General features: G+C 41.1%; 1 pseudogene; it reads left to right on the forward strand.

The window, feature by feature from the left end:
- The first annotated feature begins 37,283 nt into the window (after positions 1 to 37,283).
- On the forward strand, positions 37,284 to 46,114 carry LOC121139793 (annotated as a pseudogene).
- The last annotated feature ends 23,542 nt before the right edge of the window (positions 46,115 to 69,656 follow it).

A 69,656-nucleotide genomic window follows, 5' to 3' on the forward strand; every position in this document is an offset into this window, starting at 1 on the left:
ACCCAGCGAGCCCAGCTTCAGGTGAGATTGGGTCTCCGGCTGGGACCGCCCGCCCATCACCCATCCCCCTCCATCTTCGGGGCCTCCCCCGGCTGCCAGAAGAGCCGCCCACACAGGAAAGAGATCAGCCCCTCCAAGACCCCAACCCCAGGGAGCCCAGCTTCAGCCCGCAGTAAGGAAGGAGACCAGTGGAGACTGAAAGACCCCACCAGCACCCACTGGAAGAAGAGATGGGAAGAAGACAGAATAAGAGATCACTCAGCAATAGAAACACCAACATGACCCCACCAGAATCCAGGGATCCAACACCAGCAAGTCCCGAAAAGCACTACATAGATGAAGAAGAGGAGACAGACCTTAAAAATTATCTCATGAAGATGATGGAGAGCCTCAAAGAAGAAACGAGGAAATCCCTTAAAGAAATAGAAGAAAAAACAAACAAAAAAATCCATGAAATGGGGGAAAAATTCAAGAAATAAACAAATCTCTCAAAGAATCTAAAGAGCACCAAGAAAAAACAACCAAGAAAATTAAGGAAACAGCTCAAACAGTTGAAGGATTGAAAGCTGAAATAGAAACGATAAAGAAAACACAGAATGAAGGGATGCTGGAAATAGAAAAGCTCGGTAAACGGTCTGGAACTACAGATGCAAGTATCACCAATAGAATACAAGAGATAGAAGAGAGAATCTCAGGTGTTGAAGACTCATTAGAGGATATAGAGTCGTCAACCAAAGAAAATCTCAAAACCAACAAATCCTTAACACAAAATATCCAGGAAATATGGGACACCATGAAGAAGCCAAACCTGAGAATAATAGGTATAGAAGAAGGTGAAGAACTTCAACTTAAAGGTACAGAAAACATATTCAACAAAATCATAGAAGAAAACTTCCCTAACCTAAAGAAAGATATGCCTATGAAAGTACAAGAATCTTACAGAACACCAAATAGGCTTGACCAGAAAAAGAAGTCACCTCGCCATATAATAATCAAAACATCAAACCTACAGAGCAAAGAGAAAATATTAAGAGCAGCTAAAGAAAAAGGCCAAGTAACATACAAAGGCAGACCTATCCGAATTACACCAGACTTCTCAATGGAAACGATGAAAGCCAGAAGATCCTGGTCAGATGTCCTACAAACGCTAAGGGAACAAGGATGCCAGCCCAGACTACTATATCCAGCAAAGCTCTCAATTACCATAGATGGAGAAAACAAAATATTCCATGACAAAGCCAGATTTAAACAATACGTATCCATGAATCCAGCTCTACAGAAAATGCTAGAAGGAAAACCTAGAGCCAAGGAAGATAACTACATTCACAAAGACACAGGCAATATATAATCATACTTTACAAAACACTAAAAGAAAAAGGGAGGAGAAACAACACAAAATAACTTCACTAACAATAAATCAAGCGCAAACAAGGATCACCAATCAATGGTCATTAATATCCCTCAATGTCAACGGCCTCAACTTGCCTATAAAAAGACACAGACTAGCAGAATGGATACGAAGACAGAACCCTTCCTTCTGCTGCATACAAGAAACACATCTCAACAACAAAGACAGACGTTATCTCAGAGTAAAGGGCTGGGAAAAGATCTTCCAATCAAACGGCCCCAAGAAACAAGCGGGCGTAGCAATCCTAATATCTAACAAATTAGACTTCAAATTAAAATCAATCAAAAGAGATGAAGAAGGGCACTTCATATTCATCAAAGGAAAAATACATCAAGACGAAGTCTCGATTTTAAACATCTACGCCCCAAATACAAAGGCACCTACATTCGTGAAAGAAACATTACTAAAGCTCAAAATGCACATAAAATCTCACACACTAATAGTAGGAGACTTCAACACTCTGCTCTCACCGCTAGACAGGACCTCCAGACAGAAACTTAACAAAGAAACAAAAGAATTAATAGAAGTTATGACCCAACTGGGTTTAACAGACATCTATAGAACATTCCATCCAAATACAAAGGGATATACCTTCTTCTCGGCACCACATGGAACCTTCTCTAAAATTGACCACATAATAGGAAACATAGCAAATCTCCACAGATACAAAAAAATTGGAATAACTCCCTGCATCTTATCAGACCACCATGCATTAACATTAGAATTCAACAATAACACAAATCGCAGAAACCCTACAAACTCATGGAGATTGAACAATGCACAATTGCACCATCCCTGGGTAAAGGAACAAATAAAAAAAGAAATTAAAGACTTCCTCGATTTCAATGAGAATGAAGACACAACATACACAAACTTATGGGACACTTTGAAAGCAGTGCTGAGAGGAAAGTTTATAGCACTAAGTGCCCACATGAAAAAACTGGAGAACAGTCATACTAGAGAATTAATAGCACAGCTGAATGTTCTAGAACAAAAAGAAGCAAACTCCCCCAGGAGGAGCAGACGCCAGGAAATAATCAAATTGAGGGCTGAAATCAATCAAGTAGAAACCAGGAAAACACTGAGAAGAATCAATGAAACAAAGAGTTGGTTCTTTGAGAAAATCAACAAAATAGACAAACCTCTGTCCAAACTAACCAAAAGACAGAGAGAGAACATGCTAATTAACAAAATCAGGGATGAAAAAGGGGACATAACAACGGACTCTGAGGAAATCAAGAGAATCATCAGGGCATACTTTGAAAATCTGTACTCCACAAAATTTGAAAATTTAAAGGAAATGGACAATTTCCTGGATAGATATCACTTGCCAAAACTAAATCAAGAACAGATAAATAATCTAAACAGACCTATAACCCCTAATGAAATAGAAGCAGTCATCAAAAGTCTCCCAAACAAAAAAAGCCCAGGCCCAGATGGCTTCAGTGCAGAATTCTACCAGAAATTCAAAGAAGAGCTCATTCCAATACTCGTCAAAGTATTCCACACAATAGAAGCAGGAGGCTCACTGCCAAACTCTTTCTACGAGGCTACAATTACCTTGATACCCAAGCCACACAAAGACACAACTAAGAAAGAGAACTATAGACCAATTTCCCTCATGAACATTGATGCAAAAATACTCAATAAAATACTTGCAAACCGGATTCAAGAACACATCAGAAAAATCATCCACCATGATCAAGTAGGCTTCATTCCAGGAATGCAGGGATGGTTCAACATTAGAAAATCTATCAATGTAATCCACCATATTAACAATCTGCGAAAGAAAAACCACATGATCATCTCACTAGATGCTGAAAAAGCCTTTGACAAAATCCAGCACCCCTTCATGATAAAGGTCCTAGAGAGATCAGGGATAACAGGAACGTACCTGAATATAATAAAAGCAATATACAGTAAACCAACAGCTAACATCAAACTAAATGGAGAGAAACTCAAAGCAATTCCTCTAAAATCAGGAACAAGACAAGGCTGTCCACTCTCTCCATATCTCTTCAATATTGTACTTGAAGTTCTAGCTACAGCAATAAGACAACAAAAGGAGATAAAGGGGATACAAATAGGTAAAGAAGAAGTCAAACTTTCATTATTTGCAGATGATATGATAGTTTACATAAGTGATCCAAAAACTCCGCAAGGTCACTCCTAGAGCTGATAAACACCTTCAGCAATGTGGCAGGATACAAGGTAAACTCAAAAAAATCAGTGGCCCTAGTATATACAGATGATGAAGTGACTGAGAAAGAAATCAGAGAAACATCACCTTTTACAATAGCCAAAAACAGCATCAAATATCTGGGGATAATGTTAACCAAGGAAGTGAAAGACCTGTATATCAAGAACTTTGTGTCTTTGAAGAAAGAAATCAAAGAAGATACCAGAAAATGGAAAGATCTCCCATGCTCTTGGATTGGTAGGATCAACATAATAAAAATGGCAATCTTGCCAAAAGCAGTCTATAGATTCAATGCAATCCCTATCAAAATTCCATCACAATTCTTCAAGGACCTGGAAAGAACATTAATCAACTTTATATGGAAAAACAAAAGGCCCAGGATAGCCAAAACATCCCTATACAATAAAGGAACTTCAGGAGGCATCACCATACCTGACTTCAAGCTCTATTATAGAGCTATAGTCCTGAAAACAGCTTGGTATTGGCACAAAAATAGGCAGGTAGACCAATGGAACCGAATCGAAAGCCCTAATTTTAACCCACACACCTATGAACACCTGATTTTTGACAAAGAAGCTAAAACTGTACAGTGGAAAAAAGAAAGCATCTTCAACAAATGGTGCTGGCATAACTGGGTACTGGTATGCAGAAGACTGCAGATAGATCCATGTTTATCGCCTTGTACAAAACTTAAGTCCAAATGGATCAAAGATCTCAACATACATCCAGCCACACTGAAACTTTTAGAAGAGAAAGTGGGAGATACTCTTCAACGAGTTGGTACAGGAGACCACTTCCTAAACATAACACCGGTGGCACAGGCACTGAGATCGACAATTAACAAATGGGACCTTCTGAAACTAAAAAGCTTCTGTAAGGCAAAGGACACAGTCAAAAAGACAAAATGGCAGGCCACAGAATGGGAAAAGATATTCACTAACCCTACATCTGACAGAGGGCTAATCTCCAAAATTTACAAAGAACTCAAGAAACAAGTCTCCAAAACACCAAAGGATCCACTTGAAAGGTGGGGTACAGAGCTAAATAGAGAATTCTCAGTAGAGGAGGCTAAAATGGCCAAGAGACACTTAAGAAAGTGCTCAACATCCTTAGCCATCAGGGAAATGCAAATCAAAACAACTCTGAGATACCATCTTACTCCTGTCAGAATGGCTAGAATCAAAAACACCGAAGACAATTTATGCTGGAGAGGATGTGGAGAGAGAGGAACACTCCTCCACTGCTGGTGGGAATGCCGACTCATACAGCCTCTTTGGAAATCAGTATGGAGATTCCTCAGGAAAATGGGAATTAATCTACCACTAGACCCAGCAATTCCACTCTTAGGCATTTATCCAAATGAGGCAGGTTCATACAACAAGGGCATCGGCTCCACTATGTTCATAGCAGCATTGTTTGTAATAGCCAGAACCTGGAAGCAACCTAGATGCCCCTCAACTGAAGAGTGGATAGAGAAAATGTGGTACATTTACACAATGGAGTATTACTCAGCAGAAAAAAACAATGGAATCTTGAAATTCGCAGGGAAATGGATAGCACTGGAAGAAACCATCCTGAGTGAGGTAACCCAGTTGCAAAAAGACAAACATGGTATGTACTCACTCATATATGGATTCTAGATATGGATCAGGATAGTGCCAGTCTGCACTTCCACAGATAGAGAGTCTGGGAAACAGGAAAGAACCTAAAAGATATGCATATATGCATAGTACCCAAGAGAAGAGGATGGTGACAAGATCCTCTGATGGGGAACACGGCGAGGGGTGGGGGGGGAGTGGGACCTGGGAAGAATAGAGGGGGTAAAGAGGAAGGGAGTTGGTCATGGGGGAACAGGAAGTTGAGGGGGTGGGGGTAGAATAGGGGGAAGAGGGAATCATAGGATCAAAGACAGATCAGGCACCAGAGTGACCTCGAGTGATCTAAAGGTATAACATCAATTGGCAAGCTAAGCAATAGTGGAGGGACCACCTCGAATGCCCATTCCTCATAATGAACTTGATGTCTATAACCATCCGGGAGCCTTCATCCTGTGACTGATGGAAGCAGAGGCAAACACACAACTAAGCACTGAACTGAACCCAAGGAACCCAGTGACATAGAGAGAGGAGTGATGAGCAAATTGGCAAAGAATGGGCTGGCAAAACCAGCAGAGACAGCTGATCTGAACAGGGGAGTGCTCTTGGACCCCAGACCGACAGTGGGGAGGCCAGCATGGGACTGATCTGGACCCCCCAAATGTGAGTGTCAGTGAGAAGGCCTGGGCAACCTATGGGGCCCTGAGCTGTGGATCAGTGTCTATCCCTGGTATACAAACTGTCTTCATGTGCCTATAGCACAAAGAGAGATGCTCTCTCAGCCTGGACTCTTAGGGGAGTGCCTTGACCCTACCAAGAGTAAAATGACAGACTCTAGATATCCCCTATATGGAAGGATTTGGCAATAGGGTGGGAGGGGGGGGGAAGGGGAGTGCGGGAGGAGGGGAGGGAGAGGGAACTGGGATTGACATGTAAAACAAGCTATTTAAAATTAAAATAAAAAATGATAAAAAACATGCAGTATGTGTGTAAGATGTTCTAAGTATAATAAGGGATTATGGTTTTAGATAATTTATTTGTTTTATTTTTGCATCTTGTAACTTTTATTCTATTAATTTTAATTGTTTTTAAGACTTCTTTTTGCAAGCTGTATTTTAGATTTGGGATTAGAATCTCCTTTAAGAATTTCAAATGATGGTCGACTCAACCTTGGTGAACCAAGCAACTGAGAGTCTGCTGATATTACCGGGCTACTCCCACCCCCACTCAGGGAAGAGGTGACCTTGGGCCTCTGTCTCAGGCCTGACTTCCTCTTGTCCACTCGGGGATCTCCTGGCCTGGGGATTGCAGCCAGGTTGACTCCCACCGGTTCAACAATCAACCTTGAGTCAGTTGACATTGCTGTGCTAGTCCTGCTCCCACCAACCAGGAGAGGGAATGCCTCAGACCTAGCTGCACCCACTTTGAGACCCATCAGAGTATTGAACCCGCTTACACCCACAGAAGAGAACCTTGGACTCTTACCCACCAAGAGAGGAAGAGACCCCCATCTGTACCCACTGGAAGAAGGGATGAAAAGACAGCAATATAAGAACACATTCAACAACAGAATGACACCACCAGAGTCTAGGGACTGTACACCAGCAAGATGTGAACATCCCAACACAGATGAAACAGAAGAGAATGACCTTAAAAACAACTTCATGAAGATGATAGAGACCCTAAAAGAGGAAATGAGAAAATCCTATAAAGAAATGGAAGAAAAGACAAATCAAAAATTGCAAAAACCAATTCAAACAGTGCAAGGTTTGAAAGCTGAAATAGACACAATAAAAAAGCAGTCTGAAGGAATGCTGGAATTAGAAAAGCATAACCAACAAAATACAATAGATGGGCCGGGTGGTGGTGGCACACGCCTTTAATCCCAGCACTCGGGAGGCAGAGGTAGGCAGATCTCTGTGAGTTCGAGGCCTGGCAGGACTGACAGCCTCCAAAACAATACAGAGAAACCCTATCTCGTAAAACTAAAAAAAAGAATACAATAGATGGAAGAGAGAATCTCAGATGTTGAAGATATATTAGGAGAACTAGATTCATTGACCAAAGAAAATCTTAAATCCAACAAATCCCTAATACAAAATACCCAGGACACAGTGAAAAGGCCAAATCTAAGAAAAATAGGGATTGAAGAAGGTGAAGAAACCCAACTCAAAGGTGCAGAAAACATATTCATCAAAATCATAGAAGAAAACTTTCCCAACCTAAAGAAAGACTTGCCAATGAAAGCACAAGAAGCTTACAGAACACCAAATAGAGTGGACCACAAAAGGAAGTCCCCTCACCACATAATAGTAAAAGCCCCAAACATACAGAATAAAGAAAGAATATTAAGAGCAGCAAAGGAAAGTGGTTAAGTAACATACAAAGGCAAACCTATCAGAATCATACCTAAATTCTCCATGGAAATTTTGAAAGTCAGAAGGTCCTGGATAGATATTCTACCAACACTAAGAGACTATCGATGGCAGCCAGCAAAGTTTTCAACCACTGTAGATGAAGAAAACAAAATATTCCACGACAAAACCAGATTTTGTTTTTGCTGAGAAGTCTTCCAGAAAAAAAACCAGATTTAGACAAATCATATCCACTAATCCAGCCCTACAGAAAGTACTGGAAAGAAAACTCCAACCTAAGGAAGTTAACTACACTCATGAAAACATAGGCAATAGATAATCCCATGTTATCAACAGCCAAAAGAAAAATCAGGGTAAATCCACAAACAATGCCACCACCACCACCAAATCCAAAACAAACAAGAATAAACACTCAATGGTATTTAATTTCCCTCAGTATTAATTGTCTTAATTTGTATATGAAAAGACACAGGGTAGCATAATGGATATGAAGACATAATAAATACTTCTGCTGCATACAAGAAACACACCTCAACTTCAAAGACAGACATTACCTCAAAGTAAAGGGTTGGGATGAGATTTTCCAATCAAGTGGACCAAAGAAACAAGCTAGTATAACTCTCCTAATATCTAACAAATTAGACTTCAAACTAAAATCAATCAAAAGAAATTAAAAATGTCATTCCATACTCATCACAGGAAAATCCATCAGGAAGAAGTCTCAGCTCTGAATATCTATGCCACAAATACAAAAGCACCCACATTCATAAAAGAAACATTACTAAAACTCAAATCACACATAAAACTCCACACACTTATAGTGGGAGACTTCAATACCCCACTCTCACCACTAGACAGGACCACCAGACAGAAACTTATCAAAGAAACAAAGGAACTAACAGAAGTTCTGACCCAATTGGGCTTAACAGATGTCTATAGAACATTCCATCCAAACACAAAAGAATATACCTTCTTCTCAGTACCACATGGAACCTTCTCTAAAATTGACCATATATTTGGCAACATAGCAAATCTCAACAGGTACAAAAAATTGGAATAACTCCCTGTATCTTACCAGACCACCATGCCTTAAAGTTAGAATTCAACAACAAAACAAACTGCAGAAACCTTACCAACTCATGGAAATTGAACAATGCATAATTGCACCATTCCTGGATCAAGGAAGACATAAAGAAATTAAAGACTTCCTAGAATTCAATGAAGATGAAGACAACATAACCAAACTTATGGGACACTTTGAAAGCAGTGCTAAGAGGAAAGTTCATAGCACAAAGTGCCCATATGAAGAAACTGGAGAATAGTCACTCACACTAGAGAATTAACAGCACAATGGAAACCTCTATAAAAAAGAAGCAAACTGACCCCAGAGAAGTAGATGCCAGGAAACAATCAAACTGAGGACTGAAATCAATAAAGTAGAAACGAAGAAAGTAATACAAAGAATCAATGTAACAAAGAGTTGGTTCCTCCAAAAACCCAACAAGATAGACCAAACTTTATCCAAACTAGCCAAAAGTCAGAGAGAATGTGCAAATTAACAAAATCAGGAATGAAAAGGGGACATAACAACGGACACTGAGGAAGTCCAGAGGATCTTTGGTCACACTTGGAAAACCTGTACTCTACAAAATTGGAATATTTAAAGAAAATGAACAATTGTCTGGATAGATATCACTTATCAAAATTAAATCAGGAACAGATAAGCAATTTAAATAGACGTATAACACCTAAGGAAATAGAAGCAATCATCAAATGTCTCCCAACCAAACAAAGCCCAGGTCCAGATGGCCTCAGTGCAGAATTCTACCAGAAATTCAAAGAACAGTTTACACCAATTCTTCTCAAAGTATTCCACGCAATAGAAGCAGAAGGGTCTTTGCCAAACTCTTTTTATGAGGATTCAATAACCTTGATCCCCAAGCCACACAAAGACACAACTAAGAAAGAGAACTTCAGACCAATATCCCTCATGAACATTGATGCAAAAATACTCAATAAAATACTGGCAAATCAGATCCAAGAACACATCAAAATAATCATTCACCATGATCAAGTAGGGTTCATCCCAGGGATGCAGGGATGGTTCAACATATGAAAATCCATCAATGTAATCCACCATATAAACAAGCTGAGGAACAAAAATCACATGATCATCTCACTAGATGCTGAAAAAGCCTTTGACAAAATCCAACACCCCTTCATGATAAAGGTCTTGGTGAGATCTGGGATAACAGGAACATACCTAAACATAATAAAAGCTATATACAGCAAACCAACAGCCAACATCAAACTAAATGGACAGAAACTCAGTGTAATTCCACTAAAATCAAGAATAAGACAAGGCTGTCCACTCTCTCCATACCTTTTCAATATTGTACTTGAAGTTCTAGCCAGAGCCATATGACAAGAAAAGGAGATCAAGTGGATACAAATTGGAAAGGAAGAGGTCAAACTTCCACTATTTGCAGATGATATGATAGTTTACATAAGTGACCCAAAGAACTCTACCAGAGAACTCTTAGCTGATTAACACCTTCAGCAAAGTGGCAGGCTACAAGATCAACTCAAGAAAATCAGTAGCCGTGCTATATGCAGATGATAAAAGGGCTGAGAAAGAAATCAGAGGAACATTACCCTTTACAATTGCCACAAACAACATAAAATACCTTGGATTAACACTAACCAAACAAGTGAAAGACCTGTATCACAAGAACTTTGAGTCTTTAAAGAAAGAAATTAAAGAAGCCCTCAGAAAATAGAAAATCTCCCATGCTCTTGGATAGGTAGGATCAATGTAGTAAAAATGGCAATCCTGCCAAAAGCAATCTACAGATTCAATGCAATCCCCATTAAAACACCAGCGCAATTCTTCACAGACCTTGAAAGAACAATAATCAATTTTGTATGGAAAAACAAAAGACCCAGGATAGCAAACAGAAACCCTGTTCAACAAGGCAACATCCGGAGGCATCATCATCACTGACTTCAAGCTCTATTATAGAGCTGTAGTCATGAAAACAGCTTGGTATTGGCACAAAAATAGACAGGTACTCCAGTGGAATCGAATTGAAAACTCTGATATTAACCCACACATATATGAACATCTGATCTTTGACAAAGAAGCTAAAAATATACAATGGAAAAAAGAAAGCATCTTTAACAAATGGTGCTGGCATAACTGGATGCTGGCATATGTAGAAGAATACGGATCGATCCATGTCTATCGCCATGCACAAAACTAAAGTCCAAATGGATTAAAGACCTCAACATAAATCCAGCCACACTGAACCACTTAGAAGAGAAAGTGGGTGGTACCCTTGAAAGAATTGGTACAGGAGACAGCTTCCTGAACATAACACTAGTAGCACAGACAGTGAGATCAACAATTAATAAATGGGACCTCCTGAAACTGAGAAGCTTCTGTAAGGCAAAGGACACAGTAAGCAAGACAAAAAGCCAACCCACAGAATGGGAAAAAATATGCATCTGACAGAGGGCTGATCTCCAAAATTTAAAAAGAACTCAAGAAGCAAGTCTCCAAAACACCAAAGGATCCAATTAAAAAGTGGGCTACAGAACTGAATAGAGAATTTTCAATAGAGGAGTCTAAAATGGCTGAGAGGCACTTGAGAAAGTGCTCAACATCCTTAGCCATCAGGGAAATGCAAATCAAAACAACTCTGAGATACCATCTTACTCCTGTCAGAATGGCTAAAATCAAAAACACCAATGACAATTTATGCTGGAGAGGTTGTGGTGAAAGGGGACACTCCTCCATTGCTGGTGGGAGTGCCAACTTGCACAGCCACTTTGGAAATCAGTATGGAGATTCCTCAGAAAAATGGGAATAAACCTACCACAAGACCCAGCAACTCCACTCTCAGGCATATACCCAAAAGATGCCCATTCATACAACAAGGATGTCTGTTCCACTATGTTCCTATGTTCCTAGCAGCATTATTTGTAATATCTAGATCCTGGAAGCAACCTAGAAGTCCCTCAACCGAAGAGTGGATAGAGAAAATGTGGTACATTTACAAAATGGAGTACTATTCAGCAGAAAAGAAAACAATGGAATCCTGAAATTTGCAGGCAAATGGATGGCACTAGAATAAACCATCCTGAGTGAGGTAACCCAGTCACAAAAAGAGAAACATGGCATGTACTCTCTCATATATGGATTTATTCATAGATCTGGGGAGTGCCAGCCTACAATCCCATGGCCAGAGAGTCTGGGAAACAGAACCTTCATTCAGTGGCTGATGGAAGAAGAGGCAGACTCCCACGGCAACAGAATTGATTATTGTTCTTTCAAGGTCGGTGAATAATTGTGCTGGTGTTTTAATGGGGATTGCATTGAATCGGTAGATTGCTTTTGGCAAGATTGCCATTTTTATTATGTTGATCCTACCAATCCAAGAGCATGGGAGATCTTCCGATTTTCTGCTACCCTCTTTTATTTCTTTCTTTAGAGACTCAAAGTTCTTGGTATACAGGTCTTTCACTTCTTTGGTTAATGTTATCCCCAGATATTTGATGCTGTTTATGGCTAATGTACGGGTGATGTTTCTCTGATTTCTTTCTCAGCCACTTTATCATCTGTATATAATAGGGCCACTGATTTTGTAGAGTTAACCTTGTACAATACCACTTTGCTGAAGGTGTTTATCAACTCTAAGAGTTCCCTTGCAGAGTTTTTCAGGTCAGTTATGTAAAATATCATATCATTTGCAAATAGTGAAAGCTTGACTTCTTCTTTTCCTATTTGTATCCCCTTGATTTCCTTTTGTTGTCTTATTGCTCTAGCTAGAACTTCAAGGACAATATTGAAGAGGTATGGAGAGAGTGGACAGCCTTTGTCTTGTTCCTGGTTTTAGAGGAATTGCGTTGAGTTTCTCTCCATTTAGTTTGATGCTGGCTGTTTGTTTACTGTATATTCCTTTTATTATATTCAGGTATGCTCCTGTTATCCATGATCTCTCTAGTACCTTTATCAGCTTTGAATGGCATTTTGTCCCACGTTGACCAGAAAGGCTTCCACTAGGCTTTGAGGGCTGAGATGGGGTGGGAGGACTGTGGCAGCTGAGGGTCTTACCTCAGAACAAGTGAATTTCTGCCTTCAGGGACAGGTAGACATTGTGTCACATCACTTCAAGGGTACTATGGCAGAGGTGTAGCCTACAGTGGTGGGAGTGGAGCTGATGGCAAAGTGGCACATATGGCCTTAACAGGCTTCACCTGTAGCCTGACTGCTGCGCCTGCTGTGCAGCCTGTATCTGAGAATGTGTGGAGGGTGTCGGGATTGATAACACAGAGACCAGTCGGTGGTGCAAAGAAAACTTTAAGCAGGCCCCAAGAAAGGCTTCCCTCAAGAAAAGCTTCCGTCTCCTTTTTTATCCCTGGCTGGTTATATGCCCTGACACCAGAGGCAGCGGTGGGGGGTCAGGAAGAGGCAGTTAGTCTTTGGAAAAGGTCGAGGTCAGGGTGTTCCCGTGGGTGAGCCCTTATCAGGAACTTATTGCTCCGGGTTGGAAAAGGTGAAGGTCAGGGTGTTTCCCATATTGTTTTTAGTAAACATGTTTTTAGTAAACTTTGTCTTATAGCTGCCTGCTCCCAGGCTGATGGGGAAGTGGGCCTCCAGCCAAGGTCTGTTGTTCTCACACCTGACTCCATGACAAGTCAGGGTACCTTTCCCTTAAGAGCTGTAACACTTGCACAAGGCAGGATGCTATTCTGGATTACAGTTTGAAGCTCGGACCAAAGGAAAAAATACAGACTGTGTCAGGATGCAATGATGTTTTCTGTTAGGAGAACAACAGTTCCGTGTTTCAGTGCCTTAGTGTCTTGGATGCATATGAAGACACAGATCACCTCCAATTTTAATATGGGGGAAGGTTGGGGATATTTGACCACATTGTGGACCCCAAGTTTGCATTTGCATTAATTAAATAAAATTAAACTTGGGTCAGGAGGCTGAGTTAGCAACTAGTTCACAGAGAGTAATCATGGAACATCAGAGGACATCTGAAAGAAATATAGAGATGCACTCGAAGTAGGAGAAAGGGATTGTGAGTGGCTTGACTCTTTTTGTTTTGGCAGAGCAGAAGGACTGTTTTTTTGGGAGACACAAGCAAGGAGAGAAGGGTAGCTATTTACTACTCTACCTGTCTGAGCTAGCAGGTTTTTACCCCAGCCTTTTAATATTGAGTCTTATTTATAGATAGAATGACAGAGATTTATGTAAAGCTACCTTTAGACCTGGTGCCTGCAGGATCAAAATTCCTGCTGGGCTTTAACCTGAGCAGCCAGGAAAAGCAAGCCACAACACCAAAGAAGGAAATAAGGGGGGGGGGGTTCCCAATGCTTACCTGCCGAAGGGAGTGAAAATACACAGCAATGAAGGATGTTCTCACTGAAACACACCATCACGGAGGCACTGTTCAGCACTGCAAGTGAGGAGAGGAAGACTACTAGACCTGCTGGGTCCTAATGACTCCCTCTGGGGAGGGGGTGAGAAGGCATGGTGATGGGGTGATGAGAAAGATTACCATACACAGGATAGGGATGTTGTATGTTATTTTTATTAGGGAGAAATCACTTACATGAGAAGCCAAGAACTGAGGTCAGTGCTCTGCTGGTCTCCAACTTCAACCACAACCCCGAGAGAGCCCTCTTCTCTTCCTCCTAGCTCTTTATCTCCCTACCTTCTCCCACATACCTGTGGCCTTGTCCAAATAGGCATGGTTAGGGCTACAGGTACGTGATATCTCCCTACAATTCCACTTTTAGTCTAAAGAAAAGATTTAGACTTGGAACAAAACTAAATTGTGTCAATATACAAAATGTCTCAAACATATATAAAGTATATATACATAGAGGATGATAATTTACCTAAATCCTATTGTTAGCATATCTATCTCATCTAAACCTTAAACTTACCTGAAAAGATGTCCAAGTATGAACACTACCTCCCACTCCCAACCCTAAACAATTGAAAACTAAATCTAACAGATGTAAATTATCATGGAATATCAACAGTATGGAAAGGGGGCATAGTATTCTCATTACATATGGCGTCTGCAACATGTGGCATGAATTTCCATGTAGAATGACAAAAATTTTAAAGGGATTTTAGAAACAGAAGAACAGAGAGAAGCATGGCTTGTTGGTATCAGCGTTTTCTCAGGTGGGCTCTATTTTGCCGAAACTTGCGTGGCCAGTGGTGCTATTTTGGAAAGACAGCAGTTAAAACAACTGTGGCTTTGATTTAAGCAATGTTGTTTTGCAGATAACAGACAAGTGGCCAGAAAAACATAAAGATTTATTGTAAAATCAGATTCAGATAAAGCAAAACCTCTAAAAGGTTTATAGTGCATTAAAAAATATACATAGGCTTGAAAGAGAAAAAGAAACAGGATAATGGCTGGGTGTGGTGGCACAAACCTTTAACCCCAGCGCTCCAGAGGCAGAGGCAGGCAGATTTACACAGAGAAACCCTGTCTTAGAGAAAAATAAATAAATAAAAGTAAAAGAAATAGAATAATAAAAAAGCCAAGAAAAGATGAAAAGTACAAAGAGAGCCTGGATACTGTATGCTATTGTGTTGGCTTTGAATTGTTTGACTGCTAAGGAAGTAGCGAAAACTGCTAAAATAAATGCTACAAAATTTATCTAACTTACATATTTTGAAAATGCTTTGACTTCTAAATTTAAATATAAGGACAGGTTACTTGGGAAATATTGGGGAAGTCCTGTTATTTGCCTGTTATTTGTCAATAAAGTACTGTTGAGCCTATAGGAATCTAGATAGGTGGGGCTAGGAGTCCAGGAGGATTCTGGGAAGGAGAAACACAAGAGAGTCAACATGTAACCGCCATGGGGGTAGGAAGCCTGGAACTATTCTCCGGTAAGAGACATACTTACATTAACAATTATGGGGTAATTACTTAAAGCAGAGCTAGCCAGTAAGAGACAAGTAAGGCCAACAGCTTTATAATTAATACAGCGTCTTGTGTGTTATTTGGGGACTACATCGCAGCAGAGCCCAGGCTGCTGGCAGGGGATAAACCAAAGTGGCTAGCAAAGAAAAAGCTTCTCTTAACGGGGAAAAGAGTTTTTTCTTGTGCTTCCACATAAAATGAAAATTTGTGCATTCCTTCCAGACTTCTATGCTTGGATGAAACAAGACCCCTGCAGCAGTGGCCCAAGTAATCCAACATCTAAAACAACTGAGATGATTCAGCCTTGCAGACCACAAAAAACTTAGCCAGGTTTCTGTGTTTTGTCATGATCCCCAGGGTATGAACAGTGCCACCAACCAGCATGAAGCAGTTTAGAATGAATAATGCCCAAATTCCCAAATATTGTCTATAAATTTTTGTTTTCATTTAGATGGAGTTGCTTATAAATGGTAATGATTACTGCCAATCTCTTTCTAAAGGGAAAAAGGAAATATGATATGAAATGAATATTTTGTATTTTTATGGATTTTCATTTATTGATAAAAATTTAAGGTCAATTTTGTGATACATATATGTCTCCTCTTGTTTAAGTATTGTACTTATACTGATCTTTCAAAATATAATACATAATTAAATACAGATTGTATATAGTCACCTATAGTAGTCAGTACTTATAGTTAGGTTAGGTGTTTTAGATATACAGAGATGTACTTAAGATGGATAGATAGTCTTCAAACCTTTCAAAGACCTACAAAATAAATGACATTTAAATGGTTTAGGGTTTTTCATAATAGTGAGACACAACTACTCCTGGAAAACCAATTACATCTGAGAGGAATAATCTATGGGAACCGTTTTTATCCAAACCACCACAGAGCCACAGGAAATGGAAAGCACCAGGAAAACAAAGCCCTCTGAATCTACTGAGGAAAGCTCATATGAATTCAGAGACTGAAGCAACAAGCACAAGGCCTACATGGGTCTGTACCAGGTCTTATGCATATATATTACAACTTTCAGTTTAGTTTTTATGGGACTTGTGAATTTGTGAACAAGTGGCTTTCTGATTCTTGTGCCTTCCCTTGGGCTCTTTTCCTTTGTTGCTTTGCCTTGTTTTATCTCATTATATTTTACTTTGTTATGTTTTGTTGTTATCTCATAGAAGCCTATTCTTTTCTAATGAGAGACAAAAAGGTAGTAGCAGACCAGGATGGGATAGAATAATCAGGATATATTGTATGGGAAATTAATATATTTTCAATTATAGGGAGGCAAAGCAAAATAAAATAAAAACCAACTTTCAGAAACATGATTTAGTGATGGGGAATGTCCTTCTGTGTATATGTTTCTTTTATTGGTTGAGGAATAAAACACTGTTTGGCCAATGAAGCAGGAAGATAGGTGGGGCTAGAAGATGAAGAGAATTCTGGGAAAGGTAGGCAGAGGGAGTCTGCCAAAAGAGTCGCCATGTAGACAACAAAGGAGCAGCAGGTCCGGGCATTCTCCATGAAGATAAGACCAGGTGGAAATACATAGATTTATGGATATGGATTAATAATTAAGACAGAGCTAGCCAATAAGAAGCCCTAGTCATAAACTAACAGTTTAATAATTGCTTTAAGTCTCTGTGTGTTTATTTGGGACTGAGAAGGGCAGCAGGACCTGGTGGGGCAAAGAAACCTTCAGCAACAGTTTAGTGTGGGAAAACAGTTAACAATCTATCTTAGTGGAATTAGAGAAAATTTCAAGGATTGATATAGAAGTACCCCCAAACTTCCCACAGGGACTGAGTTATGTTCTTAATTTAACCATTTACATACTTGCTTGGCTGCTTGCAATTCTGTCTCTGTAACATTCACTAGACACCTTTGGGGATTGCTGAAACTTTTGCAATTAGTGGGAGAGGGTCACGTGAAGATAGCATTCCCAGTGGGAAGGCTGATATCCAAGAACTGCCCTTGAGAGACAAATGGTCATGTTTATTGTAAGTATTTTATGACCTTACCCATAGGTACAAGTAAGTGAGCCTGAGCCTTTCTTTAGGCTAAAGTAGTTAATAACCTGGATATTTGAGCAAGTTTTGAATAAAAATGCATCCCTGTTTGAATGCATACATAAAGAAAAAATAAGAAAAGAGATAAATATATCTAAATACATTGCAAAAAGCACAAAGGATGAGATTCTGCAAAAGAGGACTATTTTCTCATTGCTGTGACAAATGCCTAACCAAAAAAAAAAACGAGTAAAGGGAGGAAAGTTTTATTTTATCTCCCAGATCAAGAATATAATTTATCACAGTGGATAATAGTTAGTGGCAGGAGCATGAGTGAGCTGGTCACATCTCAAGTGCAGTCAGGAAGCAGCAATAGATGGGATCCACTGATCAGTTCCCTTTTCCTTCTTATTCAGGATGGGACCTCCAGCCTAATGAAGGCTACCATCCATATTTAAGGTGCATCTTCCCATCTTAATCCACCCAATCTAGAAATTCCCTTATAGACATGCTCAGAGGTCTCTTTCTCAAGTTGACACTCTGCTTAATCATGACAAGAAGGTAAGCACATTTACCATATTTGTCTTAATTAGGATTTCTATTGCTTTGAAGAGACACTTGGCCACAGCAACACTTAATAAAGGAAAATGTCTAATTGGGGTGGCTTACAATTTCAAAGGTTTAGTCCATTGTCATAACGGTGGGACACGGCAGAATGCAGGCAGACATGGTGCGGGAGAAGGAGCTGAGGGTGCTACATCTCGATTCACAAGCAGCAGAAGGAGTCTGTGTCCCACTGGCAAGATTTGTGCTTATACGACCTCAAAGCCCACCTCTACAATGACACATTTTCTCCAGCAAGGCTACACCTACTCCAACAAGGCCACACTTCCTACCATGCCACTCCCTATGGACCAAGTATTCAAACACACGAGTCTATGGGGATCAAACCAATTCAAACCACCATACTAGTTCAAAGCAAAGTACTTAAATCTCATAGAGTGGGAACTCATCTGGATGACTAAGCAGACCTCTCATTCTTTTACTAAACAAACTTCTTTTGGTGTGAGTTGGGAGTAACTGTGTAGGATGCCACAAATCAGTAGAGATCATACTCTGGGTGACCTAAGCCTGCTCACTAGGGTGGGTAATTAACTAATATTATGTCATGATGCACTGAGACAGAGCGAAACTTGTTATGGTTAACTCCTGATGAGACAGCAGCCTAACTAGGAGGTCCTTGCTCTGAGTCCAGGCTACTCTCAGGCAAATTCAACTGTTTTGAGGACAGAATATCTCGGCACAATATTTAGCCTCAGTACTGCATCCAAAGGCAATACATACCCATAATTTACCAGATGAAATTTGGACTCAAGAAGTACATGTGGCTGTCACTTTAAAGATAGAGCACAAGGGAGTAGAGCTTCAGAGGCCCTGAACCCTGGATGAACCCACTGGGTCTACTGAAACTGAAGTACTCTGTGAGTGACAGGGGACCTAATCTCAAATGACACCAGCAACAATAAAAGGATTCCTGCTTTAACTATCATTGTATGTCATTTTTACATAAACAAGACTGTCTCTAAGATTACAGTCCCGGTGGTTGGTCAGAGGGTATGTATGCCCTAGGCACAATAGAAAAGGACAAATACAGATCCAGATGAATTTTAACACTTCTCCAGTATGCGGTGTGGGCACAGGGTCCTTGTTGCAAAATATGACTGTGCTGGCTACTTTTATGTCAACTTGGCACGGGTTAGAGTCATTTTTGAAAAGGAAACTTCAATTGAGGAAATGTACACTTCAGATTGGTCTGTGGGTAAGCCTGTGGTACAATTTGTTTATTGTTGATTGATGTGGGAGGGCCCAGCTCATTGTGGGCAATCCCACCTCTGGAGTGGTGGTCCTAGGTATTATGAAAATTCGAGCCAATAAAGACATGATTATCATGTTTGTAAGGAGCACTTCTTTGTGGCCTCAGCATCAACTCCTGTTTCCAGATTCTTATCCTGTGTGAGTTTCTGCCCTGACTTCCCAGAGTCATGGCCTGTGATTTAGAACTGCAAGCTGAAATAAACCCGTTCTTCTCAAAATTTTTTGGTCATGGTGTTTTTATCACAGCAATAGAAATCCTAATTAAGACAGTGACCATCCTGAACACTGGAGTGTGTCAAATAATTATTTTACCATACATGAAATTCTCCTCTGATACATCCAGGCAAATCTAAAACACAAGATTCCAAAGGATCAAATTATTGCCAGGTAGCCTTATAACAGTCTGTAACAAAGTTGAAGACTATGTTTAATAAACAAAAAAATCTCCAGTGCTCATGTGAAACCCACAAGTTCTAACCGTTCCTCTAAGACAAGAAAACGTAGAGGGACAGACATTGAAAAGAAGCTCAGATCAAATTAGTAGCTGTAGGGTTTGAATGAGAATGCCCCCCATTGGCTCATATGTTTGAATACTTCATCACAAGGTGGTGAAACTGTTTGGGACACATTAGGATGCATGGCCCTTTTGGAGGAGGAGTGACACTGGGACACACTTTCAGTATTCAAGAGACTCACACCATTCTGTGTCTCTTTCTCTGGCTCCTACTTATGGATCAAGATGTAAGCTCTCAAACTGTTCCTGCCACCATGTCTTTGCTCCACCATCATAGACTCTAACCCTCTGAAACCACAAGCCCAAATCAAACTCTTTTATAAGTTGTTTTGATCATGATGTCTTGTTACAGCAATAGAAAAGTAAGACAGAAGTTAGTATCAGGAAGTGACTCAGCCATTGCTGTGACAGTCCTGACCATGTCTTTTGGAGAAATGTGGAAGACCTTGGAACTTTGAACTAAGAAAGGTGATGAACACCATAAACAGATCATAATAGGCCATCTTATTAGGATCCTGTAAGAGGGCAGTACTCTCACCCTGAACTCTTGAGGAAGGGTCTAGGCCCTGCCCTATATGAAATGACAGACTATGGACACCCGCATGGAGGGCCTCACCCTCCCTGGGGGAATGAGGGGATAATGGGGGGGTTGGGGGAGGGCATGGGAGGAGGGGAGGGAAAGGGAGAGGGACCTGGAACTGACTTGTGAAGCAAACTTTTTTCTTATCCAAATTTAAACTGGAAAATAAAATAAAAAAGAGAGCAGTACTAAGAGCATTGTGGACTACCAAAGCCCAGCTCAAATGGTTACAGAGGGGAAAAATAGCAGCTGGGCTAAAGACCATTCTCAAAATATTTTGGCAATGAATGAGGCTTCTATCTGCCCTTGTCCTAGGAATCTGCTTGAAGCAAATTTGAAAAGGAATGGATAAATATTCTTCTCAGAGGAAATTTTAGGGTAGTGTGATATTGATTATGCCACATGATAATTAGTGATCAGTCTTATATGGGTCTATAATGAAACAGAGCAAGCAAGGCAAAAAGAAGAATTAAGTGTACCATTTGAAAAGACAAACAACACCAGGAAATTTACTGTTGGAGCCAAAGCTTGTGATGAAAGAGATGAGATTAAAGGAAGGCATTTCCCATAATAGAATAAAGGGAGGGGTGCCTTCAGGGGACAACTCCACACAACTAAGCTTCCAACTTGTAAATAGGAAAGGTCTCAGGAACTGTCTTAAAATGTGGCAACTGAGGAAAACTTAGATAAATGAACTCAAGGAGGCCAGGCACCATCCCAAGCAGGCAGTTGAACTTGCATGGATATTACCTTATAAGTGAATATTAGCTGTTAAGTAAATGATAATCAAGCTACAATCCATAGACCAGGAGAGGTTAGGAACAGAGAAAGGCTGTAAGAGGGAAGGATGGATCTCCCTAGGGAGGGAAATAGAATAAATAGATTCTGCAGGTGGATGGGGTGGGTGGGTATGGGAATAGGAGGGATCAGTTGAGGGGGAATGGAGGCAGAGAGTATAGTGAGAGACAGTTGGAATTGGGGGGTATTAGGAAGTGGTGTGGAAACCTAGTGCAGTGGAAACCTCCTGGAATCTATGCAGTGACCATAGTGAGAGCTCCCAATAATGGAGGATACAGAGTCTGAACTGGCCATCTTTTGTAGCCAGGCAAGTCCTGTGGAGATCCCTATACTGCTCAGACAGATGCTGGGACAGAATCTCATCATCCTCTGAAAACAGACAGTGGGGCCCCATTTCTGAGGAAAACTTCCACTCCGCTCAAAGAACATAGAGAGGTCTAGCTGGTGCAGGCTTGGTGCCTTCACCCCTAGGTTTGAGTCTCCTTGGTTCAGGAAGGTACTCGGCAGGCTACAAAAAGAGAAATCTGGACATCAACCCAGCCATAAAATCCTCCACGTACAATCTGTCCTGCCTGAAACATGCACTGGGGCAATGGTGGTGCAGAATTTGTCAGAGTGGCCAACCAATGTTTGTCTTAACTTGAGACTCATTTCTTGAGAGGGAGCCCATGCCCAACACTTACAGGATGGCCAGGAACTGGAGACTGTACATCTCAGAGACCTAGGGTCCAACCAAACACGACTGGCAAAAAAAGTCATTAGAATGATTTGTCATCAGAGAGGCTTCCTTTGGCAGCAGATTGGAGGGGATGCAGAGACTCACAGCCAGACATTATGAGTCTAAGTAGGAGGTCTCCACTGGGTCCCTCCCCATGGAGATCAGGGAACCCTATGAGACAGGAGAGGAAAGACTGTAGGAGTCAGAGGGGATGGAGGATACCTGGAGAACATGGTCTACTGAATCAACTAAAGCAGGGCTCATCTTGGCTTACAGAGACTGAAATGGCAAACACATGGCCTGCATGAGTCTGCATCAGGTCCTCTGAGTACATGTTATAGTTGTTAGCTTGGTGTTTCTGTGAGACTCCTAACAGTGGGGGTGGGCGTGTCTCTGACTCTTGAGGCACTTTTGTTGTGGAATAATCTTTTTTTACACTGTAAAGTCCTTTCACTCAGATTTGTTTAATAAAAACCTGAATGTCGGGGTCCAGCTTCAGTGTGATTGGGTCTCCGGCGGGGACCGCCCGCCCTTCCCCCATCCCGCTTGATCTTTGGGGCCGCTCCCGGCATCCAGAAGACCCACCCACACAGGAAAGACATCAGCCCCTCCAAGACCCCAACCCCATCGAGTCCAGCTTCAGGAAAGACATCAGCCCTTCCAAGACCCCAACCCCAGCGAGTACAGCTTCAGGGACCTGCCCACACAGCAAAGAAGTCAACAATTCGAAGACCCCAACCCCAGTGAGACCAGCTTCAGGAAAGACATCAGCCCTACCAGGACCCAAACTCCGTGTCAGCATCCCCAGCTTCAGCTGCAGGAAGGAAGGAGACCTGTGGAGACGGAAAGACCCCACCAGCAACCACTGAAAGAAGAGATGGGAAGAAGACAGAATAAGAGATCACTCAGCAATAGAAACACCAACATAACCCCACCAGAATCCAGGGATCCAACACCAGCAAGACCCGAAAAGCACTACATAGACGAAGAAGAGGAGACAGACCTTAAAAATTATTTCATGGAGATGATGGAGACCCTCAAAGAAGAAACGAGGAAATCCCTTAAAGAAATAGAAGAAAAAACAAACAAAAAATCCATGAAATGGGGGAAAAATTCAAGAAATAAACAAATCTCTTAAAGAATCTAAAGAGCACCAAGAAAGAACAACCAACAAAATGAAGGAAACAACTCAAACAGTTGAAGGATTGAAAGCTGAAATAGAAACGATAAAGAAAACACAGAATGAAGGGATGCTGGAAATAGAAAAGCTCGGTAAACGGTCTGGAACTACAGATGCAAGTATCACCAATAGAATACAAGAGATAGAAGAGAGAATCTCAGGTGTTGAAGACTCATTAGAGGATATAGAGTCGTCAACCAAAGAAAATCTCAAAACCAACAAATCCTTAACACAAAATATCCAGGAAATATGGGACACCGTGAAGAAGCCAAACCTGAGAATAATAGGTATAGAAGAAGGTGAAGAACTTCAACTTAAAGGTACAGAAAACATATTCAACAAAATCATAGAAGAAAACTTCCCTAACCTAAAGAAAGATATGCCTATGAAAGTACAAGAATCTTACAGAACACCAAATAGGCTTGACCAGAAAAAGAAGTCACCTCGCCATATAATAATCAAAACATCAAACCTACAGAGCAAAGAGAAAATATTAAGAGCAGCTAAAGAAAAAGGCCAAGTAACATACAAAGGCAGACCTATCCGAATTACACCTGGCTTCTCAATGGAAACGATGAAAGCCAGAAGATCCTTGACAGATGTCCTACAAACGCCAAGGGAACAAGGATGCCAGCCCAGACTACTATATCCAGCAAAGCTCTCAATTACCATAGATGGAGAAAACAAAATATTCCATGACAAAGCCAGATTTAAACAATACGTATCCATGAATCCAGCTCTACAGAAAATGTTAGAAGGAAAACCTAGAGCCAAGGAAGATAACTACATTCACAAAGACACAGGCAATATATAATCACACTTTACAAAACACCAAAAGAAAAAGGGAGGAGAAACTACACAAAATAACTTCACTAACAATAAATCAAGCACAAACAAGAATCGAAAATCAACGGTCATTAATATCCCTCAATGTCAACGGCCTCAACTTGCCTATAAAAAGACACAGACTAGCAGAATGGATACGAAGACAGAACCCTTCCTTCTGCTGCATACAAGAAACACATCTCAACATCAAAGACAGACGTTATCTCAGAGTAAAGGGTTGGGAAAGGATCTTCCAATCAAACGGTCCCAAGAAACAAGCAGGTGTAGCAATCCTAATATCTAACAAATTAGACTTCAAATTAAAATCAATCAAAAGAGATGAAGAAGGACACTTCATATTCATCAAAGGAAAAATACATCAAGACAAGTCTCAATTTTAAACATCTACGCCCCAAATACAAAGGCACCTACATTCGTGAAAGAAACATTACTAAAGCTCAAAATGCACATAAAATCTCACACACTAATAGTAGGAGACTTCAACACTCAGCTCTCACAGCTAGACAGGACCTCCAGACAGAAACTTAACAAATAAACAAAAGAACTAATAGAAGTTATGACCCAACTGGGTTTAACAGACATCTATAGAACATTCCACCCAAATACAAAGGGATATACCTTCTTCTCGGCACCACATGGAACCTTCTCTAAAATTGACCACATAATAGGAAACATAGCAAATCTCCACAGATACAAAAAAAAATTGGAATAACCCCCCCGCATCTTATCAGACCACCATGCATTAACATTAGAATTCAACAATAACACAAATCGCAGAAACCCTACAAGCTCATGGAGATTGAACAATGCACAATTGCACCATCCCTGGGTAAAGGAACAAATAAAAAAAGAAATTAAAGACTTCCTCGATTTCAATGAAAATGAAGACACAACATACACAAACTTATGGGACACTTTGAAAGCAGTGCTGAGAGGAAAGTTTATAGCACTAAGTGCCCACATGAAAAAACTGGAGAACAGTCATACTAGAGAATTAATAGCACAGCTGAATGTTCTAGAACAAAAAGAAGCAAACTCCCCCAGGAGGAGCAGACGCCAGGAAATAATCAAATTGAGGGCTGAAATCAATCAAGTAGAAACCAGAAAAACACTGAGAAGAATCAATGAAACAAAGAGGTGTTTCTTTGAGAAAATCAACAAAATAGATAAACCTCTGTCCAAACTAACCAAAAGACAGAGAGAGAACATGCTAATTAACTCGCTATTAACCTCGGGATGATGGTTCCTAGTATGATGGGCGAGTTACGGTGGGCCATCATGTCTACCTTCCCCCTACCGATGCCAGTGATGCATAATACCCAGGTGTTCCCTAGATTTTTCACAACTAATAGAGAGTTGGGGCTTGCCTTTTTGCCTTTGGATCCTCAGATACAGAGTTTTCAGGATGAGAGAACCTTGTCATTGGTAGGAAGCTTGTGCTTTACTGTGATTTCTTCATTAAAGGATAATTTTACTCATATGGATCCAGAAAGATCTAATGCTAATCCTTTTGATCAATGGTTGCTTTGCAGAATTAATGGAAGCTGTACTGATCTTTCTCCTATGGCAATGATCGCTGGAGGATATAGTGAGAAGGGACAGATTACTTTTGATTGGAAAGGGGCATTAGGCAACAGTCTGAGTAAGGGACAGAGCTCTGGATCATCTGATTGGTCCTCCTCCAATGTTAAGTATACCCCTTTTAAGAGAATTAATTATTCAGCTGCTCCGATTTGTGTTTGGCCGCCCTTTATTTGGGTTGTGAGTAATGATAACTTAGGTAAGAATCAGAAAGAAATAAATTGCTCTGCTTAGAATTGTTTTTATGCATTATGCTGGGATGCTATTAAGCACCCTTTTGCTTTGGTAATGCGCATGCCTCGATTTGTTCCAGTTCCTGTTGAGGCGCCAAGTAGTTTGAGTTTGTTTAGGGAAAAGCGAGATTTTGGGATCTCTGCTATTATTGTGGGCCTGATAGCCGCCGCAGCGGTTACCGCTTCAGTTACCGCCTCGGCCCTTGCACTTTCCGCCACTGTGCAGACAGCTCAAACCATTAATGAACTATTGGCCACTGTGATCATGGCCCTAGATAAACAGGCCACTGCCAATTCTCAGATACAAGGAGGCCTGATGTTGGTAAACCAACGGATTAATTTGGTTCAGGAACAATTGGATATATTGTGGCAGATGGCCCAATTGGGATGTGAACAAAAATTGCCTGGCCTTTGTGTCACTTCAGTACAATATGAGAATTTTACAAGAGCAGCTAACCTGTCAAAAGCTCTGTCTCAACATTTATTACAGAATTGGACTTTTGAGTTTGAGCAGACACTCCGTGAGCTGAGAGTGGCGATCCTGCAAGTGAATTCGACGCGTCTGGATCTTTCTCTGACGGAAGGCCTCTCCTCCTGGATTTCATCTGCATTTTCTTATTTTAAGGAATGGGTGGGGGTGGGATTATTTAGCCTAGTTCTCTGCTGTGGAGTAGTGTTGATGCTTTGGATGGTGTGTAAGCTCAGAGCCCAAACAAAAAGAGACAAAGTGGTGGTGGCACAAGCACTTGCTGCCTTAGAACACGGAGCCTCCCTTGACAGTTGGTTGACCATGTTAAAGCAATAGGTCGCTGGCCTCCCGGCTCTTGCACCCCACGAGGCTAGTCTCATTGTACGGGGTAGAGTGGGTAGGCTTCAGCAGCCCAGGGAGTTGCAAGGCTAAGCACTGCAGAGGACAGGTCTGCGGTATAACGACTTTCTCCTGGGAGATAAGTCATCTTGCATGAAGGTTCTATGTCATGATCTCCTTCCCCCAGAAAAACGACATTGGGACTGGTCAGGGATCCCTCTGGGGATAAGACCCTGGAGAGGAGCTTTGTACATGTTCCAAATTTGCACGTGAGGATTTGACCTCTATCTCCACTCCAAAGTTGTGGGTGTCCTATGGCTTCAAAAATAAATGAATAGGGGGAGATGTGAGGAGCTGCCCTCACTATTGCTATCGCCATTACAAGATGGTGCCGACATCCATTGTCGGTTGGAGTCTACTGTTTAAGCTCTGCCTCTCCCGTGGCGTCATCTGGGGTGATGAGCAAACCACCAATCCCGGTTCTATACGTCTCACTTGGAGCTCCTAGGCTTATATAAGGGGCTGGGTTTCTTGGCTCGGGGTCTCCCCTCAGAAGCTGATCATCTGTCTCTCAAGATGCATTAAAGCTTTACTGCAGAAGGATCCGAGTGTCCTGTGTCGTTCTTGCTGGCGAGACTATGGCGCGGGACAAATGCCTCTCAGTGATATCGACTAAATACAGCATTTATACAGTGTTGTGTAAGATGTGAAAAATTCTCTGTAGAAGTATAAAAGTCCTGTTCAATCTGGAGATGATGGTGACCAGAACAGATTCAAAGGGAGAATACAAAATACAAGAAAGAGCTTAATGGCAAAACTTTTCATTTTTAACCTACTACATCCCATTTTTTCCTCTATAGAATCATCTAGATGGACCCCAGTTATATCAAAAAGCCTCGAATTCCTTTTTGACAATGTTCTTTATTTGGGGGGTACACTGAAAAGAGGAACAAGAGGTAAAGCTTGGGAATATGAGGATGAACTTTCTATGGTGGCAAGGGGGAGAGGCATCTATTTTTGGTGGGTTGTGATATTTTTGGCATTTTATTAAAATGGAAAAAGTTATTTTTGTTAGCACTCATGGTGCTTCTCCCCGCCCCCCACCCAGGCAGACCCCCAAACTGTCAAGGAAAGGCAGGCCCCCTGGAGGCAAGGGCAGAGGCTAAAGCAGGGGCTGCTATGGCTACCAAAGGATGAGCTGGTGATATGAGCTGGGGGTGCCTGTCACATGACACTCTCCACCACGACAACCTTGCTGCTCTCAGACACTGGAGTCAGGGTGGTCAGGCCCCTGACATCTGCATCCTGAGCTCTGTATTCCAAGTGGTGGAGGCCTCAGATAGGCTGGGTCAGGTGCTGCCAGCGCTGTGGGAGAGGAGGGCATGGTGAATGTTGAACCTCCCATGAGTCACTTGTTCCACCCCATGGCAACAGTTTCTGCCTCTGTAGCTCAGGTCTGTTCTCTTAGGGCACCCTTACAGGCCATGCTCCACACAATGGGAAGCAGGGCTAAGGGGTTCCTGTGTGGAGCAGGAAAGTCAGAGGTGGGCCTTACTTCCCTGGCGCTACACGAAGCCATGATGGTTTAGCTTTCCTTCCATCAACCTGTAGTCTGAGCTGGCTGTGCTTCTGGATGATGGTTTGCCCCACACAGGGTAGAGTTGGGTAGGGACCTTACCTCTGCTATGGTGCCTTTTGCCCTGAGGAGACAGCCCAGGAGGTGGAGGGTCACACATAGCATGGAAGAAAGTGCAAAGGTCAAGCCCATGGCTTGGCCCCACCACAGATACAAGCAGGTGGTATAGACCAGCTTCTTGGAATACACAATTTTGAAGGTGAAGAAGCAATGCTTGAGAACAAGTATTTATCCCTAGTGTATGAACTGGCTTTTTTGAGGAGTCCATTTCCTATGGAGGAATACCTTGTTGAGCCTAGATGGGGGGTGGGGGTGTGTAGGTCCTGCCTCAAATGATGTGACAGACGTTTTTGATTCCCCATGGGATGCTTCACCCTCTCTGGGGAGCGGATGGGGGGAGTGGGATGAGGAGATGGTGGGGGAGGTTGGAGGGCAGAAGGTAGAAGGAATTGGGTTCAGTATGTAAAATGAGATTGTATTAAAAAATAAAAATATAATAAAAAGGAAGAAAAAGGATTAGAAAAGAAGCAATGTTTGGTAGAAAATTTAGATATTTAAGCACTTCTATTAGAAACTGAGTGTGGTAGTGCATTAGTGCATGCCTTTAATCCCAACACCTGGGAGGGAGAGGAAGCCAGATCTTGGTGAGTTCACAGTCTACATAGAGGTTTCCAGGACATTCAGGGCTATATATACAGACCCTGACTCAAAAAAGAAAACAAATGAGTTATATTAGAATAAGATATTCTGTGCCATTGTATGTTGAAAGTATGTCATGTGCTTTTTCTCATTATGAAGTAGTGTTCTAGGGTTTCTATTGCTGTGAAGAGACATCATGATCATAGCAACTCTAATAAAGGAAAACATTTAATTGGGACTTACTTACATTTTCAGAGGGTTAGTACATTATCATGGCAGGAGCAGGACATGGCAGCATGAAGGCAAGCAAGGTGCTGGAGAAGGAACTGAGATTCCTACATCTTGATCCACAAGCAGCAGGAAGTGAATGTCACACAAGACCTGGCTTGAGCATTTGAGAACTCAGTGCCTACTCCCTAGTGATACACTTCCTAAAACAAAGCTACACCCAGTCCCACAAGGCCACAGCTCCCAATAGTGTCACTCCCTATGGTCCTATGGGACCACCACATTCAACTCCATGGCCACCAGTAGGCTTCTAGTCATATTAATAATGCAAAATGCTTTTAGTTCCAATTTCAAAAGTTCCCATAGTCTGTAACAGTCTCAAACTTGCCTAAAAGTCCAAAGTTTGAGGTCTCTTCTGAGACTCATGCAATCTCTTAACTGTAACTCCCTATAAAATCAAAACAAAAAAGCAGATCATGTGCTTCCAACATATTATGACACAGAATATAAATTACCACTCCAAAATGGAGAAAATTAATTTTCTTTACTGCCTAAGCTTGAATGTCCTGGAACTTGATCTGTAGACCAGGCTGGCCTCCAACTCAGAGATGCGCCTGCCTCTGCCTCCAGAGTGCGGGGATTAAACATGTGTGCCACCATAACCAGTCCTAAGCTTTTCTTTGTCATAGGTTGGAATCTTAGCTGAGTGGAGTCTTTCCCTAATGTCCCAACTCCCTTTATTCCGTTTAACTTCAGGCTTTTTCTTTAAACTTTTAATATCCACAAGCACTGGACTTGACTCCATTGCATTTTCTAGTGCTCCTTTTCTCCTCAAACTGCACATTTTGTATTTTTTTCTTGCTCAACTTGCTTCCTTTCATTATAGATGTGTGTAGGTGTGGCCATTAATAACCAACCAATACAATTAATACTAGGCTGTCTGGAAATCTTCTCTGCCAAAGGTGTTAATACATAACTCTTTAGTTTAGCCTCAGGCAGATTTTTTAACAAGGGCAGAGAGCAGCCACATTCTTTGCCAAAATATCACAAAAACTATCTCTATGCTACATACTAATATTCTTCTTCTCTGAAACATCTTGAGTTGGACCCCTACAGTTCAAATCACTCTTAGCACTACTGTCTTCCAAGATCTACTAGTATGACCCATTGAGTTGCCTTACAGCATTCAACTGCTCTCCTAATCTAAAGACCCAAAGTCCACATTCCTCCAAACAAAAGCATGGTCAGGCCTATCACAACATACCCCAGTCCCTGGTACCAACTTCTGCCTTATTTATGGTTTCTATTCCTGTGAAGAGACATCCTAATAATGACAACTCTTATAAAGGAAAACATTTAATTAGTGCTAGCTTACAGCTTCAGTGATTTAATCCATTATCATCATGGTGGAAGCATGGCAGCATGCAGGCAGACATGGTACTAGAGAAGAATCCAAAAGTTCTACATCTGGATCAACAGGCAGCAGAAAGAGGAAATGAGCCACTAGACATGGCTTAACCTTCTGAAACCTCAAAATCCACCTTCAGTGACACATATCCTCCAACACACTTTTCAAATAATGCTGCTCCATATAAGCCTATGGGGGCCGTTTTCATTCAACCACAGTGGCTATAGTGAATAGTGCAGCAATAAACATGGATGTGCAAGTATCTTTGTGGTATGCTGACTTAGAGTTCTGTGAGCATATGTAAAAGTGATATAGCCCCTCCCCACCCAGCTCAGCCATACTAGAAGTCAGCTGGCAAGCCTCCTGCAGGCAGACTGCTCTAGTACCACCCCATCAAACCCTACAATCTACAAGTTTCACTCCACCCCCAAACCTACCCATCCCACCTTGACCTCAGTGGCTCCCCAAGACACAGACAGCAACCATACAGAGTGGACCAAAAGAACCTCCCTAACACAGAGACAGCAACTGCGACGATCAGTCCAAGGGAAGATTCCTGAGACACAGACATCCACCTCAAGGATTGGACCAAGAGCCTGTACCAATTGGAGGAAGTAATGGAAAGGAGCCAATGCAAGAATACATTCAACAGCCTAAAGAGCAATATAGCAACACCAAAATGTAGTGGTCCTATAAAAGGAAGGCCTGAATTTCCTAACCCAGAAGGAACAGAAGAAAATGACCTTAAATTTAACTTTATGAAGATAACAGAGACTCTTAAAAATGAAATGTAAAAATTCCCTTAAAGAAATGGAGTAAAAGACAAACAAAAATTCAGAAGAAATCAATAAATCTCTTTTTAAAAGCCAAAAGAAGAAAAAAAAAACATGTGAAACACTTCAAGACTTGAAAATTGAAATAGAAGCAATAAAGAAAACACAAACTGAGGAAATTCTGGAATTTGAAAATCTGGGAAACAAACAGGAAATACAGATGCAAGCATAACCAAAAGAATACAAAAGATGGAAGACAGAATCTCAGGAGTTGAAAATATGATAGAAGAAATAGATTCATTGATCAAAAAAGTGTTAAATCCAACAAATTCTTAACACAAAACATCCAGGAAATGTGGGACACCACAAAAAAGATAAAACCTAAGAATAATAGGGATAGAGGAAGGAGAAAAATACCAAATCAAAGTCACAGAAAATATATTCAACAAAATCATACAATAAACCTAAAGAAGTACATACATATGAAGATACAAGAAGCTGACAGAACACCAAATAGACTGAGTCAAAAAAAAGTCCTCTCACCATACAATAATCAAAATGCAAAACATACAGAATAAAGAAAGAATATTAACAGCTGCAAAGGAAAAAGAACAAATAACATATGAAGGCAAACCTATCAGAATTACAACTGACTTCTCAATGGAGACAATGAAAGTCAGAAGGTCCTGGACAGGCATTATGCAGACACTAAGAGGCCATGGATACCAGCCCAGACTGCTATACCTACCAACGCTTTCAATCACTTTAGGCAAAGAAAACAAGATATTCCATGGAAAAAACAGATTTAAAAAATACCTACCCATAAATTCAACCCTATGGAAAGGTGTAGAAGGAAAACTCCAACCCAAGGAAGCTAGCTGCATCCATGAAAACACAGGCAACATATAACCTCATACCAGCAAACCTCAAAGAAAGGAAACATATGAATGATACCACCAAAAAGTAACAGGAATTAACAATCACTGGCCATTAATATCTCTCAATATCAATGGATTCAATTCTACTATAAAAAGACACAAGCTAACAGAGTGGATACAAAACCAGGATCCATCCTTCTGCTGCATACAAGAAACACACCTCAACCTCAAAGACAGACATTACCTCAGAGTAAAGGGTTGGGAAAAGATTTTCCAATCAAATGTACCTAAGAAATAAGCTACCGTAGATATCCTAATATCTAACAAAATAGACTTCAAACTAAAATCAATAAAAAAGATAAAGAATGGCATTTCATATTCATCACAGAAAAAAATCAAGAAGAAATTGCAAATCTGAACATCTATGCCCCAAATCCAACAGCACCCACATTTGTAAAAGAAACATTACTAAAGCTTAAATTACAAACCAAACCCCACACACCAATAGACAGGACTGCCAGATAGAAACTTAACAGATAAATAATAGAACTAACAAATATCATGATTCAAATGGACTTAACAGGCATCTATAGAACATTCTACCCACAAACAAAAGAATATAATTTCTTCTCAGCATATCACGGAACCCTCTATAAAATTGACCCTATATTTGATAGTAAAGCAAAGCTCAACAGATAAAAAATGGAATAACCCGCTGTATCTTATCAGATCACCATGGCTTAAAGTTAGAAACCAACAGCACTAATTTAGAAAATCTACAAACTCATAGAAATTGAACAATCTTCAATTGAATCACTCCTGGGTAAAGAAAGCAGTGCTAAGAGGGAAGTATGTAGCACTAAGTGCCTACATAAAGAAAACAGTCTAGATACAAAGGGGAGGGCCTAGATCCTGCCCAATTGATGTGACAGTCTTTGATTATTCCCCCATGGGAGGCTCACTCTCTCTGAGGAGTGGATGGGGGTGGGATGGGGAGCTGATCTGGTGGGGGAAATGGGAGGCTGGGAGGGAGAGGGAACTGGGATTGGTATGTAAAATAACATTGTTTTTAATATAAATAAAACTTAATTAAATATAATAAATAAAGAAGATATAAGAAGATGGGAAGATCTCCCATGTTCTTGGATAGGTAGGATCAAGAAAGTCAAAATGGCAATCCTACCAAAAGCAATCTACAGATTCAATGCAATCCTTCTCAAAATCCCAGCACAATTCTTCACAGACCTTGAAAACACAATACACAACTTCATCTGGAAAAAAACCCACGGTAGCCAAAACAATCCTGTACAATAAAAGATGATCTGTGGGCATCACCATCCCTCTACTATAGAGCTGTAGTAGTGAAAACAGCTTGGCATTGGAGTAAAAAACAGACAGGTGGACCAATGGAATTGAATCGAAGGCCCCAATATCAACCCACACACCTATGAACACCTAATTTTTGACAAAGATTCTAAAAATATAAAATGGAAAAAAGAAAACATATTCAACAAATGGTGCTGTTATAACTGGCTGTCAACATGTAGAAGAATGCAAATAGATCCATATCTATGGCCATGCACAAAACTCAAGTCCAAATGGACCAAAGACCTCACTTTAAGTCCATCCACACTGAGCCTCTTAGAAGAGAAAGTGGGAAATACATTTGGATGCATAGGCACAAGAGAACACTTCATGAATAGATCATCAGTAGCATAGACTCTGAGAGCAACAATTAATAAATGAGACTGCCTGAAACTGAGAAGCTTCTGTAAATCAAAGAACATGGTCAAAAAGACAAAACGGCTCCCTACAGAATAGGAAAAGATCTTCACCAACCCCACATCTGGCACAGGGATGATCTCCAAAATATATAAAGAACTCTAGAAACTAGAAATCAAACTACCAAATAATCCAATTAAAGATGGGGAACAGATCTAAACAGAATTCTCAACAAAACAATCTCAAATGGCAGAAAGACACTTAAGGAAATGCTCAACATACTTATTCATTAGAGAAATGAAAATCAAAACCAGTCTGAGTGTCTACCTTACACCAATCAGAATGGCTAAGATCAAAAACACCAATGACAGCTTATGCTGGAGAGGATGTGGAGAAAGGGGAACACTCCTTCATTGCTGGTGGGATCGCAAACTTGTGCAGCCACTGTGAAAATCAGTATGGCGATTTCTCAGAAATTTAGGGATCAACCCTATCCCAAGACCCTGCAATACCACTGTTGGGTATATACCCAAAGGAGGCACATTCACACTACAAGGACATTTGCTCAATTATGCTCATATCAATATTATTTATTGATCTTGGAAACAGCCTAGATGTCCCTCAATCAAAGAATGGATAAAGAATATATGGTACATTTACACAATGGAGTACTACTCAGCAGAAAAAAAACAACAACAGAATCTTGAAATTTACAGACAAATGTATTTAACTAAAAGAAACCATCCTAAGTAAGGTAAATCAGTCACAGAAAGACAAACATAGTATTACTAACTCATATATGGATTCTAAACATAATGAAAATGATTACCAGCATAAAATCCATACCTCCAGACAAGTTAGTGATGGGGAAGTCCTGTGTATATGTCAATAAAGCACTGTTGGCCAATAGGGAAGCAAGATATGTGGGACTAGAAGTCGAGAAGGATTCTGGGAAAGAGAAACACAGGGAACCATGATGTAGCTGCCATAGGAGTAAGGGGTCCGGATCCCTTTCCCTGGTAAGAGAAATACTTAGATTAACAATTATGGAGTAAATACTTAAGTCAGAGCTACCCAGTAAGAAACAAACAAATGGCCAACAGCTTCATAATTAATATAGCCTCCTGTGTGTTTATTTGGGAATTGATGCAGCTCTGGAACCAGGCTGGTGGGAAGGCTGCACGTTACAAGTTAGGAAACAAGGAGGATCATAAGAGAGACATACACAGTCCCCCAGTGAAGCAGAGACAAGAGTCCTTGAACAAATGCGGAGTATGGGGAGAGGGGGAGGGAGGTAGGATAAAGAGGAGGGAGAGGAGAACATGAGGGATCAGAAAGATTGAGTGGGGAGAGGAATAGAGGAGAGCGAGAAAAGAGACACATCCATAGAGGGAGCCACTATAGGTTTAAAGAGAAATCTGACACTAGGGAATTAAACAGAGATCCAAAAGGATGACCCCCAACTAGGACCCTAAGCAATAGTAGAGAGGCTTCCCTAAAATCCCCTTTCCCTATAATGAGATTGATGACTACCTTAAATGCCATCCTAGAGCCTTCATCCAGTAGTTGATGGAAGCAGAAGCAGAGATCAACAGCCAAGCACTGAGCCAAAGTCCTGGAATCCAGTTTCAGAGAGGGTGGAGTGAGGAACAAAGGAGTCAAGACCACACTGGGAAAATCCACAGAAACAGCTGACCTAAGCAAGTAGGAACTCATGGAACCCAGTATGACAGCTTGGGAACCAATATAGGACCAAACCACGCCCCCTGAACGTGGATGTCAGTTAGGAGCACTGAGCAATCTATGGGGCCTCTGGCAGTGGAACCAGGATGTATTGCTAGTGCAGGAACAGATTTCGGGAGCCCATTTCCCATGGAGGGATACTCTCTTAGCCTAGATACACAGGGACGGCCAAGGACCTGCCCCAAACTACTTGACAGATTTTAATGATCCCTCATGGAAGGTCTCACCCTCCCAGGGAAGTGGATGGGAGATGAGATGGGGGATCATTGGGGGGGATGAGAGGATGGGAGAGACAGGGAACTCAGATTGGTATGTAAAATAAGATTGCTTCTAATTTTAATAAAATTTATATATAAAAAATGTTTCTTCGGGTTTTTCATGAGAAAGAGACACAACTATTCCTGGCAATACTAATTACGTCAGAGAGAAAGATGGGCATCAAAGAAACTTGTGATGGGGGATGTTTTGCTGTATATATGTTACTCTTATGTATTGATGAATAAAACACTGATTGGCCAATAGTCAGTCAGAGCATAGGCAGGGCTACCAGACCAGGAGAATGCAGGGGAGAAGGGCAGGGAAATGCCATGTAGAGATAAGGAGGATAGGATGTGCCAGTCATTCTCTGGTATGATAAGGCCATGTAGAAATACATAGATTTATGGGAATGGGTTAATAATTAAGACAGAGGTAGTCAGTAAGAAGCCCTAGCTATTGGCCAACAGATTTATAACTAATAAAGTGTCCATGTGTTTATTTGGGGCAAAAAAGCTGTGGGACCAGACAGGACAAGAAACTCCAGCAACAAACTTGTTGTGGAGTTTGCCTTCCATGTGACAAAACTGGCCTATCGAACAAAGAACTGGCCTTTAAGCATACTGACAGTAAGCATACTGTCCAAACTGGACAAGCAGGTTACAAAGGAAAATGACTGATAAACTTACCAAGAGACAGGATGGTCCTTCAGGGTTCCTGCTTTACAGAAGAAAGCAACTGACAAACCTTGACAGTACAAGACAGAACAGATCTTCACATTTCCAACTTCATTAAAAAGTCTGCCAGACACTTTGTCCCATGGGAAGAAGATGGATGCCCAATGTTACAGATGAACTTTGGTTGAATGTCCAGGAAGCGAGATGTCTCTGTCAATCCTAGAGTTTATATATTATCCTTCTAGGGTCTTTGATGGAGTTGAAGACAGATAGTTATGGTTACAGTTTACCATAGTTATGATAAAAGATAAGTTACAGATAAAACTTTAATCTCACAAAGATAGGACAGAATGTTGTCTTTAAATTTTGCCAAATGCTAATGGACTAAATATTATGAACAATAGTTCTTGCTTAATAGCTGTTTTGTTATATATAATTTTGCTATGTTAATGTTAAAACCCTCCTTTTTATCTAGACAGAAAAGAGGAGATGATGGGGAATGTCCATCTGAATGCTGTGAATAAATGTTACTCTTTTTGGTTGATGAATAAAGCTGTTTCAGGCAAAGGACAGGCAGGATGTAGCCAGGTGGGAAATCCAAACAGGTATAGAGAAAGGTAGCAGGAGGTGTCTTAGAGATGCCGTGCAACTGGGAAGGTAGGATGCCCGGGCATTCTCTGGTAAGTCAAGACCATGTAGAGATACCCAGATTAATAGAAATTGGTTAATAATTAATAGAAAGCTAGCCAATAAAAAGCCTGAGCCATCAGCCAAACAGTTTATAATTAATATAAGCCTCTGTGTGTTTATTTGGGACTAAACAGCTGTGGGACAAGGTTGGACAGAAAATACCACCAATAGGATACCTTCCCAATAGTTTTAAGAATATTTCAAATAATGCTGCTGCCTGAACCCATGTTGATGTCCATGACCATGCTGCTACAGAGGACCATGTTGGGGTCTATGGTTCTGCTGAGGCTATGGGGTCATATTTAAGTCTGTAGCCCATGTTACTGAAGGGACCAGCCCCCTGCTTTAGCAGCCATGACAGGCTGCAGAAAAGACATGAAGGTCTCTGACTCAGCATATTTCACAAAGGGACTCCAGGACAGACCAAACCATCTCCCTTAGCCTCCAGGATACTTAGTTCCTGGAAGCTGTGTATACCAAGCCACCTGCAAGAAACAAAACCTCAGAAACCACAGAATGTTCCCAGCAACAGCCAATGAGAATAACTGGCAAACAAGTATTCCCTTGATTGTCACCAATCGACCTGTACCTCTCCCAACACCTCTCACCACCCACTAATATAACCCTGTGGTTTGTGCTTTTAATTACCACAGCAGTAGACTAGGAAGGCACATCCTCTGGTGGCTGCTGAATCAGCTAACTAGACGAGGTCCCTATCACAGTGGGACTGAACAATAAATCTTGCTTTTGCAGTTCGGTGAGTCTATCTCCTTGGTGGTCTTTGGGGGGTCTTTGAGACTTGGGCATAACAGTTACCACTAAGGATCAGGTGAATATCCATGGTCTGTGCTGCTGTCTTAGGTCATGTTGATGTACTTAGCTTGTGCTGTGGCAGAGGGCCATGTTAGCATACATGGTCTATACTGCCACTGGAGACCATGCTGATATCCAGGGCATGTGCTGATGCCAGAGCCTATGAGTTTATCTATGGTTCATGCTGTATTGATGACTGCAAACTCACAATTGAGAAAGTGGGACATGGAAGGCTTCTGTGACAACCCCCACCTGTGCCCCATCCCTATCCTACTCCCACCCTATCCCCACAAATTGGGTTTTATTCTTTGGGGGAGGTCAAAAGTTTGGAGTGTGGACTTAGGAGGCGGGGAGGTGGATGAAATGGGGTGCCATGATGTAAAATTCCTGAATAATCAATACAAATATTATAAATCCTTAAAATAACCCCCCCAAAAAAGAATATTTAAGATCTGTGGAGCCAGCAGTATCCCAAGTTTCGCCTCCCAGGTACATTTCCCACATGATGTTTTGCAAAGCTGATTTAATACTAATCCTTACTCTTACTTCCCTCTCATTCCTAATCTTAGAAAAGAAAAGCCTACTGCATATCATGTTATCATTTTAAATTTATTTACAAATAGTTTCTAAAGTTTTTTATTTATTTATTTTTATTATACGAGACAGGATGTCTCTGTATTGTTTCTAAAGTTTAAGTGACCAGATTTGTTAACTGCTTACTATGACATTTGCCTAGTGGGCATATCCAGCATCTGAGCTTGCTCCTGCAGTTAATATTCTATTATTAATATTCCAGGAGTAATATGCATGTTACAAAATGTATCCTGAGCTCCTGGACTGAGGATACAACTTACAAATGCACTTACCTTGACTCTATCACAACCTAGCTCCACTTACACATTGCAAATACTTTAATTGACCTAATACAGGAGAAAACGAATCTAACAGAATTATCTGAGATGTATAAATTTTACAAGTATAAAAGAGCAATGAAAACCAAGGCAACATAATGCCTACAAAAATCACTAATTCCACATTAGCAGCCTCCGCTGAAGAAATGTAAGAAATGCGGTTGGGCTTTCAAGAAATGACAATATCCTCTTTGGGATCCCCTGGCTTGAGCACAGCAGTCAGGTTGACTCCCCCCAGATGGACAACCAAGCGACCAGGAGCCTGCAGAGACAGCTGGTCCACTTCTGCCCGCACTCAGGGCAGAGGGCAAAGGAAAGACATCAGAGGCCAGAGAATATTGGATTTGCTTATACCCACCAAAAGGGAACCCTGGTTGCCTACACATAAGAGAGGAAGAGGCTCATTTCTACACCCACTGGAAGAAGTGATGGGGAAGAGGCAATATAAGAACACACTCAGCAACAGAAAATCAAATATGACACCACCAGAGTCTAGAGATTCTACACCAGTAAGACCTGAACACCCCAATGCAGATGAAGCAGAAGGGAATGACCTTTAAAACAGCTTCATGAAAATGATAGAGGCCCTCAAAGAGGATGTGAGAAAATCCCTTAAAGAAATGGAAGAAAAAAACTAACCAAAAATGCAAGAAATAGAAGAAAAAACAAACCAAAAAATCCAACAAATGCAAGAAAGGGAGGAAAACACAAAGCAAAAATTACAACAAACAATTCAAACAGTGCAAGGGTTTAAAGCTGACATGGAGACAAAAAAAACAGTCTGAAGGAATGCTGAAAATAGAAAATCTGGGGAAACGATCAGGTACAACAGATGCAAGCATAACCAATAGAATACAAGAGATGGAAGAGAGAATCTCAGGTGTTGAAGACACACTAGGAGAAATAGATTCATCGACGGAAGCAAATCTTAAGTCCAAAAAATCCCTAACACAAAATATCAAGGAAATATGGGACACCTTGAAAAGACCAAAGCCAAGAATAATAGGTATAGAAGAAAGTGAAGAAATCCAACTCAAAGGTACAGAAAACATATTCAACAAAATCATAGAAGAAAACGTTCCCAACCTAAAGAAAGACATACCAATGTAGGTACAAGAAGCTTACAGAACACCAAGTAGAGTGGATCGCAAAAAGTCCCCTTGCCACATAATAATCAAGACCCCAAATATACAGAATAAAGAAAGAATACTTAGAGCAGCTAAGGAAATAAGGTCAAATAACATATAAAGGCAAACCTATCAGAATCACACCTGACATCTCCATGGAAAATCTGAAAGCCAGAAGGTCCTGGATAGATATTCTACCAACACTAAGAGACCAAGGATGCCAGCCCAGACTACTATACCCAGCAAAGCTTTCAATCATTATATATGGAGAAAACAAGATATTCCATGACAAAACCAGATTTAAGCAATACGTAGCCACTAACCCAGCCCTACAGAAAGTTCTGGAAGGAAAACTCAACTCCAAGGAAGTTAACTACAACCAGAAAAACATAGAAAATAGATACTCCCATTTTACAAACACCCAAAAGAGAAAAGGGGTGGAAATCCACATACAATTCCACCAAGAACTACCATTCCAAATCAAACGAGAACTAACAATCAAAGGTAATTAATATCCCTCAATATTAATGGTCTTAACTTGCCCATAAAAAGGCACAGGCTGTCACAATGGATTTGAAGACAGAACCCATCCCATCCTTCTGCTGCATACAAGAAACATACCTCAACCTCAAAGACAGACATTACCTCGGAGTAAAGGGTTGGGAAAAGAATTTCCAATCAAATGGTCCCAAGAAACAAGCAGGGGTAGCAATCTTAATATCTAGCAAACTAGACTTTAAACTGAAATCAATCAAAAGAGATGAAGGAGGTCATTTCATATTCATCACAGGAAAAATCCACCAAGATGAAGTCTTGATTCTGAACATCTATGCCCCAAATACAAAGGCATCCACATTCTTAAAAGAAACATTACTAAAGCTCAAACCACACATAAAACCTCACACACTTGTAGTGGGAGACTTCAACAGCCCACTCTCACCACTAGACAGGACTAAAAGACAGAAACTTAACAAAGAAACAAAGAACTAATAGAAGTTATGACCAATTAGGTTTGACAGACATCTAAAGAACATTCCATCCAAACACAAAAGAATATACGTTCTTCTCAGTGCCACATGGAACCTTCTCAAAAATTGACCACATACTTGGCAACATAGCAAACCTCAACAGGTAAAATAATTTTAATAACTCCATGTATCTTATCAGACCACCATGCTTTAAAATTAGAGTTTAACAAAGCAACATCCAAGATTAATCCACAAACCTATGAACAGCTGATTTTCGACAAAGAAGCTAAAATTATACAATGGAAAAAAGATAGCATCTTCAACAAATGGTGCTGGCATAGCTGGATATTGGCGTGTAGAAGACTGCAGATAGATCCATGCCTGTTGCCATGCACAAAACTTAAATCCAAATGGATAAAAGACCTCAACATAAATCCAACCACACTGAACCTGTTAGAAGAGAAACTGGGAGTTACCCTTGAACAAATTGGTACAGTAGACTGCTTCCTGAACATAACACCAGTAGCACAAACACTGAGATGGACAATTAATAAATGGGACTTCCTGAAATTGAGTAGCTTCTGTAAGGCAAAGGACACAGTCAGCAAGACACAAAGGCAGCCAACAGAATGGGAAAAGATATTCACTAACCCCACATCTGACAGAGGGCTGATCTCCAAAATTTACAAAGAAATCAAGAAGCTAATCTGTAAAACACCAACAGACACAATTAAAAAGTGGGGGACTGAACTAAATAGAGAATTCTCAGTAGAGGAGTTTAAAATGGCTGAGACACACTTGAGAAAGTGCTCAACATCATTATCCATTAGGGAAATGCAAATCAAAACAACCCTGAGATATCATCTTACTCCTGTCAGAATGGCTGAAATCAAAAACACCAATGACAGCTTATGCTGGAGAGGATGTGGAGAAAGGGGAACACTCCTCCACTGCTGGTGGGAGTGCAAACTTGTACAGCCACTTTGGAAATCAGTATGGAGATTCCTCAGGAAAATGGGAATCAGTCTACAAGACCCAGCAATTCCACTCTTAGGCATATAGCCAAAAGATGCCCATTCATACAACAAGGATTTCTGTCCCACTATGTTCATAGCAGCATTATCTGTAATAGCTAGATCCTGGAAGCAACCTTGAAGCCCCACAACTGAAGAGTGGATAGAGAAAATGTGGTACATTTACACAATGGCGTACTATTCAGCGGAAAAAAAAACAATGGAATCTTGAAAGTTGCAGGCAAATGGATGGCGCTAGAGGAAACCATCCTGAGTGAGGTAACCCAGTCACAAAAAGACAAACATGGTATGTACTCACTCATATATGGATTTTAGATATGGATCAGGGGAGAGTGTCAGCCTACAATCACAGGGCCAGTGAGTCTGGGAAACAGGGAGTTTCCCAAGAGAGATGCATTATATCCCAGAGAAGTGGAAAGAGGCGAGATCTCCTGAGCAGATTGGGAACACGGGGGGGGGGGGGGATCAGGAAAAAGACAGGGGGATAAGAGGAGGGGAGAAGAAGGCATAGGGGAGCAGGAAGGTTGAGTCGAGGTAAGAATAGAGGAGACCAGGATGAGAGAGATACCATAATAGATTGAGTCATTATAGGCTTGAGGAGAGAGCTGACACCAGTGAGATTTCAAGAGATCTACAAGGATAACACCAACTGGAAAACTAAGTAACCGTGGAAAGACTACATTAATTTCCCCTCCTTGATGGTAAGGTTGATGACTACCTTATATGCCATCCTAGAACCTTCATCCAGTGACTGATGGAAGCAGAGACAGATACCCACAAATAAACACTGCACTGACCCCCTGGAACCCAGCGACAGAGATGGAGGAGTGATGAGCAAAGGGGTCAAGACCATGATGGTGAAACCCACAAAGACAGCTGACTGGACAAGGGGGAGCTCTTGAACCCCAGACTGATGCCTGAGAGGCCAACAGGGGACTGATCCAAACTCCATGAATATAGTGCCAGTGAGGAGGCCACAGAAATCACTGGGGCCTTGGGTAGTAGATCCGTGTTTAACAAGGTTTATGAATGATCTTTGGGAGCCCATTCCAAATAGAGGGATGCTCTCTCAGCCTGGACACATGGGGAAGGGCCTAGGCCCTGCCCTGGATGAAATGACATACTTTGGAGATCCCCCCAAGGAGGCCCTCACCCTCCCTGGGGAAAGATGTGGGGATTGGGCTGGGGGTGGTGGTGAGGGTGCGGCTGGGATAGAGAAGGGGGGAGCTGGGATTGCCATTTGAAGCATGCATGTTTCTAATTTAAATTTAAAAAAGGAATGACCATATAATATAAAGTATTTCGGGCAAGGCAAAATGTTTTATTTGGTAGAAGGATATGTAATCATGCTAAATCAAGCAAGCAATAGGGGATCTTGCTGGGTTTTTGTTCCTAATGCAAAGGGTGTTTCTCATTTTGAGTATTCAGAGCTCAGCCTCACATTCTCACACAACTAGCTAATATGTAGTGCTGCAGTTTCTAGAGAGAAATGAAACTTGAGTGCATACTTTGATTTCAAGAAGTGCTGACCATAAAGGAATGTGAATTTCTGCCAGGTGACTTCTTTATTTTATTTAAGTAGAACTTTTTCTTATTTAACCCTTTAAGAGAAACATCTGTATTTTGTTCTCATTTCCCACAAGAGTGAATTAGATAAAATTACAAATATTTTAAATGATTACAAATGTGCTCAAAAAGATCAAAGGAGATATAAATTCCTGAACAAATCCCAAGAGAATTCAGATAGCTGAATGAAAAAATATATAAAAGAATAATTCAAGGAGGCAATAGAAATACTGAAGTAAAACCAACCTGAAATTCTAGAAATTAAAAACTCTAAGTCAAATAAAAAGCTCTTATGGAAAGTCTCACCAATAGAATGAATGAAAGAATGAATGAATGAATGAGCTGGAAAATAGAATGAAAGAATTGGAATATTACAACAAAGACAAAGATAAGTTAATAAGAAGGTATGAGAGGGATTTTCAAAATATTTGGGTCACTATAAAAAAAACAAAATCTGGGCTGGAAAGATGGCTCAGTGGTTAAGAGCACTGACTGCTCTTCTAGGGGTCCTGAGTTCAATTCCAACAACCACATGGTGGCTCACAACCATCTGTAATGAGATCTGGTGCCCTCTTCTGGCCTGCAGGGTTACATGCAGACAGCAAATTTTGTGCATAATAAATAAATCTAAAAAAGAAACCCCACAAGGTCAGTCCCTGCAGTGGCCACCGCTGTCTGCCCTCAGCCAGCAGCTCGGCGCCACCTCGGGCTGGCGTCTGTGGCGAGCTCGACGAGGCGGCTGACTCAATGGCGGCGGCTAGAGGCCCGGAGCTCCTTGGGGTTGGGCCGCGGTGGCGTCTCCATGGGGCTAGCCAGCAGCATCTGTGTGCTGTGAGGACACTTCCACTGCTCCAAGGAGACAGTTCTGGAGTTCTTGGATAGCGTACCTTGGGAGGAGCAGGCAATAATTGAATCCCATCTCTAGGGTTTTTTTGTTGTTGTTGTTGTTCTGTTTTTTGTTTGTTTGTTTTTGTTTTTTGTAGACAAACCGAGAGCCATAAACAGCTTCAATAAGGAAGAGCTTGACTGCCATATCCTCGATGAAGGCTTTACTGCCAAGGACATTCTGAGCCAAAAAATTAATGAAGTCTATTCCTCTGATGACAAGGATGCTTTTTTTATGTCGCAGACCTTGGAGACATTCTGAAGAAACACCTAAGATAGCTAAAAGCTCTCCCCTGGGTCACTCACTTTTATGCAGCAGAGCCATAGTGAACACCCTAGCCGCCATTGAGACAGGTTTTAACTGGGCAAGCAAAACTGAAATACAGTTGGTTCAGGGGCTTGGGGTGCCTCCTGAGAGAATCGTCTATGCAAATCCTTGTAAACAAGTGTCTCAGATCAAGTATGTCGCCAGTAGTGGAGTCCAGAGATGACATTTGACAGTGAGGTTGAGTTGATGAAGGTCGCCAGAGCACATCCAAAGGCCAAGTTGGTTTTGTGGATTGCCACTGACGATTCCAAAGCAGTTTGTCGCCTCAATGTTAAGTTTGGTGCCACACTCAGAACCACCAGGCTTCTCTTGGAACAGGCAAAAGAGCTAAATATCGATGTCATCAGTGTCAGCTTCCACGTGGGTAGTGGATGTAGTGATCCTGAGACCTTCTTCCAGGCCCTGAGGGATGCCCGCTGTGTCTTTGACATGGGGACAGAAGTTGGTTTCAGCATGTATCTGCTTGATATTGGTGGTGGTTTTCCTGGATCTGAGGAATACAGAGCTTAAATTTGAAGAGATCACCAGTGTTATCAATCCAGCTCTGGACAAGTACTTCCCGTCAGACTCTGGAGTGAGAGTTATAGCTGAGCCAGGCAGATACTATGTCGCCTCAGCTTTCACACTGGCAGTCAACATCATTGCCAAAAAAATCAGGGAAGGAGCAGATGGGCTCTGATGATGAAGATGAGTCCAGTGAGCAAACCTTCGTGTATTGCCTGGATGACGGAGTGTATGAGTCATTTAACTGCATTCTTTATGATCATGCCCATGTGAAGCCCCTGCTGCCGAAGAGACCCAAGCCAGATGAGAAGTATTACCCATCCAGCATCTGGGGACCAACGTGTGATGGCCTTGACCGGATCGTTGAGCGCTGTAACCTGCCTGAAATACATGTGGGTGATTGGATGCTCTTTGAAAACATGGGTGCATACACTGTTGCTGCTGTGTCTACTTTCAACGGGTTCCAGAGGCCTTCTGTCTACTATGTGATGTCGAGGCCAATGTGGCAGCTCATGAAGCAGATCATGGCTTCCCACCAGAAGTGGAGGAGCAGGATGCTGGCACTCTGCCCATGTCTTGTGCCCAGGAGAGTGGGATGAACCATCACTCAGCAGCCTGTGCTTCTGCTAGTATCAATATGTAGATGCTATTCTTGTAGTTCTTACCTGCAAATTTAGCTTGAATTAAGGGATTTGGGGGGACCATTTAACTTAATTACTGCTAGTTTTGGAATGTCTTTGTAATATGCAGTATGGAAGGCGAGGAGATGGGTCACACTTACCTGTGTTCCTATGGAAACTTTGAATATTTGTTTTCTATGGACTTTTATCACTTTTCAGACATGATACTAATGTGTGCCCCTCAGCTACTGAGCAAGCATTTGTAGCTTGTACATTTGGCAGAGTGGACCAAAAGCTAATGTTGTGACCCATTTTGAAAATAAACTATCTTGAAAATAAAAAATCACAAAATCTAAGAATCATGAGAAATAAAGAAGGGAAAAAGCAAATCAAAAGTTATAGAAAATACTTTTAACAAAATCATCAGAAATATTCCCAAATCAAAGGAAAGAGATGCCAATCTAGATAAAAGAGGCAGTTAGAACACCAAACAGACAAAGCCATAAAAACCCCTTCCCTTGTCCTATTGTAATTAAACTGTCTTAAGGCTTTTTTTTTCTGTGGTGAAGTACTTTATTAAAAGGGGGCTGAGTTCTGGGCTTGGTGGCATACACCTTTAATCCTAGCACTCAAGAAACAGAGGCAGTCATAGTTCTGTGAGTTCAAAGCCAGCCTGGTCTACATAGTGAATTCCAGGATAGCTAGAACTATTTAGAAAGACCCTGTCTCAAAAGGGGGGAAGGGTGGTGCTGAGGAGTTGACAAGATGTCTCATCAGGTAAAAATGTTTGTCATGCAAGCATGATCACTTGAGTTTGAACCCTGGAAGCCACATAAAGGTGAAATGATAGGACTAACTCCATAAAGTTATCTTTTGACCTCCACACACAAGCTTCTCCAATAAACATGCACATACACATAATAAAATCTTTTTATTAAAAAATACTCTGCCAAAAGAATTGGCTGGCAAAACCAGCAGAGACAGCTGATCTGAACAGGGGAGAGCTCTTGGACCCCAGACCGACAGCGGGGAGGCCAGCATGGGACTGATCTGGACCCCACGAATGTGGGAGTCAGTGAGGAGGCCTGGGCAACCTATGGGGCCCTGAGCAGTGGATCAGTGTTTATCCCTGGAATACAAAGAGTCATCGTGTGCCCGTAGCACAAAGAGGGATGCTTTCTCAGCCTGGACTCTTAGGGTAGTGCCTGGACCCTGTCCTGAGTGAAATGACAGACTCTAGATATCCCCTATGTGGAAGAATTTGGCAATAGGGTGGGAGGCTGGGGGGGATGGGGAGTGCGGGAGGAGGGGAGGGAGAGGGAACTGGGATTGACATGTAAAACAAGCTATTTAAAATCAAAATAAAAAATGATAAAAGAAAAAAAAATACTCTGCCAAAGGCAACTTAAAGGATAATAAGCTTACTTTTAGTTGCTACTCAACATAATAGTCCATCATAGAGGGTAAATCAAAGTAGCAGGAGCTTAGAGCAGTTGGTCATATGGCACCTCCAATAAGGAAACAGAGAGGAGATGCATACATACCAGTGCCTAGCTCACTGTCTCCATTTTGTAAATTTTAGGAGCCTCTACCAAGGGAATGATTCTGCCCACAATTAAGATGGGTCTTTCTACATCATTTAGTATAATCACAATAATCCTTCATAGGCATAATAGAAGCCCAGCACAATAGTAATGTGTAACTTCAGTACTCTACTTTCACCAGTTGTCAAGTGGTCTTGACAAAACATAAGTAGAGAAACATTTGAATTAAATTTCATCATAGAGAATCAAATGGAAGAAGGGGAGGAAAGACTGTAGGAGTCAGAGGGGATGGAGGATACATGGAGAACATGGCCTACTGAGTCAACTAAAGCAGGGCTCATCTTGGCTTACAGAGACTGAAATGGCAAACACAGGGCCTGCATGAATCTGCACCAGGTAGGTCCTCTGAGTACATGTTATAGCTGTTAGCTTGGTGTTTCTGTGAGACTCCTAACAGTGGGGGTGGGCGTGTCTCTGAATCTTTGCATGCTCTTGAGACTCATTTCTTCCTTTTGGGTTGCCTTGTTGAGCCTCAATAGGAGGGAAAGCTTGCTTTGTCTTGTTGAAACTTGTTTTGTCCTGTCTGGCTGTCATTTCTTGGAGACCTGTGGTTTTTTTTTCTGAAGAGGAAATGGAAGAGTGTGGATCTGAGGGACAGGGAGTGGCTAGAAGAAATAGAGGGAAGGGAAACTGTGGTTGATATGTATTGTATGAGAGAAGAATCTATTTTCAATCAAAAAAAGTTATCATACATCAAATTAGACATCTAAATAACACTATATCCAAACTGAATTCACATTTTTCTCAGTATCCCAAGGAATTTTCTCTAAAAACGTCCTAATAAATTTAGCAACACTGAAATAATTCCTTGTGTTCTCACTGAACACAATGGAATAAAACTACAAATTAACAGCAAGAAAAACTAAAGAACCTATACAAACTCACATTGTGGAATATTATTTTAAAGTGAGCTACATTTGTTTAGGCTGTGAAACATTTGTTTTAATGATGCAAAGATGTGTTTCATTCCTTTATGTTAATTTGTTTAACTCTGTGAAGCTGTGTTACTTTGCCTGTCTAAAACACCTGATGGTCTAATAAAAAGCTGAACAGTCAATAGTGAGGTAGGAGAAAGTATAGGAGGTGCTGGGAGACAGAATAAATAGAAGGAGAAATCTGAGAGGAAAGGAAGAAGGAGCAAGATAAACCAAGATGCCAGAGGAGGAAGTAGAATCCAGGAACCAGCAAGTCATGGAGTAAGAGCAGAAGTAACATTTAGAGACGTAAGAGACAGACAAAAGTCCAGAGGCAAAAGGTAGATGGGATAATTTAAGATAAGAAAATCTAGCTAGAGGCTACAATCCACCGACCCAGAAAAGCTAGGTAAAAAGGAAGACCCTAAGAGGGACATGTAAGGAGGACCCCAGGAAGGGGAAATTGTTAAGATCTCCTGAGTATACTGGGAGGGGATGGGGATGGGAACATAAGGGATTGATCGATATGGCCAAGTTGGGGGAGAGAGTGAGAGGGAGAGCAATGAAAGAGATATTGTGATAGAGCGAGCCATTATGGGATTAGGGAGAAACCTGGTTCTAGAGAAATTCCCAGGAATACACAAGGATGACCCCAGCTAAGACTCCTAGCAATAGGGGAAAGGGTGCCTAAACTGTCTTTCTCCTGTAATCAGATTAGTGACTACCCTAACTGTCATCATAGAACCTATATCCAGTAAGTGATGGAAGCAGATGCAGTGACCCACAGCCAAGCACTGGGCTGAGCTCCTGGAGTTCAGTTGAAGAGAGGGAGAAGGGATAATATGAACATGGGGGATCAAGAGCATGGTGAGAAAAACCACAGACAGCTGATCAGAGCTAGTGGGAGCTCACGACTCTGGACTGACAGCTGGGGAACCGGCATGGGACCAAACTAGGCCCTCTGAATGTGGGTGATGGTTAGGAGGTTTGACCTGTTTGGGGGGCCCTGTAGTGAGATATCCACCCGGTCCACACCTGTAGCTGGGCATGGTCACAGGTGCAGAATTAATAGGGAATTTAGGTCTGGTGTCAGGGCAGATGGCACTCTCTTGCATCAGGTTGTGTCACAGGGAGCAACCTGTGTGGATCCTTAGAGCGGGAACCTGTGGTGGCCATCTGCTTTTGTGTAAGTGACTCCTCCCCAAAATAAATTATATTTAGCCTATATTTGAGCCTAGTCCTGTGAATCATTATCCATGCTTCCACATGAGATGAGGACCTAACTTAGGTACATGAACTGGCTTTTTGGAGCCCATTCCCTATGGTGGGATACATTGCCCAGCCCGATTGTGGGATACCTCCTCAACATGGTATCTCAGACTTTGGTGACTCCCCAAGGGAAGCCTTATCACCTCTGAGGAGTAGATGGGGGTGGGATGGGGGGAGGTGGGGAGAAGGGAGAAGGGAAGGGATGGACAACTGGAGTTGGAATGTCAAAATAATAAATAAACAAATAAATGACAAGCTGGCTAGAAATAAGTCCAGCTAAGGCCAAGCATTTGTAAGTGTTGTGCCCAAGTTACAAAGATCCCCAGAGACCACCAGGAAGACAGACCCACTAAAGTGTAAAAGCAAGGTTTTAATTGTATTGATTGTTCATCCAACCATGACAGGAACCCTGTCTTGCTAGCTGTTGCAGCACCCTCCAGAGGGAATGAAGATCCCTGTCTGCTGCTAGGTTTTTGTTTTGTTTTTTCTCTTTTTTATATAATAATTTTATTTAAATTTTTATACATATTACTCTCAGTTCCCTCTCCCTCCTCTCCTCCCCAGCCCCTCCCCATTCCTCCCAAACCCCACACCCCACTCCATCCCCCCTCTGCTCCCCATTTTCAGAGTCTGTCATATCATCCTGGGCAGGGCCTAGGTCCTCCCCCATGTGTCCAGGCTGAGAGAGCATCCCTCCATGTGGAATGGGCTTCTAGAGTCTATTTGGATGCTAGGAATAAATACTAATCTACTCTCCAAGGTCCCATAGATTGCCGAGGCCTCTTCTCTGACACTAAGGTTAGGGGGGGTCTGGATCAGTCCCATGCTGGCCTCTCAGTCATCAGCCTGGTGTCCATGCACTCCCCCCTGTTCAGGTCAGCTGCCTCTGTGGGTTTCGCCAGCCAGGTCTTGAGTCCTTTGCTCAACACTCCTCTTTGCAACTGGGTTCCAGGAGTTCAGTTCAGTGTTTAGCTGTGGGTGTCTGCCTCTGCTTCCGTCAGCCACTGGATGATAAGGTAGTCATCAATCTCATTATCAAGGGAGGGCGTTTAAGGTAGCCTTAATGCCAGTTGGTGTCATTTTTGTAAATCTGTGAAGATCTCACTAGTGCCCGATCTCTCCTCCAACTTATAATGGCTCCCTCTATTATGGTATCTCTCATCCTTCTCTCCTCTATTCTTGCCCTGGCTCAACCTTCCTGCTCCCCCATGTCCTCCTCTCCCGTCCTCTTCTCCACCTCTCTTTCTCCTATCTTCATCTCCCCTCCCCTTCCCCATGCTCCAAATCCAAATAGGAGATCTCCTCCCATAATCCTTCTCCAGGTTACCCTGCATAACTCTCTTAGGGTCCTCCCCGCTTCCCAAACTCTCTGGTGGTGGGATTGTAGGCTGGAAATCCCCTGTTCCATGTCTAAAATCCATATATGAATGAAAACATACCATGTTTGTCTTTTTGTGACTGGGTTACCTCACTCAGAATGGTTTCTTCTAGTGCCATCCATTTGCCTGTAAATTTCAAGATTCCATTTTTTTCTGCTGAGTAGTACTCCATTGTGTAAATGTACCACATTTTCTCTATCCACTCTTCAGTTGTAGAGCATCTAGGTTGCATCCAGGATCTAGCTATTACATATAATGCTGCTATGAACATGGTGGAACAGACATCCTTGTTATGTGAATGGGCATCTTTTGGGTATATGCCTAAGAGTGGAATTGCTGGATCTTGTGGTAGGCTGATTTCCATTTTCCAGAAGAATCTCCATACCAATCTCCAAAGTGGCTGCACAAGTTGGCACTCCCACCAGTGTTCCCCTTTCTCCACATCCTCTACAGCATATAAAATTCCATTGGTGGTTTTGAGTTTAGTCGTTCTGACAGGAGTGAGTTGGTATCTCAGAGTTGTTTTGATTTGCATTTCCCAGATGGCTAAGGATGTTGAGCACTTTCTCAAGTGTCTCTTAGCCATTTTAGACTCCTCTATTGAGAATTATCTATGTAGTTCTGTACCCCATTTTTTAATTGGATCCATCCTTTGGTGTTTTGGAGACTTGAGTTCTTTATAAAATTTGGAGATCAGCCCTCTGTCAGATGTGGAGCTGGTGAATATCTTTTCTCATTCTGTGGGCTATTGTTTTGTCTTGCTGACTGTGTCCTTTGCCTTGCAGAAGCTTCTCATTTTCAGGAGGTCCCATTTATTAATTGTCAATCTCAGTCAGTGTCTGAGCTACTGGTGTTATGTTCAGGAAGCGATTGCCTGTACCAATCTGTACAAGAGTACTTCCCACTTTCTTTTCCAAGAGGTTCAGTGTGTCTGCATTTATGTTGAGGTCTTTGATCCATTTGGACTTAGGTTTTGTGCATGGTGATAGATATAGAAATATCTGCTGTCTTTTACATGCAGGCATCCAGTTATGCCAGCACCATTTTTTGAAGATGCTTTCTTTTTTCTGTTGAATAGTTTTAACTTCTTTGTCAAAGATCAGGTGTTCAAAGGTGTGTGGGTTGATATCAGGGTGTTCTATCCAATTCCATTGGTCTACCTGTCTGTTTTTGTGCCAATACATAGCTGTTTTCTGGACTATATCTCTATAGTAGAGCTTAAAGACAGGGATGGTGATTCCTCCTGAAGTTCCTTTATTTTACAGGGTTGTTTTGGCTATTCTGGGTCTTTTGTTTTTCCATATAAATTTGAGGATTGTCCTTTCGAGGTATCTGAAAAATTGTGCTGTTATTTTGATAGGGATTGCATTGAATCTATAGATTGCTTTTGGTAAGATTGCCATTTTTACTAGGTTGATCCTACCTATCCAATAGCATGGGAGATCTTTCCATTTTCTGGTGTCTTCTTTAATTTCTTTCTTTAAAGACTCAAAGTTCTTGTTATACAGGTCTTTCACCTGTTTGGTTAGACTTACCCCAAGATATTTTATGGTGTTTGTGGCTATTGTAAAGGGTAATGTTTCTCTGATTTCTTTCTCGGCCCTCTTATCATCTATATATAGTAGAGCTACTGATTTTTTTAGTTAATTTTGTATCCTGCCACTTTGATGAAGGTTTTTATCAGCTGTAGGAGTTCCCTGGTAGAATTCTTTGGGTCGCTTACATAGACTATCATATCGTCTGCAAATAGTGAAAGTTTGACTTCTTCCTTTCCAATTTGTATCCCTTTGATCTCCTTTTGTTTTCTTATTGCTCTATCAAGAACTTCAAGTACGGCAGCATCAGGTAAGCAGGCCAGCTTCCAGGCCTGTGTTCCAGTGCCTGCAGATCACCTGGGAACTGCACAGAGCTTCCAATCCCGACGGGAGCCAAGCACCCCAGACTCCAGGTCTTCTCTCCCACCAACAAAACCAGGAAACCAGAGGAGGCTGGGAGTCCAGGGAAGCAGCTGTTCCTGCAGCAGCATCAGGTAAACAGGCCTGCTTCCAGGCCTGTGTTCCAGTGCCTGCGGATCGCCTGGGAACTGCACAGAGCTTCCAATCCCGACAGGAGCCAAGCACCCCAGACTCCAGGTCTTCTCTCCCACCAACGAGACCAGGAAACCAGAGGAGCCAGGGAGACCAGGGGAGTAGCTGTTCCGGATCAGGTACAACAGGACCCAACATAGGGTCCAGGGGACCAGGTAGGAGGCTAAGCGCCCCAGATTCCTGTTCTTCTTCTCCACCCACGGGGCCAGAACGAGGACAAGGAATAGAAGAACCAACAGATTATTGGACTTGCTAGCACCCACCAAAAGGGAACTCTGGTCCCCAGACCAGTAAGGGGCTCTTTCTGCACCCACTAGAAGAAGAGATGGGAAAGACACAATACAAAAACACACTCAGCAACAGAAAAACAAATATGACACCGCCAGATTCTAGAGACTCCACACCAGCAAGACTCCAACATTCCAATGCGAACGAAGTAGAAGAGAACGACCTTAAAACCACTTTCATGAAAATGATAGAGGCCCTAAAAGAGGATATAGGAAAATCCCTCAAAGAAATGGAAGAAAAAACAAACCAAAAATGCAAGAAATGGAAGAAAAAACAAACCAAAAAATGCAAGAATTCGAAGAAAAAACAAACCATAAAAGGCAGGACATGGAAGAAGAAACAAAGCAAAAAATGCAAGAAATGGAAGAAAAAACAAAGCAAAAAATGCAAGAATTGGAAGAAGAAACATATCAAAAAAGGCAGGAAATAGAAGAAGAAACAAAGCAAAAAAATACAAGAAATGGAACAAAAAGCAAACCAAAAAATACAAGAAATGAAAAAAGAACAAACCAAAAAATTCATAAAAGGCAACAAATGGACGAAAAGATAAACCGAAAATTGCAAGGAGCAATGCAAACACTGCAAGGGTTGAAAACTGAAATAGAGACAATAAAAAACACAATCTGAAGAAAGGCAGAAAATAGAAAAGCTGGGCAAACAGTCAGGTACTACCGATACAAGCATTACCAACAGAATAGAAGAGATGGAAGAGAGAATCTCAAGTATTGAAGATACACTAGGAGAAATGGATTCATCAACCAAAGAAAACCTTAAGTCCAACAAATCCTTAACACAAAACATCCAGGAAATATGGGACACCATGAAAAGAACAAACCTAAGAATAATAGGTATAGAAGAAGGAGAAGAAATCCATCTCAAAGGGGAAGAAGACATATTCAACAAAATCATAGAAGAAAACTTTCCCAACCTTAAGAAAGACATGCCAATGAAGGTACAAGAAGCATACAGAACACCAAATAGAGTGGACCACAAAAAAATCCCCTCGCCACATAATAATCAAGACCCCAAACATAAAGAATAAAGAAAGAATATTAAGAGCAGCTAAGGAAAAAGGTCAAGTAACATATAAAGGTAGACCTATCAGAATTACACCTGATTTCTCCATGGAAACTCTGAAAGCCAGAAGGTCCTGGATAGATATTCTACCTACACTAAGAGACCATGGATGCCAGCCCAGACTATTATGCCAGGCAAACCTCTCAATCACTATAGACAGAGAAAACAAGATATTCCATGACAAAACTAGATTCAAGCAATATGTATCCACTAACCCAGCCCTACAGAAAATTTTGGAAGGAAAACTCCAACCCAAGGAAGCTAACTACAACCAGAAAAACATAGGCATTAGAGAATCCCTCTCTACCAACAGCCAAAAGAACAAAGGGGTGAAATTCCACACATAATTCCACCAACAACAACCATCGCAAATCGAAGAAGGATGAGCAATCAATGGTCATTAATAACCCTCAGCATTAATGGCTTTAACTCACCCATAAAAAGACACAGACTAGCAGAATGGATTCGAGGACAGAACCCTTCCTCCTATTGCACACCTCACCCTCAAAGACAGACATTACCTGAGAGTTAAAGGTTGGGAAATTTTTTTTCAATCAAATGGACCCAAGAAACAAGCAGGGGTAGCCATCCTAATATCTAACAAACTAGACTTTAAAATAAAATCAATCAAAAGAGATGAAGGAGGTCATTACATACTCATCACAGGTGAAACCCACCACGATGAAGTGTCTATCCTGAACATCTATGCCCCAAATACAAAGGCATCCACATTTGTAAAAGAAACATTATTAGAACTTAAATCTCATCTAAAGCCCCACACAGTTATAGTGGGAGATTTCAACACACCACTCTCACCACTAGACAGGAATACCAGACAAACTCAACAAAGAAGCAAAGGGTCTAACAGAAGTAATGACCCAACTGGGATTAACAGACATCTATAAAACATTTCATCCACATAAAAAATATACCTTCTTCTCAGCACCACATGGAACCTTCTCAAAAATCAACCACACACTTGGCAACATATCAAACTTCAGCAGCTACAAAAAAATTGGAATAACTCCATGCATCTTATCAGACCACCATGCTTTAACATTAGAATTCAACAAAAACACAAATTGCAGAAAACCTACAAACTAATGGAAATTGAATAATGCTCAACTGCACCATCCCTGGGTCAAAGAGGAAATAAAAAAAAGAAATTAAAGACTTCCTCGAATCCAATGAGAATGAAGACACAACATACCCAAACCTATGGGATACTTTGAAAGCAGTGCTACGGGGGGAAGTTCATAGCACTAAGTGCCCACATGAAGAAACTGGAGAACAGTTATACTAGAGAATTAACAGCACAGCTGAAAGCTCTAGAACACAAAGAAGCAAACTACCCCAGGAGGAGTAGACACCAGGAAATAATCAAATTGAGGGCTGAAATCAATAAAGTAGAAACTAGGAAAACAATACAAAGAATCAATGCAATGAAGAGCTGGTTCTTTGAGAAAATCAACAAGATAGACAAACCTTTATCCAAACTCACCAAACGGCAGAATGTGAACATGCAAAGTAACAAAATCAGAAATGAAAAGGGGGACATAACAACAGACTCTGAGGAAATCCAGAGAATCATTAGGTCATACTTTGAAAACCTGTACTCCACAAAATTCGAAAATTTAAAGGAAATGGACGACTTCCTGGATAGCTATCACTTGCCAAAACTAAATCAAGAACAGATAAGCAATTTAAATAGACCTATAACCCCTATGGAAATAGAAGCTGTCATCAAAAGTCTCCCAACCAAAAAAAGTCCAGGTCCAGATGGCCTCAGTGCAAAATTCTACCAGAAATTCAAAGAACAGCTTATACCAATTCTTCTCAAAGTATTCCACACAATAGAAGCAGAAGGGTCTTTGCCAAACTCTTTCTATGAGGCTTCAATAACCTTGATCCCCAAGCCACACAAAGACACAACTAAGAAAGAGAACTTCAGACCGATATCCCCCATGAACATTGATGCAAAAATACTCAATAAAATACTGGCAAATCGGATCCAAGAACACATCAAAACAATCATTCACCACAATCAAATTGGTTTCATCCCAGGGATGCAGGGATGGTTCAACATATGAAAATCCATCAACGTAACCCACCATATAAACAAGCTGAAAAACAAAAATCACATGATCATCTCACTAGATGCTGAAAAAGCCTTTGACAAAATCCAACACCCCTTCATGATAAAGGTCTTGGAGAGATCTGGGATAACAGGGACATACTTAAACATAATAAAAGCTATATACAGTAAACCAACAGCCAGCATCAAACTAAATGGACAGAAACTCAACGCAATTCCTCTAAAATCAGGAACAAAACAAGGCTGTCCACTCTCCCCATACCTGTTCAATATGGTACTTGAAGTTCTAGCTATTGCCATATGACTACAAATGGGGATCAAGGGGATACAAATTGGGAAGGAAGAGGTCAAACTTTCACTGTTTGCAGATGATATGATAGTTTACATCAATGGCCCAAAGAACTCTACCAGGGAACTCTTACAGCTGATTAACACCTTCAGCAAAGTGGCAGGCTACAAGATCAACTCAAGAAAATCAGTAGCCCTACTATATACAGATGATAAAATGGCTGAAAAAGAAATCAAAGAAACATCACCCTTTACAACTGCCACAAACAACATAAAATGCCTTGGGGTAACGCTAACAAAACAAGTGAAAGACCTGTATCCCAAGAACTTTGAATCTTTAAAGAAAGAAATTAAAGAAGCCCTCAGAAAATGGAAAGATCTCCCATGCTCTTGGATAGGTAGTATCAATGTAGTAAAAATGGCAATCCTGCCAAAAGCAATCTACAGATTCAATGCAATCTCCATTAAAATCCCAGCACAATTCTTCACAGACCTTGAAAGAACAATAATCAATTTTGTATGGAAAAACAAAAGACCCAGGATAGCCAAAACAACCCTGTTCAACAAGGCAACGTCCGGAGGCATCACCGTCCCTGACCCCAAGCTCTATTATAGAGCTATAGTCCTGAAAACAGCTTGGTATTGGCACAAAAATAGACAGGTAGACCATTGGACTCGAATTGAAAACCCTGATATTAACCCACACACGTACGAACATCTGATCTTTGACAAAGAAGCTAAAAATATACAATGGAATAAAGAAAGCATCTTCAACAAATGGTGCTGGCATAACTGGAGGCTGGCATGTAGAAGAATGTGGATCGATCCATGTTTATAGCCATGCACAAAACTTAAGTCCAAATGGATCAAAGACCTCAACATAAATCCAGCCACACTGAGCCTCTTAGAAGAGAAAGTGGGTGGTACCCGTGAACGAATTGGTACAGGAGACAGCTTCCTGAACATAACACCAGTAGCACAGACAGTGAGATCAACAATTAATAAATGGGACCTCCTGAAACTGAGAAGCTTCTGTAAGGCAAAGGACACAGTCAGCAAGACAAAAAGGCAGTCCACAGAATGGGAAAAAATATTCACTAATCCCACATCTGACAGAGGGTTGATCTCCAAAATTTACAAAGACTTAAGAAGCAAGTCTCCAAAACATCAAAGGACCCAATTAAAAAGTGGGCTGCAGAACTAAATAGACAGTTTTCAATAGAGGAGTCTAAAATGGCTGAGAAGCCCTTGAGAAAGTGCTCAACATCCTTAGCCATCCGGGAAATGCAAATCAAAACAATTCTGAGATACCATCTCACTCCTGTCAGAATGGCTAAAATCAAAAACACCAACGACAATTTATGCTGGAGAGGATGTGGTAAAAGGGGAACATTCCTCCATTGCTGGTGGGAGTGCCAACTGGTTCAGCCACTTTGGAAATAAGTATGGAGATTCCTCAGAAAAATGGGAATAAACCTACCACAAGACCCAGCAACTCCATTCTTAGGCATATATCCAAAAGATCCCCATTCATACAACAAAGATGTCTGTTCCTCTATGTTCATAGCAGCGTTATTTGTAATAGCCAGAACTTGGAAGCAACCTAGATGTCTCTCAACCAAAGAGGTGATAGAGAAAATGTACTCTATGGAGTACTATTCAGCAAAAAAATAAAAACAATGGAATCCTGAGATTCGCAGGCAAATGGATGACACTAGAAGAAACCATCCTGAGTGAGGTAACCCAGTCACAAAAAGAGAAACATGGCATGTACTCTCTCATATATGAATTTTAGACATAGATCTGGGGAGTGCCAGCCTACAATCCCATGGCCAGAGAGTCTGGGAAACAGAAACTTCATTCAGTGGCTGATCAAAGAAGAGGCAGACTCCCTCAGTTAAGTACTGAGCTGAACTCAAGAAAGCCAGTAACAGAGAGGGAGGACTGATGACCAAAGGGATTAAGACTGGGCTGGTTTAACCCCCAGAAACAGCTGACCTGACAAAGGTTAGCTCTTGAATCCCAGACTGATGCCTGGGAATCCAGCATGGGACTGATCAAGACCCCCTGAATGTGAGTGTCAGTGAGGAGGCCTAGGTAATCTATTGAGCCTTGGGCAGCAGATCAGTACCCATCCCGAGTATACACACGGACTTTGGACTCCCATCCAACAATGTGAGGTGCACTATCACCCTGAACTCTTGGGGAAGGGTCTAGGCCCTGCCCTATATGAAATGACAGACTATGGACACCCCCATGGAGGGCCTCACCCTCCGTGGGGAAATGAGGGGATAATGGGGAGAGTTGGGCGGAGGGCCCTGGAACTGACTTGTGATGAAACCTTGTTTCTTATCTAAATTTAAACTGAAAAATAAATAAATAAATAAATAAATAAATTAATAAACAAAAAAGATTTTAAAAAAAGAACTTCAAGTACAATACTGAAGAGATATGGAGAGGATGGCCATCCTTGTCTTGTTCCTGATTTTAGAGAAATCGCATTGAATTTCTCTCCATTTAGTTTGATGTTGGCTGTTGGTTTGCTGTATATTGCTTTTATTATGTTTAGGTATGTTCCTGTTATACCAGATCTCTCCAAGACCTTCATCATGAAGGGGTGTTGGATTTTATCAATGGTTTTTTCAGTGCCTAGTGAGATGATCATGTGGATTACGTTGATGGATTTTCATATGTTGAACCATCCCTGCATCCCTGGGATGAAGCCTACTTTACCATAGTATATGATTTTTCTGATGTGTTCTTGGATTCTATTTGTGAGTATTTTATTGAGTATTTTTACATCAATGTTCATGAGGGAGATTGGTCTGTAATTCCCTATCTTGGTTGTGTCTTCATGTGGTTTGGATACTAAGGTAATTGTAGCCTCGTAAAAAGAATTTGGCAGTGACCCTTCTGCTTCTATTGTGTGGAACAATTTGAAGAGTAATGGTATTAGCTCTTCCTTGAATTTTTGGTAGAATTCTGCACTGAAGCCATCTGGCCCTGGACTTTTTTTGGTTGGAAGGCTTTTTATGGCTGCTTTTATTTCTTTAGGGGTTGTAGATCTGTTTAAATTGTTTATCTATTTTAATTTTGGTAAGTGATATCTATACAGAAAATCATCCATTTCCTTTAAATTTTCCAATTTAGTGGAGTAAAGGTTTTGAAAGTATTGTTTGGATTTCCCCAGTATCTGTTGTTATGTCCCCCTTTTCATTCCTGATTTTGTTAATTAGCATGCTCTCTGTCTTTTGGTTAGGTTGGATAAAGGTTTGTCTATCTTGTTGATTTTCTCAAAGAACCAACTCTTTGTTTCATTGATTCTTTGTATTGTTTCTTTGTTTCTACTTTATTGATTTTAGCTTTCAATTTGATTATTTCCTGGCATCTACTCCTACTTCTCCTGGGTGAGTTTGCTTCTTTTTTTCTAGCGCTTTCAGGTATTCTGTTAATTCTCTAGTGTAGCAATTCTCCAGTCTCCTCATGTGGGCGCTTAGTGATATGAACTTCCCTCTTAGAACTTTTTTCAGAGTATCCTATATGTTTGGATATGTTGTACCTTCATTTTCCTTGAATTCTAGGAAGTCTTTGATTTCTTTCTTTATTTCTTCCTTTACCCAGTGGTGATAACAATTGAGTATTGTTCAATTTCCGTGAGATTGTGTTTTTTGTGCAATTTGTGTTGATGCTGACTTCTAATTTTAAGCTGTGGTGGTCCAACAAGATACAGGGGGTTATTCCAATTTTTTTTGTATCTGTTGACATTTGCTTTATTGCCAAGTATGTGGTGGATCTTAGAGAAGGTTCCATGTGGCGCTGAGAAGAAGGTATATTCTTTTGTCTTTGGATGGAACGTTCTATAGATGTCTCTTAAGCCCAATTGGGTCATAACTTCTGTTGGTTCCATTGTTTCTTTGTTAAGTTTCTGTCTGGTGTACCTGTCCAGTGGTGAGAGTGGGGTGTTGAAGTCTCCCAGTATAAGTGTGTAGGGTTTAATGTGTGATTTGTGTTCCAGTAACGTTTCTTTTACGAATGTGGGTGCCTTTGTATTTGGGGCATATATGTTCAGAATTGAGACTTCATCCTGATGGATTTTTCCTATGATGAATATGAAATGACCTTCATCATCTCTTTTGATTAACTTTAGTTTGAAGTCTATTTTGTTAGATATCAGGATAGCTACACCCGCTTGCTCCTTACATCCATTTGATTGGAAAAATATTTTCCCAAACCTTAACCTTGAGGTAACATCTGTCTTTGAAATTGAGGTATGTTTCTTGTATGCAGAAGAAGGATGGATTCTGTCTTTGTATCCATTCTGTTGCCCTGTGTCTTTTCATAGGCGAGTTAAGTCCATTGCTATTCAGGGATATTAATGACCATCGACTGTTGATTCTTGTTTGCTTTGGGTCCGTTTTTGGTGGTGGTTTTGTGTGAGAGTTTTTCCCCTATTTCTGACTTCTGATAACATACGATTATCTATTGCCCATGTCATTTTGAGTGTAGTTAACTTACTTGGGTTGGAGTTTTCCTTCTAGAACTTTCTGGAGGGCTGGATTTGTAGATACGTATTGTGTAAATCTGGTTTTGTCGTGAAATATCTTGTTTTCTCCATCTATAGTGATTGAGAGTTTTGCTGGGTATAGTAGTCTGGGCTGGAATCTATGATCTCTTAATGTTTGTAGAACATCTATCCAAGACCTTCTGGCTTTCATAGTTTCCATGGAGAAGTCGTGTATAATTCTGATAGGTTTGCTTGTTACTTGGCCTTTTTCCTTTGCTGCTCTTAGTATTCTTTCTTTATTCTGTATGTTTGATGCTTTGATTATTATGTGGCAAGGGGACTTTTTTTTGGTCCAGTCTATTTGGTGTTCAGTAAGCTTCTTCTACTTTCATAGGCATCTCCTTCTTCAGGTTGGGAAAATTTTCTTCTAAGATTTTTGTTGAATATGTTTTCTGTACCATTGACCTGGGCTTCTTCGCCTTCTTCTTTACCTATTATTCTTAGGTTTGGTCTTTTCACAGTGTCCCATATTTCCTGAATATTTTGTGTTAAGGATTTGCTGGATTTAATTCTTTCTTTTGTCGATGGATCTATTTCCTCTAGTTTATCTTCAGTGAATGAGATTCTGTTTTCCATCTCTTGTATTCTGTTAGTTAAGCTTGCATCTGTAGTTCCTGATTGTTTATTCAGCTTTTCTACTTCCAGTATTACCTCAATTTGTGGATTTTTTATCGTCTCCATTTCAGTTTTCAGGTCTTGAATGGCTTGAATTGTTTCCTTCATCTGTTTGATTGTTTTTTCTTGGCTTTCTTTAAGAGATTTGTTGACTTCTTGCATTCTTTGGTTTGTGTTTTCTTCCATTTCTTTAAGGGATTTTCTCATATCCTCTTTGAGCGCCTCTATCACTTTCAGGATGTTGTTTTGAAGGTCATTCTTTTCTGTTTCATCTGTGTTGGTATGTTCAGGTCTTGCTGGTGTAGAGTCTCTAGACTCTGGTGGTGTCATACTGGTTCTTCTGTTGATGGCTGTGTTTCTATATTGCTGTCTTCCCATCCCTTCTTTCAGTGGGAGCTCGTGGGGTCTCTTCCTCTCCTGGTGTGTTTGGGTCTAAGGATCACTTCCAGTGCTTTCAAGCAGGTCTAATACTCCGATGGGTACCACAATGGGTGTAGGTGGGTCTGAGACACTCTCAAGCACAGGCAGAGACCAGAGGGGACTGAAGACTCAAGATCAGAGCAGGGGCCAGAGGGGACCTAAGGCTGAGGTATGGCCAGACTCAGGGTGATCCTTTCTGGTGGGGCAGGTCCTCTCTAGGCAGTTGGAACACCCAGGAAGATGGAAGCAAGGGGGTGTCGGGAGTTGGGACCCAGAGTGGAGCCCCCATTCACCTCAAGAACAGGGCAGGGGCTGGAGGGGACTGAGGGCTGAGGTGTGGACAGACTCAGGGTGATCCTTTCTGGTGGGGTGGGTCCTTTCTAGGTGCAGGGCATGCCCAGGGAGAGGTCAGCAGGAGGATGTTGGGAGTTGAGGCCCAGAGCAGAGCCCCAACTCACCTCAAGCACAGGGCAGGAGCCAGAGGGGACTGAAGGCTGAGGTGTGGAGAGACTCAGGGTGATCCTTTCCAGTGGGGCAGGTCCTCTCTAGGCACAGAGAACACCAAGGGAGAAGGAAACAGGGGGATGAGCAGAGCCCCCACTCACCTCAAGCACAGGGCCAGGGCCAGAGGAGCCTACTGCTAGGTTTTAAAGACAAAAGTTAGAGGATTACTGATTGGTTGACATTTTGGAACAATTAGGAGAATTTCTCAAGGTCATATTTTGTCATGAAATACCTGTGTACCAATTATTTTCATTGGTCAGTGCTAAGAGGGAACACTCTGTGGTTTTTATGGCATTGTCTTGTTACTTGCAGGTGGCTTGTTGCACATAGATACCAATAGTTTTCAGAACTATATCCTGGAGACTACAGTGGAGGTTTTGGTCACTCATGGAGTTTCCTTTGTGGCCAAACAGTTCCCAGGAACCATGTATCTAGGAGGCTGGGGATGGGGGGTCTGGAGTTTCTTTGTGTTCAGTTTTGGCCCTAGGCTCCAGGAGGCCAGAGGATCTGGAGTTTCCTTGTGTCAGAGGCCTACGTGTCTTTTCTGTAGTCTGTCATGGCTGCTAAAGCAGGGGGCTGAGCGAGGGTCTGTTCCCTTCATTTCTAAAAGCGAAGCCTTTGAGTTTAGTTTACCCCTTTCAATAAACAATAAAAAGTCTTCATGGGTGATTTATTTGGGAGCTTGGTTATGGGTCCTCAAAAGAGCAAAAAATGAGAAGAATAAAGCAAAACAAAACAAAACAACCTACAAACTCATGATATTAAACAATACGCTATAGAATGGTGAATGAATTGTGGAAAATATCAAAAGTGAAATAAAAAAATTCATAGACGCTAATGAAAAGTAAAACACAACACAATAAAACCTGTGAGATACAATGAAAGCAGCCCTAAGAATGAAGTTTATAGTTACAAGTGCCTCCATAAAAAAAGTGATATCTCAGACAACTTAATGATGGACATTAGAGTCCTGAAAAACAAAAGTAAGTCAAACTCCAAATCAGTATATGTAAAGAAATAATGATGATTGGAGGAGGTGAAAACTGGAAAGAAAAATTAACCAAAACTACCAATACAACCCCATATCTGACAGAGGACTGATTTCCAAAATATATAAAGAACTCAAGAAACTAGACATCAAAAAACCAAGTAAACTAATTAAAATGGGATACAGATCTAGACAGAGAATTCTCAACAAAGAATCTCAAATGACAGAGAAACACTTAAAGAGATGTTCAGCACCTTTAGGCATCAGGGAAATGCAAATGACTCTGAGATTCCATTTTACACCTGTCAGAATGGCTAAAATAAAAAACACAAGTGACAGCTCATGCTGGAGAGAATGTAGAGCAAGGGAATCACTCCTACAATGCTGGTGGACATGCAAACTTGTACAATCACTTTGGAAATCATTATGGCAGTTCCTCAGAAAATTGGGAATTGATCCACTTCAAGATCCAGCTATACCACTGTTGAGCATATACCCAAAAGACACTCCATGCTACCACAGAGACATTTGTTCAACTATGTTAATAGAGACTTTATTCATAATAGCCAGAAACTGGAAACAACCAAGATGTCCCTCTATTGAAGAATGGATAAAGAAAATATGGTACATTTACACAGTGGAGTATTATGAAGCAGTTAAAAGTGACATTATGAAATTTGAAGGCAAATGGATGTAACTAAAATAAAACATCCTGAGTGAGGTAAACCAGACCCAGAAAGACAAACATGGTATGTACTCACTCAAAAATGGATATTATCTGTAAAGTAAAGGATAACCATGCTACAATCCACAGACCCAGAGAAGGTAGGTAGAGGCTCAACGGGGGATGCATGGTTTTCCCTGGGAAGGGGAAATAGAAGACATCTCATGGGTTGACTGTGGGCAGGTGGAGATGGGAACATGAGGGATAAGTTTGGGGTATGGATGGAGGAGGAGAGTACTGAAAGAGATAAAAGGGGGAACATTTCAGAGTTTGGTAGAAACCTGGTCCAAGATAAACTTCCAGGAATCTACAAGGATGAGCCCAGCTAAGACTGCTAACTACAGTGGATACATAGCCTGAACTGGCAAGCTCCTGTGACCACGCAAGCCTTCTAGTGGAGGGATTGAGACACCAACCCTGTCAATCAGAGAATTGTCATCAGAGAAACTTCATCCAGTAACTGATGGAAACATGCAGAGGTCCACAACCAAACATTAGGCTGAGCTCAGGGAATCCTGATGAAGACAGGGAGGAATTGTAAAAGCTAGAAGGGTCAAGGACGTCACAAGAAAATCCACAGAAACAACTAACTTGGGCTCATAGAATTCACAGAGTGAACAACCCAGGAGCCTACATGGGACTAGGAACTCTGTATGCATGTGACAGCTATATAGCTTAGCCTGCTCAGGGGACTTCTAAGAGTATTACTTTTGCTATCTTTTAGGACAATATTCATTATATTGTGTTGCCTTACCCAGCCTTAATACATGAGGAGGTGTTTAGTTTTACTGCAACTTGATATGCCATCCTTTGTTGATACACATGGGAGAACTGCCCTTTCCTAAACAGAAACAGAGGAGGAGTGGATTGGAAGGTGGGTGGAGGGGAGGTGGGAAAGGGGATAGGAGGAGAGGAGGGGATATAAAATAAATAAATAAATTTAGTTTAAAATGTCTGAACACTGAAAAAAATACCAATGCTTCTCAAACTAATTTATAAAAAAGAAGAGAAAGGTACCCTGCCAAAATCCTTTCATAAAGCCAATTTTACCCTGATATCAGATCCAGATAAACACATACAAAGACTATGGTGGGTAATCTTACTGATGAACACAGATACAAAAATTTCTCAACAAAGTACTTACAAAAAGAATTCAAGAAACCTCAAAAATACCATTTATCATGATCAAGTTGGCTTCATTCTAAGGATGCAGTGGTTGTTCAACATATATAAATCAATAAACGAACTCAGGGACAGAAATCACATAATCATCCCAAAAGATGCAGAACAGGCCTTAGACAAACAACAACACCCCTTCATGAAAAAAGTCCTGAAGAAGTTATAAGTATAAATATCATACCTCAACTAATAAAAGCTATACACAACAAAACAACACTCATCATTATACTAAATGGGGAAAATCCACTAAAATCAGAGATAAGACGAGGTTGTTCTCTTTCTCCACTCTTATTTAATACAGTGCTTAAAGTCCCAGAGGGACACAAATAGAAAGAAGTGAAAGTATTCTTACCTTCAAATGATATGATTCTATGCATACGACTTTAAAGACTCCACCAGAAAACTCTTAGAACTGATAAACACTTTCATCAAGGTGGCACAATTTCAAAATTAACATGCAAGCAGAGTGGTGACATATGCCTCTAATCCCATTTCTTGGAAGGCAGAGGCAAGAGAATATGTGTGAGGTGGAGGCCAGCCTGGTCCACATAGTAACTTCTAGCTTAATCAGAACTACACAGTGAAACTTTGTCTCAAAACACAAAACAAAGAAAATGAAAAATTAGCATAGAAAATCAGTATCTTTCCAATAACAAATGTTATAGAATATTATTTTAAGATGTGTTACATTTGTTTATGCTATGAAATATTTGTTTAATGATGTGTTGCATTGTTTTAGTTTGCATTCGTTTAACTCTGTAAGGCTGTGCTACTTTGCCTGCATAAGACACCTGATTATTCTAATAAAGAGCTGAATGGCCAATAGCTAGGCAAGAGAAAGGATAGGTGGTGCTGGAGGCAGAGAGAATAAATAGAAGAAATCTAGGGAAGAGCTAGGAGTGAGAAAAGGAGGAGAGAGAATGCTAGGGTCCAGCCACCCAGTCACGCAACCAGCCACAGAGGAAGGAAAGAAAGATATGTAGAATTAAGAAAGATAAATCACTAAGAGGCAAAGCATAGGAAAAGACACATGGTATAATTTAAGTTAGAAAAGTTGGCGAGAAACAAGGCAAGCTAAGGTCAGGCATTCATCAAGTAAGAATAAGTCTCTCTCTTATTCTGTTAGTGGTGGACAGACAAAAGCAATATATATTATGTAAATGCATGAAACTTTCAAAGAATAAAAAATACTATCAACAAGTGATGAAAAGATGTAAGCCAGTCTGTGGTGGCACACGCCTTTGATCCCAGTACTCAGGAGGCAGAGGCAGGTGGATCTCTGTGAGTTCGAGACCAGCCTGGTCTACAAGAGCTAGTTCCAGGACAGCCTCCAAAGTTACAGAGAAACCGTGTTTCGAAAGTCCCCCCCAAAAAAGACTTAAATTTTTGAAAAATGGAGCAAAAGATAAAATTGAAAAGAATTTCAAATTCCATCTAAACATTCCTTTTTGTCATTTTGAGTATTTCTGAAAGTTTTCTTTTTAGAGATTATTGAAGACCTTTACTCTTTGCCTTTCTTGTTTTATATATATTTTCAGTCACTTGGGAGGAAATGTATGTTTACCATAAACCTATAAATAGGACTATTTAAAGTGTAAATCTAGTTGGCCTTACTAATAAAATCCTGGAGTCATATTTTGGGGTAAATGCTGAGAAGTAAAGGAGTCAGTCACTAGAGAGACTTCTTACCTCTACAGAATCCTCAGACCCAAGGGTCATGCTCCTGTCTCCTCCCGCCTTATATTCCTCTCTCCACCCAGCATATTACTTCCTGTTTCCACCTCATTAGTGCTGGGACTAAAGGCCAGTGACTTCCAAGTACTGGGATCAAAGGCATGAGATCCCAAGGGCTGGGATCAAAGGTGTGAGTCACCACTACCTGGCCTCTATGGCTAACTAGTGGCCTGCTCCACCCTCTGATCTTCAGGCAAGCTGTATTTGTTAGAGCACAAACACAATATCACCACAACTATTATTTTCAGAACATAAAATATGATAATTTAACCTACCAGTGGTCCTGCCTCTCCTAAATAGCTTCAGTCTTCAAAGTCCAATGGATTTTTTTCAAAGAAAATTTTCACTCAGTTTTTACATGGATAATAATTAAACTTTATGGTAAAAAAATTTAGTACCTTGGAATAAACCTAGTCAATCAAATGAAAGTTGTCTACAATTAATATTTTTAAACACTGAAGAAGCTTAAAGTGACACTAGATGGAGACTCCCTAGTCTCATAGATCAGCAAAGTTAACTGTAATAATGGCCATACTGCCAAAAGCAGTCTGCAGACTCAATTCAATCCTGATCAAAATTCCAACATCAGGGGCTGGAAAGACGGTTCAGAAGTTAAGAGCATTTGTTGCACTTGCAGAGGAGGACCCTGGATCAGTTCCCAGCACTCGCATGGTGGCTCACAATGGTCCATAACTCCAGTTCCAGGAGCTCTGCTTCCCTTTTCTGATATTCGTGAGCATCGGGAACACATGCAGAGTACATACATACAGGGAAAACACTCATACACATTAAATAAAATAAAGCTAAAAAACACTTAAGCACCTCCCTCTTCCAACAATAATAGGATAGGGCGTCTCAAAGGGCCAATAAAATCCAGCCATTAGCCCTCCGAGATGAAATGGCAGTCAGTGCTTACATCCAATCCCTAGCAAAGAATTCTCAATCTAAGGAATTTAAGGTTAGGTTTAGCCGCCTCTGCTTTAAAAAATGAGGGGAAAAAATGAGAACACAAAACACTGCATGATCTGTACCAACAGAGCAACCTTGTCCATACAGGACGTAATGGAAATTTCGAAGTGTTCAAGGTCTTCATCAGTCAATCAGTTAAAAGTGAGGGTGAGTGGGAGGAAGGTAAAAAAATTCATTTACTTTTAGTGATACCTTTGCTGCAAATAGGCCCTTAGCATCAGGGTATGTTCTTAGAGCCTGTCCCTTCTTGGATGATCCCACTGACATCTCATAAGGACGTCACCGATACATGGTTAACTCAGCCACAGGCCACCATGACATCTCATAAGGACGTCACTGATATAGAGTTAACCTAGCCATAGGCCACCATGGCTCTCCCATACCCTCTGTGTTCTGACATCATCAATATGCCACCAGACACTGTGGATTCCATCCTTACTGCACTTTGAAGGGGCTGGCCCTGTAGGACCAGATACTGGAAGAGTGTTTCTATTTTCATATGTGATGGGAAAGGCATCAAGAGGAGGATGGTATTGAAGGTCTGGTTAAGGCACAATCTGATACAGATTTGCCCATACCTCAGGCCTCCCAATCACCCTGATACCTGTATGACAATTTCCTTTGATATAAAACCTCCAACTTGGAGAGAAGCTTGTTAAGACAATGGCTGTTAAAAGAGAGGTGAAAAATTCCATCCTTCAAGGAAGCTTCTTAAACTTGGGAAGAAAATAACTCCAAAAAAACTTCAGGAAGTCTCTGAAATTGACTAGTCCCTCTCCTTCCCCAAGCATACATCAGCTGTAAAGACATCTCAGAGTGTATCTCAAACAAGCTGAGCCACAAAGACGAGGCTCAGGCCAGTTGAGC

Source organism: Mesocricetus auratus, unplaced genomic scaffold (assembly GCF_017639785.1).
Source record: "Mesocricetus auratus isolate SY011 unplaced genomic scaffold, BCM_Maur_2.0 Super-Scaffold_100003, whole genome shotgun sequence".
In the NCBI taxonomy this organism is placed as follows: Eukaryota; Metazoa; Chordata; class Mammalia; order Rodentia; family Cricetidae; genus Mesocricetus; species Mesocricetus auratus.